Here is a 72,089-nt window from a genome sequence, read left to right as displayed (position 1 = left end):
ACTCTTACCAAAGTAAGAGCCGTCTTCAAAATCCCTTTTAAAAAAGGATCACCTTTTTTTAGGATTAACAAATGGGTCTAACAAAAGAAAATCAATTTAATAAATTAAAAAGAACCAAGCCCATTTTTGGCTTTTTACCCTTACCAAAAAATAAATCGTCCTCAGTCTGGTGACTCTGCTGAGGATCAAATCGAAAATATCTGGTTCTCAGTTTTTGGGTTCGAATGAGGAGTTGACTCCGATGTTGTCCTATTATTGGCAATTATTGATAATGTTATTAACTTGAAATTGAGTTTATGTTTTTGTATATATACATGGCATTCATGCATTATTCTCTTCTTAATCTCTTTTCTACCCAAAACCCTAAAGGTGATATTGGGGGATATGGTCTTTTCACTCTACTTGACTATTGGGATCTGCCACTAATATACATCACCCATAAGCCTTGTACCTTTTAGTATATCAAAAGAATTGGCACAATCTCTTATCACCATTGGCTTAGACACAAAGCTCAATGGGAGAAAACAACCAATTCTCGCTTATGGAACCCAAGACTTATTTAACCCGACCAAAGCTCATGTGAATGACCCTAGCCTTCCCTTAGGACTACCATAATAAATTAATGATGTGTCACTCATCCAAATAAATGCAAAAGACATCGATCCAAAACCCCATGATGATTTATAGGCCCAAGCACTTTGACCTAGGGAATTAAATTAACTTTCTACCATGAATCGTGTATGGGAGATATAAGAATGGAGGTTTGTTGACGCGTGTCTTTATGCCCCCGCCTAACCCGATGAGGATATGATGACGCGGAATGAGGGATCATGGTTGACCAGAAGTCTTTAAACCCAAGGATTATTTAAACCAAATGGAGGAGGGCTGATTTATAGTAGAGTTGCGTCACGCAGCTATAAGGTGCGTGACAGCACTGATAGTTGCGTCACACAACTCCAATTAAGATGACGTCACCTTGAAAGCCGACATAACGGTTTTACATTCTGTTTGGATACGTGGCAACGGTCCAGAAAGTGAGCTGCGTCACGCAGCTCTCGGGTCTGTCACGCAACTATTAGTTGCGTCACGCAGCTATCCCTTGTTGCCTTACCCATATAAATACTGCGTTTTTATCTTAAACAAAAAAGAATTTTGGGGGAGAGAATTTTAAGGGTTAAAAAAAATACACTTGCGGCTGAGATTTTCTGCAAAAACTCTTCTGAGTTATCTTGAAGAAAAACAGCCTTAGAGATTAATTAGATTGAAAACAAAAATCACACAAAAAGAGAAAAAGAGAGAAAAGCAAAAGGAGAGGAGATATTTGTTAAAACTTGGTAAAAAAAAAGACTTCTGGGACCTTGAAATCTCGTTCCTTAAGACGTTCAGATTGTTTACAATCCTCAATCTGAGGGTTAGGTAATTCTCTAAACTTTTCTTGGTATTTTTAGTTATTAATTCGTTATTATTTATTTTATTGATGTTTTAGTAGTGTGATATTGATTAAACGGCACCCTGCCCATTATTGAATGCTTCTGAGTTATATTAAAATAAGTTTTGATAAAAGGAAAACGAAAATAGGGTTGTTTGAAAGGTAGTTACGGACCAGAGCAGTTGCGTCACGCAGCTACAAGTTGCGTGACGGAACTGTTCATGTCCAAGATGTAATTATATTGTCCCGATTAGTTGCGTGACGGAACTGTTCGTGTTTATGATTTTATTTCACTTTTATTTTCTTGCTTAATCTTGTATTTGAGATAAACAACTGAAGAATCTGAAAGTTTTTCCAAAGTCACGAACAGCTGCGTCACGCAGCTATTGGATCCGTCACTCAACTGTTCTTCCATAGAATAGCTGCGTGACGCGACTGTTCTAGGGTTCCAGAATAATTTTTATCCTTTTTTTAAAAAAATAATAATTTTGTGCAATCAAATAAATGTTCAATTCTTTTTATAATTCAAGAGGCAAACAATAGAGAGCAGATTGCAGTTTAATTAAGTACGTTAATTTGTTGTTGTATATGATTTCGGGCTTATTAGGGTTTTCTTGAATTTAAATTGGGTAAAATGTATTTTAGGTTTGATTTGTGGCCCGCCTTTAACCATAAGGCAAGAGCGGGTCTTTTGATTATTTTAACTTGACTGCTATGGGTTGAATGATTGTTGACGCGTGTTTTTATGCCCCCGCCTAACTCGATGAGGATGCAAGGATACAGAATAAGGAATCAGGGTCAACCAGAAGTCTTTAAACCAAGAATCGATTTAAACCAGTTCAAGGAAGTCTGACCTGCGCTAGGGTTGCGTCATGCAGCTATAAGTTGCGTGATGGCACTAATAGTTGTGTCATGCAACTCTAACCAGGATGACGTCACCTTGAAAAGCCCGCATAACGGTTTTTGCTTTTTTGTGTGGATACGTGGCAACGGTCCAAAAAGTGAGCTGCGTCACGCAGCTCTCGGGTCCGTCACGCAACTGTTAGTTGCGTGACGTAGCTATGTTCTGTTGCCCTACCCATATAAATACTGCATTTTTATCTCTTAAACGAGACTTTTTTGAGATTTTGGAGAGAAAAAGTTTTTTAGGAACTAAACTGCGGCTAGGGTTTTCTGCAAGAACTCCATTGAGTTATCTTGAAGAAGATCGGCCTTAGAGGTTAACTAGATTGAAAAACAAAAAATCATATAAAAAGAGAAAAAGAGAGAAAAGAAAAGAAAAAAGAGTTTTTCTTGTTAAAACTTGGCAAAGAACATTTCTGGGATCCTGAAACACTATTCCTAAGGCATTCAAATCGCGTGCAATCCTCAAATCTGAGGGTTAGGTAATCATCTAAACTCTTCTTGTTATTTTTAGTTGTTAATTTATTAAATACCTATTTTGTTGGTGTTTGGGTAGTTTGATATTGGTTAAGTAGTATTCTGCCCGTTATTGAGTGTTTCTGAGTAATATTAAACAAGTTTTGATAAAAAGAAAATGTAAAAAAGGTAGTTTGAAAGGTAGTTGCGAACCAGAGCAGTTGCGTCACCCAGCTATAAGCTGCGTGACGAAACTGTTCATGTCCAAAAGAGGTTGACATTACCCTGACTAGTCGCGTGACGGAACTGTTCGTGCTTATATTTTTATCTCATTTTTTATGTTTTTATTGAATATTATGATTTAAATAAATGATTGACGAATCTGAGAACTTCACCAAAGTCACGAACAGCTGCGTCACGCAACTAGGAGTTCCGTCACGCAACTGTTCTTCCATAGAACAGCTGCGTGACGCGACTGTTCTTCCATAGAACAGCTGCGTGACGCGACTGTTCTAGGGATCCAGGATAATTTTATTTTTTTTTATTTTGTTTATTCTGTGTAATTAAATAAATGTTTAATTTCTTTTTTATAATTCAAGAAATAATCAATAATGGGCAGATTATGGTTTAATCAAATCAAATAGGTTAATATTCTATTATGCATGTTTACAGGATTTTAGGGTTTATTATATTTTAATTGGACGGAATGTATTTCAAATCCGGTTTGTGGCCCGCCTTTAACCATAAGGCAAGAGCGGGTCTTTTAATTATTTTAATTGCTATGGGTTGAATGATTGATGTGGTTTGAATGATTATGAATGCAATGAATGGATTTATTTAGGACGATTAAATAATTTTCCGCATAGGAACTCGGTTCGATTTACTCGGGTTGGGTTTAAATAAATAAATTGGCTTTTCTAAATTAAAATAAATTAGAAATTGTAGGATAAAAGAGGCCGATTTTCGGGCATCGGCTTCCAACGGGCCGACGTACCCAATTCCCTTATCCAGAATCGTACTTGGTACGCTTGACCAGTCTTTTATAAAATAATTGGCCTTAAATAAAATCGGGTTAAATGAAGTCACTTTTATAAAATAAAATTGGAAACGGTCCCATTGCCGAAATAATAGGTGGCGACTCAAAATGTTTTATAAGACCGATCTATCGGTATCGCGTTCCTAAAAGGTTTTGTCACCATTTTTCTTAATAACAATCACCTTTTCCATTCCAATAAATAAAATTAAAAATCGAGCGTTCTTCGCGTCGCTCGGGGGCGGGGCGAAAACAGATTGGCGACTTCACTGGGGATCTGCATCCACTAATCCCCGGTTATTTTTAATAACTAAGTGGTTGCAATTAGGAATTGACTCTAAACGTCCGTATGTGTTTATTTGCTTTCCTTTATCTTTCTAGGATCTTGCATTCATACCGCATTTCTCTTTTCTCACCACTTTCTACCCATATTACCCTTCGGTACTGTTGTTAACTTTGACGGTGGATCCAGCCTAAACCTCGCGTTTTAGGTACATCCATCCGAGAATTAACAAAACTACCAACCGCAAGCCTAGTACCTTAAAGGTGCGTCAAAAGGAGTAGGCCCATAAAAACCCGAATCCTGTTTGCGGAACCCAGACTTTTGTAAGCCCAATGGACTAAAGCCCATGCATGTAGTTGAAAACCTTAGTTACTTCCCCTAAGTAACACCCGATTCTGTTTGCTGTTATTATGCCGCATTCATTTCCGAGAGTTTGTATCGTCAATCTCAAAACCCCCTGTTGGTTGTCGAGATTAGACCAAATCCTAGGAAACAGATGTCGGAATTTATACCAATGGAATCCGTGTGTGGGAGGAATAAGGTTGGAAGGCATGCATTTCCTAACTCCCGTTCCCCTGTATGCTATAAACTGTACATATGTTGTGACATTCATGCACCATGTAATATTTTTCTTTTCAGCCATACATCAATAAGAGCTAATTTCCAGTATGGACGTTTGACCTTGATTTTGAGACTGGATCTCAAATTCGTTTTGAATAATATAATGCAATCACTTATAGCGAATTTATACCCAAAAGAAAAGGGAGCTATAAGGGGGTTGCAAGTCCTTTGTATTTTTACATTTCTCGCATTATCTGAAAATAAGTGAGAGATTATAGAATTTGTAACAAAATGAAATGAGATCCTGCTTGGGACCATATGTTCCAAGGCAAAAAGTAATGATACAAAAAATAATAATAAGATAAAAATAACACAAAAAATGTTCCGCTTGGAAATTTTTCCATTCCAAGGCAAAAGTTAGGAACTTGAGAGAAAATAGTCGACCGTAAAATCCAAAAGGAACGGTCGACGACAGATAATGCCAGAAATGTTTGAATACAAAATAAGTTATTGTCATGTTATTCACACCGAATTTTGGGTCCAGTCGTTGAAATCGAGATCTTATTTCCATACCGGTCATTAGCACATTAGAACTGCATTCCCCATTCTATGTGCTGTTATTTCTCATGCATACATGCAGGACCTACTTTAACTCAGGCATTTTTATCTATCAGTCAGAATTGATCCTTCCCGGGAAATTATTTCGAGAGCTTGGCACCGGCGCCTTAGTCAACGTTTGGTCAGAGTGTCCCAATCCCTGAGCCTACTCCAGTTAGTTCTGTGATTCGTTCAAGTTTGTCAGACTCATCTTCTGATTCAGATATGATAGAAATGGCTGATGACATGGTGAATGAGACCAGATTCTCTCCAGCCCAGATAAGGACCATTACTCAGATAATAACTGCTGCTTTCGCCCAAGAGAGAGCACAAAATCAGACTCCTCCCGCATCGAGCAACTAGCCTGTGGTTGAGGAGAGGGAAATCCCAGAACCCGCTTCAGATAGTCAGGCCTCTACCGGTGATACTGTCCCAGTTGAGAATGATCTAATCAAGCAACTTGCTGAGCTGAAAGACAAAGTGGAGAAAATGTCTGTTGCAAAGGAAAAGGACCCGGTCACTAATTTCCGTGTAACTGAATATGTCTTGCATCCTTCAAGTTCCACTTCATTCAAGACTTTCAAGCATACTGTGTTTGAGGGAGACAATGACCCGCGGTCCCATCTGTCTGAATTCCTCCAGGTTTCCCAAATGAACCGATATAATGAGGAAGATGTCTTACGGGCGTTTCCTCAAACACTGCACAAGAGTTATCGAAGATGGTATGATGGCCTAGACATGGAGACACAAAGAAATTGGGTCAAGTTGCAGACCGCTTTTCTGAGACACTTTAAGACTGATGACAGTGATGAGTTCAGCCTGCGTGACTTGGAGAGTTTGAAGCAGGAAAAGGATGAAAATTTCTCAGACTATTATAGGAGGTGGAGAACAAAGCTATTCATGGTCCAGACAAGGCCAAAGGACCAAGAGCTGATCAGAATTTTCTGTAGAAGCCTGTTACCCTTCTTCAAGGAGAGAATGTTGGCCCAACCTCTCACTGATTTTGCTCTAGTTCAAAGGGCTGGGTTGAACATAGAGGAGCTGTATAAGGATAGAAGAAGAAGAGTCGAGGGTTTGGCAATTATCGATCCTCTTACACTGATAGAAATGCCAGAAGCAGTACCCCGAACCAGTCAGGGAATAGTAACAAGATCGGAGCTGTCAACGAGAAAGTAAGAAGGGAGTTCATTGACTTGGGCAGACCTTTGAGCACGGTCATGAGATCCTGCATTAAGAACGGAGTGCTTTCCAAGCTGCCTGTTAATCCAGCTAAACCTGTTCGGGGTAGGTTTATGGATCGGAACTGCGATTACCATCAATGTAAGGGGCATTCTACTGATGATTGCTTCAAGTTAAGGCACGACATTCAAGATCTAATAGATAGTGGAAAGATTACCAAACCTTCCGAGAGGAACAAGTCGAGCACCAAGAACAACTCATTGCCACAATACCAGTACAACTATCCACCCCACAAGTCTCAATTGGGTGGATCAGTTAATGCAATCGGAAGTGGTCTACCGGAAGAGCTAGTGTTGGCAGAGGCTGAATGGGAGGAAAGAATGTGTGCCATGCTGAACATCTGGGATGATTGCAGCAGTGAGGAGGAAGAAGAGAAGATGTCGGTGAAGATTGAGATTGAAAGTCAAGAGAAAGTTAGGAAAGCAAATAATATAACCAAATAATGCACAAACTCTATCAAGAAATCACAATGTTTCGAATTGCAATACAAGAATAAGAAGGCGTATTGCTTGAAGTTAATAAACTAAAGTGAAGGAACAAGCAAATAACACTTTAGTAATGACAAGAGGCAAAGCACGGGCGTGCTGGAACGGCACGGGCAAGTTTTGGACTTCCAGAGGCTAGCACGGGTGTGCTATGTTTGGTACGGGCATGCTTAGACTTCCAGAGGCGAGCACGGGCTGATTATAGAGGTAGCACGGGCGTGCTTCTCCCAGCCTGCAAAATCGCCTGGACTTCCAGAGGCGAGCACGGGCGTGCTAGAATATGGTACGGGCGTGGTTCTCCCTGAATGTACGAAATCTAAAATTTTCTAACTACTACAACCCTAATTGTTCGAAACAAACAAAAAGCAGAATACAAGAATCAACAAATAGACAATTCTGGACAAAATGAATGAAGTTAATTCACTACAAAGCAAAATTAACAATGGACCTAATTAATCTAATTATCAAAGCTAGTATTCAAGAAAATTTTCCCAAGAACACAATGTAACTACAGTAATGCTAGAATATCAAATCACTTCAGTGCGCAATTTTGGTTGTCACAAATCAATTCTCAAGTGCTTAATATAAAGCATATAGTTGTCTAGCATATAGTTCTCTCAAGTAAGAAACGAATGACAACATTTTTTTTTAAATGCGAATTTGCAGCTAAAATTCTCACAAAATTTTTTTTTCTTCTTCTTTTCATTTTTTTTCTTTTTTTCCTTTTTTTTAAGTCCCTAACCCTAAGATAGATTGAAATCCACAACCACAGTGCTCTGATACCAGATAATACGACCCTAGCTAATTAATAAGTACTCTTGCAAATCAACAAGGAAAATCTAGCGGAAAACATGCAATCACGGAAGTACCCGACCATCCCTTAAACCCCCAAGTACTCTTGAAGAGAGAAAGCAAGGAATTTAAAACAAGAATCAGAAACTTACCTTCAAGTACTCTTGAAAACAACTCTGAAATTCTTGGCGCAATTAATCTTGTAGAACTCACAATCTTAATTACTAAGGATAATTTGGTTATGTTCATACAATGATGAAGAACACGATCTGTTTTTGGAAGAACAAAGAAAACGTTTGTTTTTGATTAATTTCAATGTTGGCTGTCGTGCAGCTCTTATAACTTAATATAAATAACCTAAGCTAAACCTAATTTAGCTATTAACTTAAGCTAGTCTAGGCCTTGTAACACCCTCCGCCCCGTCCCGTGAGACCCGACGACAGATGCCACATTCGGTGCCAGAGACACCGTCTTAACTTAATATACAAATTATAAAATTAGATTATGAATTAGAAGTAATTGAGTATTCACAAGTTTAGCGAGTAATATATATATATTAGATAATCATTTCATTTCGTTTTCATCTCTTTTTATTTTTTGAAAAATAGATTGGGAAAAATCCTACAGAAATACTGTAAGAATTTCCCTTTAAAAACTGAGCTCGCCAAACATGTGAAAACAAAACACTTCCAATTAAACTCCAAACTCCCAACATCTCCAAATAATCATCATAACACAACAACACTTCTATATTTTCATAACTATATAAATCCTCAATAGCATTTTAATATTCATCAATTAATTGCATTCAGTATATATATCAAGTCTTAATAAACTAATCATACCAACTCTCTTGAAATATTTTATATTCAATCATTTAATGAATCTTATGCTTATCTTCGAATATATACACCAACATAATTGCTAATTACATGCTTTAGTTATAATTCAAATAACACAATCTCCGAAAATATAATACTTATACATGCCATAATTTTTAATTACATAAATCTCAATCTACTACTACCACAATAGTTACTTCTGCTCTGATGCTACTCTTCTAGTCTTCAAGCAGCAACCACAGTCTTTAACCTGCGTGTGATAAAAATCAACGCGCTGAGTATAAAACTCAGTGGTGACCATAATTCACATACTTACTAAAGTTGCGATGACAACTTACTTAAAACACAAATTACATAAAATCATTAAATTTCAACATGCATTTACATTTATAGCAAAAGAAATATCAAATAAACTATTAATTACTAACATAAAGAATTTAATTCTTTCAACTCATAAATTCATTACTTGCACATTTATTATACCAATACATATACTATTTATTTTTAAAACCATGTATCGAAATATCATGCTTTGAAAATTCATTTGATAACATAATCATTAATTTCCATAGTAAGTTTACTAAAATAATATGATCTCATTCGTTTAATTGCCTTACAAATATTTTCCAAGGGGCTCACATACACTTAGGAGAAAGAGAATATATGTAGATTTGATCGTGACCTATGTTAGCGCCACCCCCATAACACAATCGTGGCCTATGAAAGCGCCACTCCCATCACACAATCGTGGCCTATGAAAGCACCACCCCCATCACACAAATAAGCGCGTCCGCCTATTTAGAAGGGTTGATAACCCTAGCATATGATCATAGCTTCTTATCATAATGGCATCAAATGCCAAGCATGCTCATCATACATAATAAAATCAAATCTCGCATCAAATTCACGCCAAGTATATTAGAGCCCAAAATCCTTATTTTAATTCTTAATTCATAATACTTCTCATAAAACTGGTCTTATTCTTTAGTCTTCTTAAATTCATAATGTAAGCTTACTTTAGAATATAAGTAACTCATGAAAATTTCTTAACATAGAAAATTTCTTATCATATGAAATCATACATGTAAGCTTACTTTTGAACGTAAGTGACTCATGAAAACTTCATATTTAAACATAATTACTTAATATAGGAAATTTCTCATAAATTCCCTTTCTTTTAAAACTTTCTTAAAGTTATAATGAATAAGAAACTTCTTATCATATAAAATCATACTTTCCTTATTCAAAATTCAAAGCACATACACCTTAAATACCATACAAAAAAAAAAAAAAATTAAGTAAGCCTTACCACCCTAGAGTGGTTTGGCCTCTTAATGAAAACTAAGGGGAGGAAGTTCCTTCTCCAACCAAGCATACGAACATAACTCTTATGCACCAAGGTATCCATTTCTATCCTCATCATGCATTATCTAAACTAATGCCACACCTTCTCCCAAAATTTCCAACAATTTTTCCCATTTATATCCATTTAAACATATCCACAATAACACTTTTCAAACTTATATCTTAGTTTTGTCAAATAAGTCCTCAAACATACAAATAATCAAGAGAACGTCATCACACATGATTCATACATACATTTATCCAAATAAACCTATGATTCAAGGCATAGGAAATTTCCAGCATTAAAATAACCTTGACCTTTGCTGTGTTTTTAAGACATAACTTGAGTTATAGGTCTCCAAATTGAATGACATTAGATTCATTAGAAAGCTAAGACAAAATGATACAAATTATGAAGGGACCACAGCCCAGATAAATGTGTAAGATGGGAAACAGAAGCTAGGAACATAGACCAACAGTCCAAACTCAATTCAGCAGAACTAAGTCCAATGTTTATTAAATTCCTACTTCACCAAACACTCAAATTAAACCAATCCAAAACCAGGGAAGTCTCAAGACACAGGGAAACAACTCTCATGAAGAACTTAGAACATAATCTTGTCATTATAGTGGTCAAAATGGGCACTCAATTCAAAGATGCATGTGGCCCGGCATAACAGAGTCAGTTTGGGTTTTTCAGCCATAAGTTGAGCTATATATATCCAAATTGGACATAAGAGGATGGGTTGGAAAGCTAAGAAGTAGACCTACAATTCTATAAAGGACTCAGACACAAATGGAAAATAGAAAGGATTGAAAAATGGTCCTTAATCTCACTCAATAACATGTTTTTCCCAAATTCAGCTTACTTTAACCATGAAAAGAACATGAAAGACATAGATACAAGGTAGAGGTTTCTACCACATATTAAATACTCATCAAACATCACCCAAGAGTATGTTATTGCAACCAAAGTTCAACAAATCAATCATTTCATATAAAATCCCAAAAATATACACATGATAGCATATATGCACAAAATCAAAAATTCAAGTAAGGTAAGTGTGTTTATGAACACTAACCTTAAAAACAAGCTCTAACAAGTTTAACTAAAACTCTTTAAGCCTTAGCTTGCCCTTCTCTTTGGTAGAAGATTCTACACCCTTTAACCCAAGTAGGAAAATCTCCAAATTTCTTGAAATTAGTCATCAAAAATCACTTCTCTAGCTTCACTCTCAAAGATTAATTACTTAACTCAAGTTGGATGAGGTGAATTTGGTGGATTTAGCAAGTAGATGTTGAAGAAAAACAAGGAGAAGAAGGAGAGGAAATTGGCGTTGAAGAGAAGAAGAAGAAGAGAAAAAATGGTTGCTCAATTATTGGAGTTAATCTTTATAAAGCAACTAAGGGTGTTTTGGTCTTTTCCCACAATTGGATGGCTAAGATTAAGTCAAAAGTAATCTCATCTAATGGCTAAAAATATTCTCCAATGCAATTCCTTCAAAATATTTTTTATCTCCACAAATTTCTCAAATTACTCCATAAAAATAATTCCTCAAATTTCCTTAATTAATAAAGCATCATAATTCACTATTCACTAATTATCTAAATTCTCCAAAAATATTCATTACTTACTTTCTACCCATAAAAATCATGCATACATACTCCAAAAATATTAAAGAAAATATAAAACATATATAGTAATTTTTTTCCGGACTAAAATAATACCGACTCCCGGACCGGTAGTATTATTCACAGATCAGTCGTACTATTCACAGACCGGTAAATCACTATCCATTCATAGTTACTTATACTCAATATCTTCCTCGGATCTAAATAAAATATTATCCCCCTCTCTGTAGCACCATTCATGACCCGATAAAATAATATCATTTTAAGATTCAAAAATTTTGGGGCGTTACAAGCCTAAACCTAATGTGGCCCAAACAGGCTTAATTAAATACAAGCCTAAGCTAACTAATTAAAACAAGCCTGACTTTAAACATTAACTAATCTATGGCTGGCCCAACTCTGGAAAATAAGCCCAACCAGCCTTACACTAATTAATTAAGTCCACTAAAAGAATTTAAACAAAAAATAGGACAAATGGGCCAGAGGCCCTACAACAACCCATACTTAAGCTCATAATAAAATAACATCCTCCTAAATTTGCCTAAGTATAGAATCATGTAAACTGCATCAACGGGCAACCTCTTTGCACGCCTCAAGCACCATAACAAGCTTTGGTGCTTCTTCAAGTTCAATCTCACATCTTGCATAATTATGATCTTGAAGCTCCAATGTGATTTGTTCTTGAGCAAATGCATTCAAGGCTACTCGTAGCTTAGTTGCACGAGCTCTTGTGATTGGCCCGTTAGGTAGAGCTAGGGGATCCTTCATCTTGCTCCCTTGATCCGTATTAATTTCGTTCCATTCAATAAAAATTTCTTTAAGTTATCTTTTGGTCTTTGTTTAATCAAGTTTACTTAATTATATTCTCAGAAAGAAATAATTCAGTAAAGATCAAAGAGATAGAATTCAGTTAGTTGGGTTTGCATGTGAATCTTTAACTTGGTTTGTCAAAGTTAAGTCTATCTTATTGAAATAATCAAAGAATAAGAATTAGGATTAATATTTGATAAAGTAAGGCATTTGTTGTATGTAGAGATACATATAATAAATAGAGTAATTCTATACCGAGAGGTTGAATTATACTTTACCATATGTGATTAAAGAATCGTTTATTATATGTTACACGTTTTGTTATAGAAAAAGAAAATCCATTGCATAATCAATTCTTCTAAGTATTTTACTATATCTTTATCTATAGAATCAAGTAGTATATTAAATTTAAATTTGAATAGGATCATAGTTTAATCATTTCATGTTTTATTGCTGTAAACATAAGTGTTAAGGTTAAGTAGTAAAGTGGACATAATTTATTCCTCGTGGGATCGATCTTTTTCTTACTATGTTGCGATCCGTATACTTGCGGGTAATCAAGGAGTGCAACAGCTTTCAATATTTTGTGGTGCTCAGGTTGTTGTTTAGGGCTTTTAGGAAATGGGAAGCAATCTCATATCAGTAGTTAAGGCTTTGATCGGGGCATTAACCCCGATTTAGGTGCTTAGATCAGTTTTAAGGCTTTTAGTATTTTATGGTGCTCAGGTCAGTGTTTGAGGATTTTTGGATTTTTATAGCATTCAGGTCGGTGTTTGAGGATTTTAGGAAATGAGAAGCAATGCTTAGATCAGTAGTTGAGGCTTAGATTAGTAGTTGAGGCTTTGATCAGGCATTGCCCCCGGTTTAGGTGCTTAGGTTAGTGTTTAAGGCTTTTGGTATTTTGTAGTGCTCAAGTCCGTGTTTGAGGCTTTTGGATTTTTATGATGCTTAGATCGGTGTTTGAGGCTTCTGGTATTTAGTAGTGCTTAGGTTGATTTTTAAGGCTTTGATCGGGTGTATCTCCTCGGGTAAGGATTTATGTTTAGGTTGACCACTGGTTAGTGTTTTGGGATTGACCACTGGTTAGTGTTTAAGATTTGACCACTAGTTGGTGTTTTGATTTCACCATTGGATGATGTTTGGATTTGACCACTGGTTTGTGTTTTTTAAGGTTTGACAACTAGTTGGTGTTTAGGTATTTCTTGGTCCATGAGATGAAATGCTTGAATGTGTGGATGTTATGACAAAATGTTTCATGATTTTTGGGTCCATATAGTCATAGAGATCGGTTATACGGTCATTATATGCTTTTGGTGGATTGGTTTAAGGGTCTCATCTGCTAGAGTTGGAATATACCTCGTCATTTGATTATGTTATATCAAATGGAACGATTGGTATGACAAACCCTTTATCTTACCGAAAGAATTGAATGTATGCATGATTGGGTGAGCAGCTTTGTTGACCTGAGGCTGCTCTAAAGAAGATTGCCCCTAGGTGATAATAGTAACTCAGTTTACTTAATTCTAATAAAGAAAAAGGATCCAAAATGATGCATCTAAATGTATGCAAAAGGTGATTTCTCAATTAAACCCAAATCGGAGATTCGAAGCCGACTCGGTAGTCCTCTTACTACATTTTTTAGTTCCAAAAAAAATGTTAAAGTCCCTATGGAGTCGCCAGCTGTGCACCCCCAACCGAGCTCCGAGTCCCATTCATCGTTTCATCACGGAAATTGGGGGTAACTCCTTATGGTTCTTTTTTTGTTGGATTATGGTTCGGTTTAGCACTTATGTGTGTCGGATTGGCTCTTTGGAGCGCTTTGATGATGTGTGATGTGTTAGAGTCGCCACCTTAATTTGTTTTTTTTTTTTTTTTTTTTTGTGTGTGGAAAAGATTAAGGAAAAAAATCCCGTGATGGACTTCGATTTTAGTTTGCCACATTAGATAAAATGCACTGGCCTCGAATCATTAGATTTTAGGACTAGGTTTTTCGCTTCTTTTCGTATGAATCAAGTGTTTGGGTATTAATCGAGAAATCAAAATATCATTTTGCATGAATGTCAGTTTGTCGATGCATAAACATACTAATTATGCATAACAATTGTAGACAAACATCAAAAGCATAAACAATTGAAAACTGTGTAATTCAGAGGGGAGCCCGACTCTTGCCTCATTTATTGAGGATTCTAGATCGTGCGATACATTTCCATAAATTTCGACAGGTCAATTTGGTCAGGGGCCTACTACCTAGACTGAAATCCATAGCTATGCCTTCGTAACTCGTTTATATGAGGATCAGGGTGCATGAAGTTCTACCATCGATAAGGATGATGGCGATTTAAGGGTGCCACTAGGCAGGCGTGGCCACGGTTCCGGAATCGACGGTTCCAGTTCCACAAAAACTGGAACCTGAACCAAACCGAAAATTTTCGGTTCCAGTTCCAGTACGGTGTCAAAAGCGATGGTTCCGATCGGTTTTCCGACCAGTTTTTCGGTAAATCGCATAATTTTAAATTTTAAATTTTGAAGACCGGTTTTCAAATTTTAATAAATTTGTGAAGGTTCTTTGTAAAAAAAATACACCTAAAAAATTAAAAAATGCTTCAATTAAATTTATTTTTTTAAAGACTTGAACTTAATTATTTTTTTAAAAAAAAATTCTTCAACTGAATTTATTTTTTGTTTAAAAAAGTTTGAACATAATTTAAAAAAAAAAAGGGCTTGAACTTAAATTTTTTTTTTAAAAAAAATTAAGTTGCCTACGTATCCTCTTGGGGTTTAGAGGAATCAAAGCCCACGTAGTTCTCACTTACCTTATACCAATTTCACCCCTTTTACCTTAGTCGCTATTTGCACCACCGATTGATGTTCCCGTTGAGGACTCATCGTATAAATCATATAAATCTTCATTTTCTTTTAATTTTCTTTGTGCTCTTAGTTTGGCCTTGCTCCAATCATCCATGCATGATTATGCTTCTAATGAATCGGGTGTCATACGAGATCGTGTTTCATCAAGTATGTTTCCTCCTTGACTAAAAGCTTGTTCGTATTTCATCAAGTATGTTTCCTCCTTGACTAAAAGCTTGTTCAACAGCAACAGTGAAGACCGGAGCTACTCAAAATTGTTTTGCAATTAAAGAAAGTATTGGAAAAATATTGGCGTGACGACTCCACCAATCTAAAATTGGAAAATTAGTATTTGCATAATCATCACCAAACTCAAAAGAAGTGGTTAGATAATTATCAAATTCAGAAAAAGAACTGGATTCCCTTGGTCTTTTTTGTCTTTGTAATAAAACCTGTTCAGCAATACCAACACCACTTACCCTCTGTGTTGGAAATTGTTGAATATTAGATTGAGAAGAATTAGAAGTAGATGAACTAGAAAATTGAACAAATTCATTACATAATTGCATAATATTTTGTTTAACTTCATGCAATACTACATTTATATTAACATTATCTACCATATCAAGATTTAATACTTCATAATAAATAGTCAAATATTCACATAAAACATCAATTTTACATCTAGGATCAAATACAATAGCAACAAGATAAAGGGGTGGTATATTTTTAAAATAAGATAACCATTTTTTTCATTTAAAAAATACAATCTTTTAATATACAATCATTTTCAAATTCTTGGAGTGCACTAACAATATTAATACACATAGGTAAAAATAAATGAAATGTGGGATAATAAACCCCACTAAATTTATAGGTAGCATCATTAAAAATTTTTAAAATATCTAAAATTTTTACACAAATATCCCAATTTTGTGGATATAAATTAATATCTTCAATATTATTAGTAACAAAAAAGCATAATAATTCTTTATAAGAAAAAGACTCGTTTAGTAATTCATATGTTGAATTCCAACGAGTTAGGACATCCCTTAGAAAATGTTTTGGTCTTTTATTATTTTCCTTACAAAATTCAGCCTAACTTTTCATCACTTGGGGATGTCCCCATAAATATGAAATAGCTTTTTTAATTGGAGAAATAAAAGATTCAAGAATTTTTAAACCATCTTGTACACATAAATTTAAAACATGGCATGCACATCTTATATGAAAAAATTTTCCACCAATATTTGGTTCACAAATATTTTTAAGTTCAATAATTGATTTAGTATTAGCAGAAGCATTATCAAATGAAATTGAAAAAATTTTTTTTGTCAACTCATATTCATCTAAAATTGAAACAATTATTCTATAAATATTATTTGCATTATGTTTATCATCAAAAACACGAAATGCAATAATTCTTTTTTGAATTTTCCAATCATCATCAATCCAATGACATGTAATGCCCATATAAGAATGTATTTGCCAATGATCATTCCAAATATCACAACAAATTGAAACACAAATTTTCATTTGAGAAAATAAAAGCTCTAACTCTTTTTTTCCTTTATTATATAAAAAAATAATAGTTCGTTTTACAGTATTTCTTGGCACTCTTTTAGCAGAAGGATTTAAAGCTTTTTGACAATAATTATTAAAACCTACTTTTTCACCAAAACTAAAAGATAAATGTTCCATAGAAATCATTTTTGCTAATTCTTCTTTTTGTATTTTTTCAGAATATTGCAATAAAGAAAGGTTAGAAGATGTGTACCCGGAAATTTGTGTTTGAGACCGATCAACTCCTATTTTTGTTGGATGTTTTGTCTCCAAATGCTTCCAAAATGATCCATAGCCGCCCGCTTGTTTAAATTTATAAGATTTTCCACAATAATTGCAAATTACATCGTACATTTTCTCACTTTTGAATTTTTTCGTGAAATGAATGGCGAATATGTCGGAACTTTGTCTTGCTCTTCCAACAATTTGTGCTCGTTGCTCTTGCTCTTGCTCTTGCTCTTCCTCTTCTTGTAATTGCTCATTATTAAAGTCAGATTCTTGTGTTGGAATTTCTAAATTTTCATTTGGATATCCCTCAAAATTAAATTCGTTGGGAGTGAAATCAAAGATATCGTTTGTAAGGATAGATGAATATTGTGTTTCTCCAATCTTTTCCTTGCCCTTACCCGAATTTGAGTTTCCTTCACTTGTCATTATATGATAATAAGATATAATTTGGAAAATTGAATAAAAAAAATTAGAGAGAATAATAACTTAATAAGAGATATTGTAGAGTAGAGAAGAATAATATAGAGTAGAGTGTAGTAGAGTGTAGTATATTGTAGAGAGAGTAGAGAGAGAGAGTAGAGATTTTTTTGTGATGAATTTGTAAATGAAATGAGGTATTTATAATAAATCCAAAAAATTATTTTTCCAAAAATACCCTTGAAACTAGCCGTTATGTAGCCGTTTATGGTTGTTGGGAGGGGTATTTAAGAGATTTCACAACAAAGTTTAAAAAAAGAAAAACAAAAACTGACAGTTCTAACGGCTAGAACCGCCGGTTCTAACCGGTTTGTTGGAACCGCGGTTCTGGTTTCATCAAAATTGGAACTGGAACCGAATCGAAAATCTCTGGTTCCGATTTCGGTTCGGACCGATTTCGGTTCCCACCGGTTCCGGTTACGGTTCGGGACCGGTTCGAACCGACGGTTCCGGTTCTCGGAACCGTAATATGGCCACCCCTACCACTAGGGGAGTGGGCTTATAATGTGCTGCAAGGACTAGGCTTAGGGTGCCGACGGACCGGGCTTTGAGTTTGAAAACTGATTTTATTGATTTTTCAGGCCAGATCGGGCTTCGTATGCCAGACGGACCAAGTTTAAAGCATGCTATATGCCGGATGGACCGGGCATGACATTTTATAAGGTACAGGAAGGACCGAGCTTAATTGACAAAGATCTAGTTTAGTGTTTAAACCCTATGATGAGGGGTTTGAAGGTCGGGTGTCGCGAGCGTACTCCATAATTATAAATGACCAAGGTGGTTGAGTCTTTCTCCAATAGAGCAAAGGATAGGCAGGAGGACCCTAATATAGTCTTTATAATATTGTTAATTAATGACTTTTTAATTAATCCTTAGATTAATTAATAATGAATTAATTAACTAGTAGCTTTGATCTTAAGGAGATCAAAGTGTGATTGAAAGTCAAAATGATTGACTTTTTGAGTATCAAGTCGGGCTTTGCCTCAACTAAGGAAGAAAAGCAAAGTCAAGACTTTATAGCCTTAGGATTGTTTGCAAAAGGAGAATGAGAGTCATTGATGTTTGAGAAGCGCTCAATCAAGCAATAAGAGGTGGTTGAAATGAGGAGGGGGGAGTGCCTTATTTATAGGCACTGCCCGAGCTAGCCGATACCGACCATGTTAGCATCGATACTAATGTTGGCTATCCAGCAGGGCTTAGTCGGTACCATCTGGAAATTGATTGGTGCCAACGACAAGGAGGTTAACAACGATTGGGGCAAATTATTGCCTTGCCCTTTTAGATTGGTTTTGGAGATTTCGGGCTTTCGAGAGTCCGTTCGAGGCTCAAATGATGTCCGATCGAGCTGATTCTTACGCCATTGAAACCGTAGCAAAATTTCCTAGATCTCAATGTTGAAATCATGGTCAAGAAGAGTGCTTAAAGTGTGGAAGGTGCTCGGTTGAGGCTCATCGGTAGTTTAGTAGTGCTCAGGTTAGTGTTTGAGGCTATGATTCAGGGTGTTGCCCCCAGTCTAGGTTTTTTTAGGTGCTTAGGTGCGACTTAAGGCTCTTGGTTATCAATATGCTGAGGCGAGGCTTTAGTGGGGAGTTGGGCAAGATGCCCCTGGTTTATAATGCTTAGGTCAGTGTTTAAGGCTTTAAGGTTGTAGAAGGTGCTCAATTGAGGCTTCGGGTATATGAAGATGCTCAAGTCGGTGTTTAAGGATTTAGATAGGATTGGGCATATATCACAACCCGAAATCATGGGTCGGACTGACACTAGGGCCCATGTAGGCTTAAGGCCCCCGAGGCTCGTTGTAAGCCTAAAGCACAACATATATACATGTCAAACGAATTTCTAGGAACAGTTAGCCCCTATTATTTTTTATATATCAAGTAATCACACAGTCCTGGCCCAATCTCAAACATCTCAAATAAAACATAGTTTGGGCCTATTTGAAGTACACCTCGTTCATAATATGGGCTGCTGGTTCATTCATGCCTTAGATAAATAGTTAAGATATTCATAAGTTCGTAGATTAGTATGTCTGTTTTAATACACGATTAAAGGTAAATAAATCCTACAACTGCGGAGTTCGATAATATCTAAAAGTAGTGAAATTCTTATATATAATAATACATTAATTAATTAACTACAGAAATTTAGAAATTTACTCTTGTAGCCCTGCGGAGAAGATTGTAGAGCCTTAGTCGACTCGAAGGGAATTCCTACTTCCTAAAAGTTAAACAAAAGAAATGTGAGTTCTATAATGAATAATAATTATGGCATAACACAAGCATTCACGCGAAATTCTTCCTAAAATACTAAAATGAACATACAACCAGTTAAGCATATGACACAACATCAGCAATCACATACAAGTCCATCTTGACATAATCAAACACGCGGAGATTGTTTTGTGGCGCCATCGAAACCCCCGATGAGCTGTCCTCACATATGGCATGTCCTCTCATGACGTGTGCACCAGGAAGCCGATCCCTTATACATGGCCAGTCGGTCTAATGCTCACTTGACCAACCCTCTCATTTTTTTCCATCCTCTCTTTTTTTTTCCATTACCAACAGGACGCCACCCTATGGTTTTTTCATGTCATTCATATCATCAGATGCACACGGGGGCGCCGATCTCCCCATACATGGCCGACGGTATCATAAACCGTCCTCACAACCCCATGGTGCCCACTTCATCCAATTCCACACAAACAAGGCAAGTTAATGTCAAACACAAGTAACCAAGCAATTTATTCAACACAAGATGCACCTAATTAATAATTAAAATGCAAACAAGAAGATATAATCATGATATAAATTTAAATAATTAATATGTTAGAAACAAAATAATAATAATAATATTTATATGCTTCTATATATGGTAAATGATTATGCATGCTAATGACAGTATGCATCATTTATTATTACACACTGATTAAGAAGAAGAGAATCTCTAATTTGGATCTTTAGCCTGTAGGCGCGATAGATGAACTCGGACGATCCTGTGAACCCCTACCCCAAATATAGGCATATAAATGCATATGACTAAGGGCAGAAATGCACGTGAATATATGAGTCGCCATCTTGTTTAATTATTTTAGGGTAAACTAGGAAAAAACCCTAAGTTGACTCCAATTTTAATTAACCTAATTACTAGATTAATTATCCCAATGTTTAAGGCATAGTTTGCGAACCCGAGGTGGATCCCGAGACTATGTCATGCTGATTAACTAACCAAATGAATGAATACTTTGCAGGGTAAATGATGTAATGGGACCAATGAAATCTTTAAGTGATTTCGACTTGCCGCTCGGGGTTAAATCCCAAACGTGCCTACGTACTTCTGTTTCAATGGAAGATCAAAGTCGACGTAGTTCGATAGACCTTTTTAAAAGGACTTTGAATGGGTATGCTTAATGCATGAGTGTGTGTATGCTTCGTACATTTTGTTTAGGCATTTTGCCAAAGAATTGATTGATTTGATTAGGCGTTTGTTGCCAAAAGTGTTGATTTTAAGGCTTTTAGCCAAAAGATTGATTTAGGCAATTTGTTGCCGAAAATTGATGTGATTTAGGCGATTGTCGCCAAAATTGATTATTTGAAGGCTTTTAGAAGTGAGTTGATTTAGACAATTTGTTTGCCAAAATGAGTGATTTAAGGCTTTTAGCTAAAAGGTTGATTAATTCAAGGCATTTTGCCAAGACTTTGTTTTAAGCGATTTATCGCTAAAAATGGTTAATCTACTTATAGGCAATTTGTTTGCCAAAAGTGATCAACTGAATTGCAATATAGGCAATTTATTGCCAAAAAAAAATGTGTTTAATTAAGGCTATTTAGCCACAATTATTGATTAATTGGACTTAAGTCGGACTGTTCGAAATAAAGGCAATTATACCATAGTCATTAATTGTCTAGGCACTTTAGCCAATATTGTCGGATTTAGGCTTCAATACCACGATTATTAATTAACCGGGCATTTAAGCTTAATCATGTTTAATTAAGGCATTTTACTTGCCAAACTGATGACGTGAATGCATTGATGCAGCAGCTTAATTCAGAATTGGAGTAGAAGAATAATATGCATGAAATGCTAAAATTAAATGAGCAGAGTTTCGTTTATTTACCTGAGTTAATCGGCGACCGCTTCTTAGCTTCAGCTTGAAAAACTCCGGATTAAGCTCCTCGTTTGGGGAATATTAATTAATTTAATTTAATTTAAGTGGCCAAATATCACAACAGCAGAGTAATAAAAAGCCTATACTAAAATGCAGAAAAGCAGTAAAAGAATCGCAAGAAGTGTAGGGGAGAAGGAGCGTCCGTCAACACAGACTGAGTGAGTAAAACTGAGTGCCTGGGGCTGTATTTATAGGGAAAAATCGGGTTGGAGGGCAGCCGCTGCCGTCGCCGCCCTGACGGCGGCAGGCGCCGCCGGGGCCGGCCGCCGCCGCCGTTGCCGGCGGGACTCGCCGCCCCTGCCGGCGGCAGCCGCCGCCGCCGAGGCCGGCAAACTTGCTATTTTTTTGTTCAAATGGCTTTTTCGGGAGTTTCGTACCTCCAAAAAATATTCCGGGACCAATTCTGCGATCCTCGCAATTTTTCGGACGTTTCAAGTACCATATTGGCATACTTCCGGTAAATGTCCAAAATGGCCTCCGGTCCGGCCGGACTGTTTGTAGGCCGGGAAAACAGGCTTTTCGAGCCTCAAAATTTGAGTATTCACAGTTGCCCCCCACCGGCAACCATAAAAATGATTTATGGGCGTCGGTGGTTGTCTGAAAAATAAATTTTGAGGGCGAAAATTGGACGCGTCCAGAAGACCCGCCTTTTGGCTATTTCCTTATAAATAGCTGAAGTTTTTCTTCTTCTCCATCTTCTTTTCTTTCAAAAAAAAAAAAATGAACCCTTTTTATAACCACAGCATGCACAGCTGGACTAAGAGCCTCTCCAAAGTCGAAAAGATCAACTTAGGGAGGTATGGTCTTTCTCCTATCATTACCCTTAGGGGAGTGGTAATTGACTGGGATTTTTTACGGGCCTGCATTAGACTTTGGGACCTAGAGGCTCACGTTTTTCGGTTCGGGGCCATGATGGAGGAGATGTGCCCTCTTTTTAAGGAATTCTGCGCTATTATAGGGTGCGACCCCAATGCCCCTTTAGTCAAGCATGAGGTAAAAATTGGGTATGTTCGGTCATTTAAAACCTGTTTCAGTTCAGCCGACCACAAGCTAGGGCTATGATTGTTGGTGACCAGAAAGCAATTCTACTGCCCTTGATTGACGAATTTTCAGAGGTTCGCTCAGACGACCCAGACCGGATGAGGCTGAGAATGCGGGCCTTGGTTTTCTGCTTATTAGCTGGTTTCTTGTTCAACAAGGATCCAGGCTTTGGGGATTTGCGACTCTGCCCCATGATTCGGCAGATGGAGGATATGGGTTGCATCGGCGGCATTGTGCTGGCAGAGACCATCAGGAGCCTTGACAGAGCTGCTTTAGGCTTCGATGACTGGACAGTCTCTCCGATTATTCTCCAGGTATTTCCCTTTTTCCTTTTCCTTATTTTTTCTTCTTTCTTTTAGTTCATTCCTTTGTAATAGAAAGGATCCATTACTCAGGTTTGGTTAAAGGACCACCTCCAAGTGGTTGCTGCTCCTACTCTCTTGCCCTATAGCCCCTCTCAGTATCGTATGCGGAGGATCCTGATCACTTATCCGTCTACTGATGCATGGACCTCATGGCTGATTGAGTTGGGTCCAAATGAGGTACTATGGTACATTTCTTGGTATGACATTACCCGCTTCATCCAGGTTAGCTTCTGCCATACTCGGGTTTACCTTTTAGGCCTTACACATTGTACTTGGTACTGCGCTTCGTGCGTTTTGAGGCAAATGGGGATAGACCAGACTGTTCCAATTGTGGATGACATTTCAGCTGATTCAGCCATCACTCCGGGTGTTACCCGAGCCGTCCTTAGGGCTTGGGTTAGAGACCATCACATGGTTAGGCCTTTACCTAATCCTGCCAGTGTTCAGACTTCTCCTGAGTATCGGATCTGGTTCATTGCCGTTGTCTGGCCGATTGAGAGGCCAAGGAGGACCGCACTGATCTGGCTTTCCCGGATAATCCTCACCGACTGAACTTCCAGCTCAATAGGCAATACTGCTTCCATACCATACACTAAGGAATACGAAGTTGCTTCGGTAGGCGTTCTGATTGAAGTCCTGTATCCCCATAAGGCATTTGGTAATTGTTCGTGCCAAGCTTTGTGCTTTCTAACTGTCTTATGCAAAATGACTTTTATAGCCTTATTTGCAGCCTCTACAGCCCCATTTGTTTGTGGCCGATAGGGTGAAGACTTGTGATGCTGAATCTTCTTTTGCTTCAGTAGGTCAGAAAATTCACTTTGAAAGTGGGACCCGTTATTAGTAATAATCTCGAATGGCGTTCCGTACCGACAAAGGATGTTAGTACGAACGAACTGTGCTACCTTCTGAGCATTCAAGACCGAATAGGAGGCTGCCTCAATCCACTTAGTGAAATAATCAACAGCGACCAGGATAAATTGATGACCATTGGAAGCCTTCGGGTGGATCTTTCCGATCACATCTATGCCCCAAGTTGCGAAAGGCCATGGTGAAGCAATAGGGTTCAAATTGACTGGAGGCTATTTTTGCAGCTTAGCAAAAATTTGACATTCATGGCACTTCTGCGTGTGCCTCACGCAATCTGCATTCATAGTTGACCAGTAATAACCCAGGTTCACAATTTTTCGAGCCAAGGCTATCCCATGCATGTGTGGACCGGACTCCCCATTATGTAAGGAATCCATGATGGTTTGAGCTTCTCCCTCGTCAACGCACCTTAGGTGCATGCCATTCCAACTTCTTTTATACAGAACTCCCCCAGTAAGGAAATATCCAGATGCTAACTGTCTCAATGTTCGTTGATCAGTCTTGGTGGATCCCTCCGGGTAGGCTTCATTCTGAAGATAATTCTGTATATCCCAATACCAGGGCTTGTCATCCACCAAATTCATGATATGTGTTGGCTGTTTCTATAGTCGAACTGTCAAAGGTCGAATGACTTGGTCTCCCCCTACATTAACCATGGAGGCCAAAGTAGCCAGAGCATCAGCAAACTGATTTTTGGCTCGCGGCAAATAGTGGAAGGATAAATCCTCAAATTGCTGAGCCAATTCGTCCAAGCGTTGTAGGTAAGGAACCAAACGCTCTTCCTTAATTTTCCATTTTCTCAAAGCTTGGGAGACTATTAAATTGGAATCCCCGAAAACCTTGAGGACCTTTATTTCCTTTTCCAGGGCTGCTTCTAACCCCTTTATGCAAGCTTCATACTCAGCTTCATTATTGGTGCAGTCGAAATCTAATTTGACTGCGATTGGGACGTAGTCTCCACAAGGAGTTTTGAATACGACTCCAACCCCATTTCCATGGTAGTTTGAAGCTCCATCGAAGTACATTTCCCAGACTTCACTCTCCAAGCTCAACAAGTCTTCATCAGGAAATTCTACCTCCGGCATTTGGTCTCCGACTGATAATTCTGCTAATTGATCAGCCAAAGCTCCGCATTTCACTGCCTTCCATTGTACAAATTTTAAATTATAGGCTGCGAGCACCGACACCCACTTAGCCATCTTACTGTCAAGAACCGGCCTCTCCATAAGGAATTTCAAGGGGTTCGATTCAGAAATAACGTATGTGGTGTAGGACGAGAGGTAGTGCTGCAGCTTTGTACAAGCCCAAACTAGAGCCAGACACAACTTCTCTATCTTATTGTATTTTAGCTCGTAGTCTAACATCCTTTTGCTAAGGTAGTACACGGCAATTTCTACCCTAGTGTCTTCTGCTTATTGAGCTAGCATTGCACCCATCGCTTCTTCTATCACTGATAAGTATAATAGCAAAGGTTTTCTTGGCCTTGGTGGCTGCAAAACTGGCGGGGATAACAGATATTGCTTCACTTGGTCAAAAGCTTTCTGACAATCTTCGTTCCATTTGACGGATACTCCTTTCCTGAGTAATTTGAAGATCGGACCACAAGTATCGGCCAATTGATTAATGAACCGGCTAATGAACTTTAGCCTTCCCAGGAAACCCCAAACTTCCTTTTCCGTCTTTGGTGCTGGCATTTCCAAAATGGCTTTGGCTTTTGAAGGGTCAATCTCTATGCCCTTCCGACTGACCATATGCCCCAGAAATACTCTAGATGTAGCTCCAAACAGACACTTTGCCGGGTTGAGCTTTAAATTGTATTTTTGAAGTCTAAGGAAGAACTTCTCAAGTACTGTTGTATGTTCTTCAGCTGTTTTTGATTTAACAACCATATCGTCCACATACACTTCTACTTCTTTGTGAATCATGTCATGGAAGATGGTCGTTGCCATTCCTTGATAGGTTGCCCCGGCATTTTTGAGCCCAAAAGGCATAACCCTGTAGCAGTAGGTTCCCCACTCCGTGATGAATGCCGTTTTCTCTTTGTCTGGCAAATGCATCATTATTTGATTGTATCCGACAGCAAGATTGGTCAAGGAGACCATCTCGTGTCCAGCCATTCGGTCCACTAATAAGTCGATATGCGGCAGGGGGAAGTCGTCCTTCGGACATGCTTTATTCAAATCCCGGTAATCCACACACATTCTGACTTTGCCATCTTTCTTCGGCACCGGCACAATATTCGCTAACCACATCGGGTAGGCAATGGGTTCTATGAACTTATTCTCCAATTGCTTAGCTACTTCCTCCTTGATCTTCAAGGACCATTCTGTTTTTAGCCTCCTTAGCTTCTATTTTACTGGCTTAGCCTCAGGGTATACTGGAATCTTGTGCACCGCTATTGCTGGGTCAATTCCCGTGATGTCACTTGCCTTCCACATGAAGCAATCAGCAAACCTCTTCAAGCATTCAATGACCTGTTCCCTGTTCACACAGTCAGATGCAATGTATGTATGTTCATTTTCTTCTTTGCCAATTATTATTTTTTCTTTTTCATTTTTTATTTCATTTATTTGATTTTCATTATTTTTGCTTGGAAATGCTTGGAAAGATAGACACGAGGGGTAGCCAATAATTTGCAAGCTCTTATTGATTAGGACGGAATCGTCCTCAAAAATTACATCAAACTTGAAGTCTGGATTTTCTAAATCCGACACAGATGACTCAGAACTGGACTCTGACTCGGTTTCAGACTCGGGGTCAGACTCAGACTCAATACAGGACTTGATTACAGACTCTAGGTTTGACTCAGGAGGGGGTTTATCAGCAGCGCGCTCCTCCTCGGCGTACCAGTTGGTGAGAGGCCCTTCGTACAGCTTGATCAGGCTCAGCAGGTCTTGGTTCCCATCATTTCCTGTAATGACTGCAACCTCGTCAAAGAGACTGGGCTGCATGAAGTCTTCCACTTCTAGTTCAGTTATTGTTTCGGGCTTGTTGCCCCAGATATCAGAAAATATTTCCAAGACACAGATGTCATTCATTTCTAGGAATAGCTCGAAAGGATCGATCAATTCCTGGTCAGCAACAATAGCATTTACCCCGTGATTTGGTAAGGGATTAGTGCTAATGTTTGGCTTACTCCTTGGAATAATTGAACCATTGTCCACTAGGTCTTGGATGCGGTTCTTAAGCGTCCAGCACGCTTCAGTCTTGTGCCCGCTACCCTGATGGTACTCACAGTATTCGTCAGCTCTGTAGTTCCTTGGTAATGGCTTGGGTGGCGGCCTTGCTTCCAAAGGCTTGATGTAGTTTACTTTGACAGCCTCTCGGAATACCAAAAGGATTGGCATCCCGAGATCAGTATATGTCCTTCTCGACTGACTGCCATTTCTCATATTTCCCATTGTGAACCCCTACCCCAAATATCATAGGCATATGAATGCATGTGACTAAGGGCAGAAATGCACGTGAATGTATGAGTCGCCACCTTGTTTAATTATTTTAGGGTAAACTAGGAAAAACCCTAAGTGACTCCAATTTTAATTAACCTAAATACTAGATTAATTAACCCAATGTTTAAGGTATAATCTGCGAACCCGAGGTGGATCCCGAGACCATGTCATGTTAATAAACTAACCAAAGAATGCATGCTTTGCAAGGTGATTGATGTAATGGGACCAAATGAAATGTTTATGTGATTTTGAGTTGTCGTTCGGGGTTAAATCCCTAACGTGCCTACGTACTTCCGTTTGAGTGGAAGATCAAAGTCAACGTAGTTCGGTAGGCCTCTTTTAGAGGGCTTTGAATGGGAATGCTTTATGCATGAGTGTGTGTATGCTTTGTGCATTTTGTTTAGGCATTATGCCAAGGATTGATTGTTTTAGGCATTTGGTGCCAAAAATGTTGATTTTAATGGCTTTTAGCCAAAAAGATTGATTTAGGCAATTGTTGCCTAAAATTAATGTGATTTAGGCAATTTATTGCCAAAAATTGGTTAGGCGATTTGTCGCCAAAGTGATTAAGGCATTTGTGCCAAAAGTTGATATTGGAAGGCGTTTAGCCAAAAGATTTAGGCAATTTGTTTGCCAAAAGTGATTATTCGGGCGTTCGTCGCCAAAATGACTAATTTAAGGCTTTTAGCCAAAATGAATGGATTTAGGCAATTTTTGCCAAAAGTTGATGTGATTTAGGCGATTGTCGCCAAAATGATTGTTTGAAGGCTTTTAGACAAAAGATTGATTAATTCCAAGGCATTTTGCCAAAGCTTCTGATTTAAGCGATTTGTCCCTTAAAAGTGGTTAATCTAATTTATAGGCAATTTGTTGCCATAATGTGGTTGATTTAATTGTAGGCAATTTGTTGCCAAAACGTGATCGATTAAGGCTTTTTAGCCACAATTATTGATTAATTGGACTTAAGCCGGACTGTTCGAAATAAAGGCAATTAAACCGTAGTTATTAATTAACTAGGCTTTTTAGCCAATATTGTCGGATTTAAGCTTAACACCACGATTATTAATTAACCGGGCATTTAGCCTAAATTTATTTAATTGAGGCAGTTTATTTGCCTAATAATGACGTGAATGCATTTATGCAGTTATAGAATTATTAGGAGTAGAAGAGAAGCATGCATGAAGTGCTAAAATTAAATAGGCAGTGTTTAGTTCATGTACCTGATTTAATCGTTGACCGCTTCTTAACTCCAGGTTAAGCTCCTCGTTAAGGGAATATTAATTAATTTGATTTTAAATGACCAAATAACAAAGCAAGAAAATAATAAAGCTGAATAAAAATGCAGAAAAGCAGTAAAGAATCGCAAGGAGCGTAAGGGAGAAGGAGCGTCCGTCAACACAGACTTGAGGGCGGGCTTGACCGCCCTTGAGGGTGGGCTGGCCTGCCCTGGGGGGGCGGGCGTGCCCACCCCTGAGGGCGGGCACATCGACCCGTGTGCTTTTTTTCTCGTTCCGGAGGTTTTTCGGGAGTTCCGGACCTCCAAAAAATATTTCGGGACCATTTCCGCGATCCTCGTAATTTTTCGGACATTTTAAGTACCATATTGGCATACTTCCGGTGAACTTTCCAGAATGGCCTTTGGTCCGGCCGGACTGTTCACAGTCCGGAAAAACTGGCTTTTTGAGCCTCAAAAAATTAGGTATTTACAGGCGACTGCAGCCGCTATCGCCGGCGGCTGCCGCCGCCTATAAGGGCGACCACCACTGCCGCGGCCGGGAAAACTGGCCTTTTTTTTTTAGCCTCAAAATTTGAGTATTCACAGTTGCCCCCCACTGGCTATCATAAAAATGATTTATGAGGGCCAGTGGCTGTCTGAAGGAGCAAATTTTGAGGATGGGCAGAGGAGGAAACCCCGCCGTGGGTTTTTTCTTGAAATGAAATGATCAAATGTATGGATTTATGTTTGTAAGTTAAAGATGTTTTTGCCTCTTTGAGGACTTAAAAAGAAGTTTTGCCTCTTAATGAGGGCTTGAAAAGAGATTTTGCCTCTTAGAGGACTTGGAAAGATGTTTTGCCTCTTAATGAGGGCTTGAAAAGAGATTTTGCCTCTTAGAGGACTTGAAAAGAGATTTTGCCTCTTAATGAGGGCTTGAAAAGATGTCTTGCCTCTTAGAGGACTTGAAAAGAGATTTTGCCTCTTAGAGGACTTGAAAAGATGTTTTGCCTCTTAATGAGGGCTTGAAAAGAGATTTGTTTTATTTTTGTTTTTTTCTTTGAGAACCAAGGGTCCACCTAAAGTCGAAATGATCAAATGGCTTGGTTTTGGATGAAAAATGGTTGGTTGTTGGTTGGGGTTTCACCCTAGGTTCTATGGAAGAAAAAAGGTTAACCATGAACCGGGTTCTACCCTGGGTTTGTGTAAAAGGGGTTAACGATGGTTGGGTTTGCACCCTGGGTTGTGTATGTTTTTTTTATAACACTTGCCCCTGAATCCGACCTGGAGGATTTTGCCCCCTGCTTGAGAGAATTGATGCCCTTATTAGCCGAAATAGAATTTCTTCTTAATGAAAGACTAAAAATTCCGTGATTACTTCTGTGATGGGAGAATGGTGAAGGTTCTTATCACTTCTTGTCCCCAGAATGGTGCTGACCATGGAATACTTCACAACATTAGTGTTGTACTTGTCCAATCGATTGAGGAATCAAAGAGAACAAAGCCACTTATATGACTCGAGGAAACGGACAATGTGGATGACATCGCTCGTCTGAAAGGATCGAAGAAACGATGGTCCAAGTGGAGATGAGGTATTAAAGAATTTCTTCTCAATGATTATGTTTGACATTTTTTAGGGTTGCTTTGGAAACCCTGGGGATTGAATTGACATTTTCCTCTCTCTCTTTTTTCCGAGGAATGACTTCAAAGAGTGACGCTTTCAAAATGAACTTTTGAGAATGACTCAATTTTTGTGACTCGTTGTGGAATGACCACTGGTGACGGAGACTTGATTTTAGAGACTCATTGGAGACTCGATTTAGAGACTCAAATTTTTCTTGTAGTGAATTGTGACTCGAAGGAACTCAGTGATTCCTGGAAAAAATGATTTATATACTCCCAAGGAGACCTTTGAAAGGGATTTTTTTTTTTTTTTTTAAGGACATACTTTGCTGTTTATGCTACAAAAGTGGTCTCTCTAAAAGAATTCATGAAACCACTTTTTGTTTGCCGTAACTTTTGCCTAGTAGCCGCCCTTTCGGGTTTTCGACTCTAGCAGGCTCTTTGCCCTAACTTTTGCCTAGACCGCCCTTTCGGGTTTTTAGCCTAGCGGGCTCAATTCTTGCCTGAAGCCGCCCTTTCGGGTTTTCAACTCCAGCTTTTATTTTTCTTTTCTTCTCTTTTTTTTTATTTTTTTTATTTTATATTGGCAAAGAGAAAATGCTATTTATGATGCAAACTTATGTTTGTGACCGCGCCTTTGTGGCTGCCTACGTATCTCCAAGAACTCTTCGGGGGATGGGGAGAATCAGGTCCTTCGTAGTTCCTTCCGGGATGCGAACTTCGTGCTCGGCTGGTGCGGAATTCATCTCCGACTTGATGTTAGTGCGGAATTCCTTTCCGTCTTGGTGCGGAATTTATTTCCGACTTACTGTTGGGGCAAAATTCAATTTCGCCTTAATGCTGATTGTGGAATTCATTTCTGATTTGATTTCTTCGGGATTCCTTCCCGACTTGATATTAATACAAAATTCATTTCTGATTTGATTTCTTCGCGGGATTTCTTCCCGGCTTGATGTCTTTGCAGGATTCCTTCCCGGCTTGATGTTGATGCAGAATTCATTTCTGACTTGATTTCTTCGCGGGATTTCTACCCGGCTTGATGTCTTTGTGGGATTCCTTCCCGGCTTGATGTCTTTGCGGGATTCCTTCCCGACTGGATGTCTTTGCGGGACTCCTTCCCGACTTGATGTTGATGCAGAATTCATTGCTGCCTTGATTTTCTTCGCGGGATTTCTTCCCGGCTTGATGTCTTTGCGGGATTCCTTCCCGGCTTGATGTCTTTGCAGGATTCCTTCCCGACTGGATGTCTTTGCGGGACTCCTTCCCGACTTGATGTTGATGCAGAATTCATTGCTGCCTTGATTTTCTTCGAGGGATTTCTTCCCGGCTTGCTGTCTTTACGGGATTCATTCCCGACTGGATGTCTTTACGGGATTCCTTCCCGACTTGATGTTGAATCAACTTATTGACTCGAGCTTGTATGATAGTGATGACCCTAGGCGAATCTGACTTTGTTGTTGTAGTGGTTTTACCACTAGTTGACTGAAATATGACTTGTATTCATCACAAAGAGTTTTGAATACCCACATTGTGGTGGTAACTTGAGTGGCTTGAGTGTTGAAGAAGCTTTTATGCTTTGAGTGTCGACTCTGCTGGCGACTAGTTTATCTTTGAGTTTGTGGCTTCGCCATGTTTGAATTCTTGAGGTTAATTTGATTCCTTTTCTTGAACTTTATCTTCCTCTGAATTTGAAATTTATTTCCTCAATGGTTCTCCTCTCCATAAGGAATTTTGAGGAGACTCTTCCTTTTCCTTGTTTTGAGAAATGATCCTTGTTTATAAGGAAACTTGTACTTGTGCCATGCTTGGCGCTTGATTTTCAAGGTGTTTGTTGTCATCCAATTTGTGGAAATGACTTCTTCTTTTAACTTGCTTGTTCAAAATGTGAGCAGCCGCTTGGTCTTTGTCCTTATGGCTGAAATGATTTGTCATCTACCCTTGATGGGACTGAATTTAACGGAGAGCTTGCAGTTGACCCGTTTTTGACAACTTGATTTCCTGTAGCTCTGTCCTTGATTTCTTTCTTTTGTGCAGAAGTTCCTTTTGACTCATTTTTTCTTTTGCTTGTTTGCTTCCTTTTAACCAAGGGTTCCTTTTGTCCCGTTTTTCCTTTTGCTTGCTTAGAAGCAGCCTCTCCATAATGAATTTCGAGGCAACTTGATTCTGAGATGACTTGAGTAGTGTATGGATAGCATTGCGACTTCGTGCAAACCCAACCCAATTCCAAACATAACTTCTTTATTCTGTCGCTTTTAAGCTCAAAATTCAAACACCTCTCTGTCGGAGCATCTTCCATTCCTGGGTTTTCGGAGAAACCATTCTGGCCCTAACCCCTTCAATCGGCTTTGCCTCGGTACTGTTTGAAGTCTTGCGTACCCTTTGCTGGATCCTTTCCATGATTACCCTTCAAAACTTCCCCTTTGATGGTGCTTCTTAGGATGCCCCCAGCTTTGATTGATGCAGAGCAAATGAATGCATTTTTCTTTGCCAATTTTTATTAACTTTTTTATCATCATTTTTTTTTAATTTTTCATTTCTTTTTTTTTTTTTGTGCTTTCATAGGAAAGGATAGGGAAAGAGCATAAACATGATTGGAACGTAAACTGATCCCTTTTTATTGATAAGACAAAATTTGTATACAAAAGACACTTAGATTTACAAATTTGAATTGAATGGAAATGAAAATGAAAAGAAAAACGAGACCCTAAAAGATAGACTCTGGGTGGACTGTGATGGACTAGGATGGGATTGACTATAATGACTTTGTTCTTGTCGATGCTTCAATCGATCAGACATGTTGTTGGTTTTGAACAATTCCTTTGTTCTTTTGGAGACGGGATCTCAACCTTCTCAGGCACAAACTTCATTTATTTCTAAGAAAAGTTCGAAAGGATCGAACGATTCTTGTTCAGCAATTTTTTTTTGCATTAATCCCATAGTTAGGCAAGGGATTGGTTGATGTTCAGGTTGCTCTTGGGGATGACGGACCCATTGTCACCCAGGTCTTGTAGACGGTTTTTCAAAGTCCAGCATGATTCTGCTTCTTGTATGAGTCTTCTTTGAGTTGACCCAACTGGATTAAGTCTTCCACCTTAGTTGCAGTCGCAATGAGCGATTGGAACGTAGGCAAGTACTGTGTTTGAAGTTGTAACTGGTAGACAGGCAGTAAATTCTTGATTATTATGTCAACTTGTTCCTGTTCAGAAGATCGGTTGATCATTTCAGCAGCTTTGGCTCTCCACCTCGAAAGGAACGAGGAGAAGGGCTCATTGTTCTTTTGTTTAGTGGTTTCCAGCTCCCTCCGGGTAACATCCACTTCAATATTATAATGGTACTGCGTGTTGAAAGCATTGCATATGTCCTCCCAATTCTTCATTTTGGAACGATCCAAGCTTACAAACCATCTTAATACAGCACCAGTCAAAGATTGCTGAAACAATTGAGCAAGGAGCTCGCTGTTCAGGCCAAACGGGTTGAGGGCACCCACATACATTTTCAGGTGTGTTTTAGGACAAGTGGTTCCGTCAAACTTGTCCATGTTGGGCATCTTGAATTTTGTAGGTAATCTTGCTTTGGGGAACAAGGACAAGGAGTCCATGTCCACCACTTCCTTGTGTGTCTTGAGGGCAATAATAGACCTTTCCAACAATTCCAGCTTCTCTCTCATTTTTTGAGCTTCCAGCTCAGAAGCAGTTCTGGAGGGCATGTCGTCCAGGTTAAGGGCAGGGTTTGTCGGTTCAGCAGCAGGACCCTGATTGGAGGTAGCAGGACCATTTCCCCCAGCGGAAGCCCCATTTCCATTACCACTACCTAGTTCAGCTATTAGGGCAGTCCTTTGGGCGGCCAATGCCTCATTCATTCTAACCTCTATTCTGGCCTCCAGTTGCTGAATGAGGTTTTGGATGTCAGACAGTGATGCCATTGGTACAGTCGGGGTTGTTGGACTTGTGGGTGAGAGCTCAGTTGGTGTTTCGGGTACGGGTGGTCTTTCGAGGGGTACCTGTGAAAGGACATAGTCAAAACGATTAGACTATCCTACATAAAGGTGTTTTTCATAGGGTATGTGAGATAGTGTGAGGTAGGGTAGTGTATGGGTAAGGTATTTGGATTTGACCCTTGTGATGTGGGGTGGTATGACCAAACAATGTAGGGTAGTGTTGGTATAGGGAAGAATGACTTGACCCTGTGAGATGGGACGGTTTGACCCTGTGTGGTAGGGTAATGTTGGTATGCTAGGACACCTAGGATAGGACCCAATGGGATGTGATATGTAAGGTAGAGTGCTTAGGGCTGGACACCTCGACTTTTCAAAAGGCCCTAAGTTCTCAAAGAAATTTTTTTTTTTTTTTTGGCTTTAGGGGCCAAAATGTGAATTTTTGGGCCTTAGGCCAAATTGGAAATTTTTGGGCCTCTGTGGCCAAGAATGTGAACTTTTGGGCCTTAGTGGCCAAATTGTGAACTTCTGGGCCTTGGGGGCCAAAATGAGAATTTTTGGGCCTCTGTGGCCAAATTGCGAATTTTTGGGCCTCTGGGGCCAAACTGGGTATTTTTGGGCCTTTGGGGCCAAATTGCGAATTTCTAGGCCTTAGGGGCCAAAATGTGAATTTCTGGGCCTTAGGGGCCAAAATGTAATTTTTCAGCTTTGAAATGGAATGTTTTTTTTTTTTTTGTGAAGTATGGGATGAATGCGTGAATGCGCACAACATCACATAATTCATTTTTAATGGAATGATTCAGCATCATTGGGTGCATACAGTCCTAAAGGATATGTTCTATAGGCTATGACACAAATAGAGAATTGGCTTATTAAGGGACCCTTGAACCTTGAGTATGGATATACCTAACCACATGTGAAACAAAGAGTTTCACGTGGATCCGACAGTACGCATACTCATGGGCCACCCCCAAAAGGATTAGGGATGGTTTGCGGTAACAGGGAGGACGCTTTGGCTGTCTGTCGACATAATCAAAGAGACCTGCCGATCAGCGCTACTTGCTATCCAGACTCAGAAGTTTGAACAGAGAGAGAAGAAATTCATTTGAAATTCATTTTTTATGCAATGGAGAAAAAGATTCTCAATCGTGCAAATAAATCAACAAGTTAAAATGTTTTAATTAAATTGTACAATCAAGTTCAAATTCTCCTTATCCGGTATTCTTAAAGAAAGAATACTAGATTTTTTTTTGTTGGGGTACCCTAAAAAACAAAGCATAGTAAATAATACCCTAAAGAAGGGCAGGTTAGTTTACATAACAATTGTAGTCCTCTTCATGCAAAATAATTACATGATTTCCCCAGCAGAGTCGCCAAACTATGAACCCCTACCCCAAATATCATAGGCATATGAATGCATGTGACTAAGGGCAGAAATGCACGTGAATTTATGAGTCGCCACCTTGTTTAATTATTTTAGGGTAAACTAGGAAAAACCCTAAGTGTCTCCAATTTTAATTTACCTAAATACTAGATTAATTAACCCAATGTTTAAGGTATAATCTGCGAACCCGAGGTGGATCCCGAGACCATGTCAGGTTAATAAACTAACCAAAGAATGCATGCTTTGCAAGGTGATTGATGTAATTGGACCAAATGAAATGTTTATGTGATTTTGACTTGCCGTTCGGGGTTAAATCCCTAACGTGCCTACGTACTTCCGTTTGAGTGGAAGATCAAAGTCAACGTAGTTCGGTAGGCCTCTTTTAGAGGGCTTTGAATGGGGATGCTTTATGCATGAGTGTGTGTATGCTTTGTGCATTTTGTTTAGGCATTATGCCAAGGATTGATTGTTTTAGGCATTTGGTGCCAAAAATGTTGATTTTAATGGCTTTTAGCCAAAAAGATTGATTTAGGCAATTGTTGCCTAAAATTGATGTGATTTAGGCAATTTATTGCCAAAAATTGGTTAGGCGATTTGTCGCCAAAGTGATTAAGGCATTTGTGCCAAAAGTTGATATTGGAAGGCGTTTAGCCAAAAGATTTAGGCAATTTGTTTGCCAAAAGTGATTATTCGGGCGTTCGTCGCCAAAATGACTGATTTAAGGCTTTTAGCCAAAATGAATGGATTTAGGCAATTTTTGCCAAAAGTTGATGTGATTTAGGCGATTGTCGCCAAAATGATTGTTTGAAGGCTCTTAGCCAAAAGATTGATTAATTCTAAGGCATTTTGCCAAAGCTTCTGATTTAAGTGATTTGTCGCTTAAAAGTGGTTAATCTAATTTATAGGCAATTTGTTTGCCAAAAATTGATTGAACCGTGGGCAATTTGTTGCCATAATGTGGTTGATTTAATTGTAGTTAATTTGTTGTCAAAACGTGATCGATTAAGGCTTTTTAGCCACAATTATTGATTAATTGGACTTAAGCCGGACTGTTCGAAATAAAGGCAATTAAACCGTAGTTATTAATTAACTAGGCTTTTTAGCCAATATTGTCGGATTTAAGCTTAACACCACGATTATTAATTAACCGGGCATTTAGCCTAAATTTATTTAATTGAGGCAGTTTATTTGCCTAATAATGACGTGAATGCATTTATGCAGTTGTAGAATTATTAGGAGTAGAAGAGAAGCATGCATGAAGTGCTAAAATTAAAAAATAGGCAGAGTTTAGTTCATGCACCTGATTTAATCGTTGACCGCTTCTTAACTCCAGGTTAAGCTCCTCGTTAAGGGAATATTAATTAATTTGATTTTAAATGACCAAATAACAAAGCAAGAAAATAATAAAGCTGAATAAAAATGCAGAAAAGCAGTAAAGAATCGCAAGGAGCGTAAGGGAGAAGGAGCATCCGTCAACACAGACTGAGTGAGTAAAAACGGAGGCCCCGGGGCCAATTTTATAGGAAAAAAGGGGACCCGAGGGCGATCCTGCCCGCCCTCGAGGGTGGGCGTGCCCGCCTCAGGGGGGCGGGCTTGCTTGCCCCTTGGTGGCGGGCATGCCCGCTCTGAGGGCGGGTGTGCCCGCCCCAGAGGGGGCGGGCTTGCTGCCCCTTGAGGGCGGGCGTGCCCGCCCTCCAGGGCGGGCTGGACCGCCCTTGAGAGTGGGCGTGCCCGCCCTTGAGGGCGGGCTGGCCCGCCATAGGGGGGCGGGCACATAGACCCGTGTGCTTTTTTCTCATTCCTGAGGCTTTTTCGGGAGTTCCGGACCCCCAAAAAATATTTCGGGACCAGTTCCGCGATCCTCGTAATTTTTCGGACGTTTTAAGTACCATATTGGCATACTTCCGGTGAACTTTCCAGAATGGCCTTTGGTCCGGCCGGACTGTTCACAGTCCGGGAAAACTGGCTTTTTGAGCCTCAAAAAATTAGGTATTCACAGGCGACTGCAGCCGCTGCCGCCGCCGGCGATAGCGGCTGCCGCCGCCTTTAAGGGCGACCACCACTGCCGCGGCCGGGAAAACTGGCCTTTTTTTTTTTAGCCTCAAAATTTGAGTATTCACACCCACACGTAAATGATTCGTGGGGGTGATGCTTGCCACTTCGTGGACTTTGCTAGCTTGGCTAGGTTTCTTGTATTTTGAGGTTCCCGAGTCTTCTTTCAGTTGCCCCATTTGAATTAAATCTTCTACCTTCGTAGCAGTGGCAATGAGCGACTGAAACGTTGGTAGGTACTGGGTTTGTAGTTGTTGTTGGTAGACAGGCTGCAGGTTCTTTATAATTATGTCCACTTATTCTTGCTCAGAAGGCCGGTTAATCATTTGGGCGGCCTTGGCCCTCCACCTCTTAAGGAACGAGGAAAAGGGTTCGTTGTTCTTCTGTTTGGTGGTTTCTAGTTCCCTCCGAGTAACATCAACCTCCATATTATAGTGGTATTACGTATTAAACGCATTGCAGATGTCTTCCCAGGTCTTCATTTTGGACCGGTCCAGGCTGACAAACCACCTCAAAGCAGTACCGGTGAGTGATTGTTGAAACAACTGAGCAAGGAGCTCGTTGTTCAGTCCGAACGGGTTTAGGGCACCCACATACATTTTCAGGTGCGTCTTAGGACAAGTGGTTCCATCAAACTTGTCCATGTTGGGCATTTTGAACTTTGTGGGCAGTCTTGCTTCGTGGAACAAGGACAAGGAGTCCATGTCCACCACTTCCTTGTGTGTCTTAAGGGCAATAATAGACCTTTCCAACAGTTCCAGTTTTTCTCTCATTTTCTGAGCTTCCAGCTCAGAAGCAGTTCTGGAGGGCATGTCATCCAGGTTAAGGGCAGGGTTTGTCGGTTCAGCAGCAGGTCCCTGATTGGAGGTAGCAGGTCCACTTCCCCCAGCTGAAGCCCCATTTCCATTACCACTACCTAGCTCAGCTATTATGGCTATTCTCTGGGCAGCTAATGCCTAATTCATTCTAGCCTCCATTCTGGCTTCGAGTTGTTCGATGAGGTTTTGGATGTCAGCAAGTGATGCCATAGGTGCAGTTGAAGTTGAAGAAGCTGGTGAAGCTGGTGAGGTTGGTGAAGCTGGTGAGGTTGGTGATAGCACTGTAGGTGTGACTGGGACCTGGATAGGCACTCGAACAGTGGGTACCTGATATGATAAAGGTAGCTGGATTAGGGTATAGTGGGTAGTATTCATGAAGTGATATGTCATGAATGTGCACAACATCACGTCATAATCCGTTTATGATATGATTCACGTCATTGGGTGCATACAGTCTTAAAGGATAGGTTCTATAGGCTATGACATAAATAGAGAATTGGTTTATTAAGGGACCCTTGAACCTTGAGTAAGGATATACCTAACCACATGTGAAACAAAGAGTTTCGCATGGGTCCAACAGTATGCATACTCATGGGCCACCCCCAAAAGGATTAGGGATGGTTTGCGGTAACAGGGAGGACGCTTTGGCTGTCCGTCGACATAATCAAAGAGACCTGTCGATCAGCGCTACTTGCTATCCAGACTCAGAAGTTTGAACAGAGAGAGAAGAAATTCATTTGAAATTCATTTTTTATGCAATGGAGAAAAAGATTCTCAATTCATGCAAATAGATAAACAAATTTAAATGATTTAAAGTAAATTTCAATTAGGTCCAAATTCTCCTTATTAAGCATTCTTAAAGAAAGAATACTTAATTTTTGTTGGGGTACCCTGCAAAACAAAGCATAGTAAAATAATACCCTAAAGAAGGGCAGGTTAGTTTACACAACAATCGTAGTCCACTTTTATGCAAAATGATTACATAATATTCCCCAGTGAAGTCGCCAAACTATGAACCCCTACCCCAAATATAGGCATATAAATGCATATGATTAAGGGCAGAAATGCACGTGAATGTATGAGTCGCCACCTTGTTTAATTATTTTAGGGTAAACTAGGAAAAAACCCTAAGTTGACTCCAATTTTAATTAACCTAATTACTAGATTAATTATCCCAATGTTTAAGGCATAGTTTGCGAACCCGAGGTGGATCCCGAGACTATGTCATGCTGATTAACTAACCAAATGAATGAATACTTTGCGAGGTAAATGATGTATGGGACCAATGAAATGTTTAAGTGATTTCGACTTGCCGCTCGGGGTTAAATCCCAAACGTGCCTACATACTTCCATTTGAATGGAAGATCAAAGTCGACGTAATTCGATAGGCCTTTTTAAAAGGGCTTTGAATGGGTATGCTTAATGCATGAGTGTGTGTATGCTTCATGCATTTTGTTTAGGCATTTTGCCAAAGAATTGATTGATTTGATTAGGCGTTTGTTGCCAAAAGTGTTGATTTTAATGCTTTTAGCCAAAAGATTGATTCAGGCAATTTGTTGCCGAAAATTGATGTGATTTAGGCGATTGTCGGCAAAATTGATTATTTGAAGGCTTTTAGCCAAAAGTGAGTTGATTTAGGCAATTTGTTTGCCAAAATGAGTGATTTAAGGCTTTTAGCCAAAAGGTTGATTAATTCAAGGCATTTTGCCAAGACTTTGTTTTAAGCGATTTGTCGCTAAAAATGGTTAATCTACTTATAGGCAATTTGTTTGCCAAAAGTGATCGACTGAATTGCAATATAGGCAATTTATTGCCAAAACAAATGTGTTTAATTAAGGCTATTTAGCCACAATTATTGATTAATTGGACTTAAGCCGGACTGTTCGAAATAAAGGCGATTATACCATAGTCATTAATTGTCTAGGCACTTTAGCCAATATTGTCGGATTTAGGTTTTAATACCACGATTATTAATTAACCGGGCATTTAAGCTTAATCATGTTTAATTAAGGCATTTTACTTGCCAAACTGATGACGTGAATGCATTGATGCAGCAGCTTAATTCAAAATTGGAGTAGAAGAATAATATGCATGAAATGCTAAAATTAAATGAGCAGAGTTTCGTTTATTTACCTGAGTTAATCGGCGACTGCTTTTAGCTTCAGCTTGAAAAACTCCGGATTAAGCTCCTCGTTTGGGGAATATTAATTAATTTAATTTAATTTAAGTGGCCAAATATCACAACAGCAGAGTAATAAAAAGCCTATACTAAAATGCAGAAAAGCAGTAAAAGAATCGCAAGAAGTGTTGGGGAGAAGGAGCGTCCGTCAACACAGACTGAGTGAGTAAAACTGAGTGCCCGGGGCTATATGTATAGGGAAAAATCGGGCTAGAGGGCGGTCGCTGCCACCCTTGCCGGCGGCAGCTGCCGCCGGTGGCCGGCGGCAGGCGCCGCCGGTACTAGCCGCCCCTGCCGGCGGCAGCCGCCGCCGTCGGGGCCGGCGGACTTGCTATTTTTTGTTCAAATGGCTTTTCGGGAGTTCCGTACCTCCAAAAAATATTCCGGGACCAGTTCTGCGATCCTCACAATTTTCCGGACGTTTCAAGTACCATATTGGCATACTTCCGGTAAATGTCCAAAATGGCCTCCGGTCCAGCTGGACTGTTTACAGTCTGGGAAAACAGGCTTTTCGAGCCTCAAAATTTGAGTATTCACAGATCCAGATAAAACTTAAGTACCTAAGGGAGAAGAGAATTAAATAAAGAACTCTATATAAATACAACTACTCTAGATTTTGTCGAAATTTCGACAGAACCTGCCCCTAAACATAGGACTTTCATCCTGTTCAAACGATGTCGAATACTCAATATTTACTCATCCAGTCCACACAGCCCATCCATCGGCTGATCAATCAAATTAAATTTCCATCCTCCTTTTAGAACAACAATATCAACATTCAATCATTAACTGTTCTTTGCTTCGCATCATAGTTTATAAGTTCATTTATACACAAATGCACAAATGCATATATCTATATATATGTATATCATAAGTTAGCTACCATTTTGAAACAAAAGTCGGCATTCCTAGTTATTATCCATTGCTAACTAACTAATATGCTAACATTCAATAAGAATTCATATGTCATTCATTATCTTTATTTATTAAAATTTATCATCATAATCCTTTTTAAATTGATTGTTACTGAAGATTAAATTTGTACAACTAAGTAGGCTCTACTTTTCCCAAGTTTATAGAATTTCGTCTAACTAGCTACTGTCGATTCAGCAAACACCTCAGTTTCTAAGCTAAATTTGTCCTAAACATGCTTAATTATTCATTTCCCACCGAGATACAAGTATATAATATCAATTCTCATCTTAATATTTTCAAAACTCATAAAAAGGGTAAGCAATGTGGCTGCTGCCATTCAAGGAGAATCATTGTTATCCAATCAAAATTTATTTCCCATATGCTAATTCATTTATTTCCCATCAATGATTTAAGGCTATTCATCATCTTCTACATATATGAGTAATAACTCAAGCATACAACTATGGTAGTGGCTGCCATTCTAGGACATTTGTGATTTCTTATCAAATTTTACCTTTATATGCTTCTATAAATATTACCAATTAAAGAAAATAAGTTCAGGCTGTTATACAAGCTTAGTTCAAGTAAAACCCATGATGTTCCTTTAGCTAGATGCTGTCAAGTGTTAAGAGATCCTAACCTCTAACCAAAACTCATCACCTAATTGCTAATTTATCCATTTCCCAACAAAAGATAAATTTACAACCTTCCTTTCAAGCCTTCTGATAGGTCCCAGTCAAAGCCAAAGAGAATTAAGTAGAGAGAATAAGAAGTTTTAAGTGTTTTTTCATTCATGCCTTTCTGCTGCGGATACAAGAGAATAAATAGGAAAAGAGTGTAACAACTTGATCCTATTCTTAAGGCCATAAACGACACTTATTAGATAAACTAGCCAGATTTTGCTTCCAAAAATCAGAGAGCAAATTGAATTATTCAATAACAAATAAACAAAAAATAATAATAATATTGCAGCAGACCAACAAACTTAAGCAGAGGCTTAGTCCAAATATTTTCTGTTTTGGATAGGCATCCTTGAGGACCTTTGTGGCTTATCATTGCATCCCCCTTTCAAAGGAACCTTGTCCTCAAGGTTCAAAGTAGGAAATCTTTCTTTCAGCATCTCAGAATTTTCCCATGTGGCATCTTCTTGTGGCAATTGCTTCCATAGAACCAAACTGTCCTGCTCAAAGCATGAACCCCTTTTAATCCATCTAGTGTCCAATACCTCCTTGGGTTCCAAGAGAACATCACCATCATTGGACAATAGAGGTAAGTCCAAGGAGACAGGAACATCATCTCCAACATGTTTCTTTAAAAGCGACACATGGAAAATCAGATGGATTTTGGAGCCTGCAGGAAGTTGCAATTTATAAGCTAAATTCCCAATTTTGGCTTCAATTGGAAAAGGCCCATAATATCGACTAGCTAACTTTTGATGAGCTCTCTTGTACATCGAGTGTTGATGATAAGATTGTAACTTAAGATAAACCAGATCACCCACTTGGTATTCAGCATCCTTTCATTTTAAATCAGTTGTTTGCTTCATCTGGTTTGCGGCACGTGAAAGATTAACTTTTAGTTCCTGCAGAATTTCATCTCGAGTGACCAAATTTTGATCCACCTCATGAACTAGTGATTGTCCCATCTCATATCGTGGTATTGACGGTGGAGGTCTACCATACAAAGCCATAAAAGGAGACATTCCAATTGAAATATGAAAGGAAGTATTATACCAGAATTTGGCGCAAGGAAGAAATGAACTCCATTTACGCGGCTGTTGAGATGCAAAACAGCGAAGATACTATTCGAGACATCTGTTTGTAACTTCAAATTATTCGTTAGTTTCGGGATGATAAGATGAGTTTATATTTAACTTGGTACCAGATAATTTGAAGAACTCATGCCAAAAATTGCTAATAAAAATAGGATCACGGTCACTGATTATAGACTTGGGCATCCCATGATATCTAACAACTCCATCAACAAACTTTTCAGCAATTATTTTGGCAGTATAAGGATGAGACAAAGCTATGACATGAGCATACTTGTTAAGTCAATCAACCACCACCAGAACTGAATTTTTGCCATAAGAAAGTGGAAGTCCATCAATGAAATCCATTGTTATATGATCCCAGACTTAGTGAGGAATTGGTAAAGGTTGGAGAAGTCCAGCCGGAGATGAAGTAGAAGCCGTGTTTTTCTGACAAACAGAACAAGAAGAAATATATTATTGAATTTGATTTTGCATAGAAGGCCAATAAAACTGTTGTGCTATTCTCTTGTATGTGCTCAAAACTCTAGAATGACTGCCACATGGGGAATCATGAAATTCCTATAAAAGCTGACAAGTAAATTAGTATTAGGAGGAATCACCACCCGATTTTTATAAAGAATTAAACCATTTCTCCACCAATAAGGGTCGCCAGGTTTCTCTGTAGCCAATTTGCCCACGCGAAGCATAAAAGGATGAGTTGAGACAGTGGCCCAAATTTTATCCCATAAGGAAGTTTGTTGAAGGAAAAGAGTGTTGAGACTGGGGCTGCCTACAACGGGTGACGATGCATCTGCTACTTTATTTTCTCTACCCGACTTGTAGATGATCTCATAATCAAACCCCAATAGTTTGGAGACCCAAGTTTGTTGTTCTGGAGTGACAATCCACCATTCTACCAAGTACTTTAAGCTTCGTTGATCCGTTTGAATGTAAAATTTGCGGCCGAGCAGATAAGGTCGCCAAGTATGAATAGCTTGAAGTATAGCCAGTATGTCCTTGGCATATGTAGACCATGACTCTATAGAAACTCCCAAAGCATGACTCATGAACGCGATGGGTCTGTCTTGTTGGGATAAGACAACTTCTGACGCGGAACCCAATGAAAATAAATTTCATGAACTCAATGACAAGTTTTGGAATAGATCAAAGATCTAGAATAAATTCCCCTCTATGGCACCCAAAGCTTAAAGAAGCGAGAACACCAATAATAGAGTAAAAGAATAAGATAAACGCCACAAAGAATTGATAAGTTTACCTTGATTCTTGATGCAATTAGAAGAATGCAATCTCACACTCTCTAAAAACATGAACACGCCTAAGCATGAAGAAATAGTCTTTAATTCATTAATTGTTGATTATTGAAAATTACAAAATAACAAGCTATTTATACTAATCTAAGAGGTCCAGATCCTTAGAGGATTTAGAGTTAGCTAAGGAGTAGGATTTAGCAAATCTAAACCAACTAAGGAGTTGACTAAAAAATCATAATAACTTAAGGATTTGGATATCTATTCCAAATCTACTAAAGATTGACTAAATCTAAACAAAATAAGGCTAATTAATCAAGGGTGGCCGAAATATTGGAGGCCCAACCCATTAACAAAGCAAAAAAAAACACAAAATAAGCTAACTAGCTTCCTTCGCGAGCGCGAGCTTCACATACGCGAGCGCGTCCACACCTCGCGAGCGCGATTCTACCGTGCGCGAGCGCGAGAAGCGCAAAGGAGAGGCAGAGAGTTAGGCAGCGCAAGTCGCGAGCGCGATTCCAACATGCACGAGCGCGAGCGACACTTCGCGAGCGTGAACCTTCACTGCGCGAGCGTGAGAAGCGCAAAGGAGAGGCAGTGAGTTAGGCAGCGCAAATCACTAGCGCGATTCCAACATGCGTGAGCGCGAGCGACACTCGCGAGCGCGAACTTTCACTGCGCGAGCGCGAGAAGCGCAAAGGAGATGCAGTGAGGTTGCACGGCCTGGGGTGTGCCACCTTGTATGGGCGTGCTATCCAAACATGGTTCCCACTCAACTTGTGCTTCTATTAATGTGAGAAACTTAGGTGTTCCCCATGCTTCCTTGAACTTTATGGTTGAGTGGTATCGATTCCGTATCATACCCCCTTTCCTCGAAAAGATTCGTCCTCGAATCTTAGTTAGAAGCTGAGGTATCCATGCTTTCTTGATCTCCATGGTTGCTCTATATTTCTTTGCATGACTTCTTGTAGTTGATTCACTAGGAAGCATTAATGGATTTTTCATGTTGTTCTCCTTGCCCCCTTGAGTTCCATGGAGGAGTGATGGCGGATTCGTATCATTCCCCCATTCCTCGAAAAGGTTCGTCCTCGAATCTGCAACCATGTTAAAAGGAGACAAATTACTAACATTGAAAGTAATGGAAACACCATACTCACCTGGTAAGCCTGTCTTATGGGTGTTGTCATCAATGTGCTCCACAACTTGGAATGGTTCACCTCCATGTTCATCAAACTTAATCTTTCTTTGGTTGGGAAACTTTTCCTTGCGAAAATGTACCCAAACCCAACCACCTGGCACAAATATTATCTTTTTCCTTCTCTTGGTCACATGGTCAGCATATTGTTTGTTTCTCCATTTTATGTCTCTATGAACTTTAGCCTTAGCATGCATTTCCTTGACTAAAGTGGCCTTCTTTTCATCATTAGAAAATTCCTGTAACAAAGAAACAATACTAGATGGCAAAGTAGAAGAATCAATGTTAGGCAAATTAAGCAAAAACTCTTTTAACCGAATCATCAAGATTGGTCTACCCTCTCCAACACTGTTTCGTTTCTTTCCTTCTCTCAAACAAAGAGTTTGTTTCTTTTTCTCCTCCTTACTCTTTTCACTCTTTTGTTCTCTCAATCTTGAAGTTTCACTCTCTATTGGGCCATTATTTTGTTTTGATTGTTCTGTGGCCTCTTTCTCCTCTTCCTTACTCTTTTCTCTCTTTTGTTCTTTTGACAATTCACTCTCTAATGGGCTATTAATTTGTTTTGTTTGTCCTGTGGCTTCTTCCTCCTCCTTTCCTTCACTCTTTTCTGGATCTTTTGAACTTGAAGCCTCACTCTCATCTTCTCTCAAAGTTGAGGTCACTATCTCAGGTAGCTTCTCTTGGTCATCATATTCTTCAATTTCTTGCAAAGGATCAACAAACATACTTGGCAAAGATGGGTTAAGATCATTGATGGTTACACAAACTTCTTTGCACAAAGGTACAATTATAGGTTGAATTTGTTTTTCCTTTCCTTCCCCCTCTTTCTTTTTATGTTCACTTATCATGTTTTCACTCATTTTACTTTTACTTTCTTTTTCTTTATTGACAGTCTCAAAACTCATCTTTTTCTTTTCACATTGGTCTTCATACACTTCTTTTGAGAAAGATGAATTTGAACCAGTCATCCACCCATCCTTTGTGAATGGATACCTATTGAGGTAATCCACACTTTTCCTTTCTTGTATCCTTCCTGAATTATTGTTCAAATTCCTAAAGTAACAATTAGGATTATCGACCTCCTCATCTTTAGGTATTTGAAATCTGGTTAGTGTAGTACTAGGACGAGCTCTTGTTGTATTAGAGCGTTGGGCAGCTTTGATCTCCTTCAAACCCTTTCTCATATCTTGGAAGAAACTGTTGAAGCTTTCAAACTATTCTTGGATTGATTCCATTACAAGTTTTAATTGGGAATCATCTATTTGACTTTCATCCTCACTATTATCTGTACTCATGGTTAGTATTCAAAGAGGAAAAACACAAAAAGATTTGAGTTATTGGTAAACCACTCCCTCACGTGTTTACACTCTTTAATCACTCCTTGCAATTCTTCCAATTGAACTTCAGAATCTTAGTTCAACCAACCAACTCAAATGCACGTTTAGAATCAAGGAATAAAACTTAACAATGAAAAGCAAGCACAAATTCTAGAAAGAAGACTCAAAACGATATGGATAGTAGCACAAGAGTATGAATAATGCACTACTGTAATTATCAATTAGAGTGTAGTAAACAAGCAAACACACCCTAACAATGTATTAGAAGCAATAGAAAGCTCACACAAAAACAAAGAAACTAGAATTTAAAAGACAATATTAGGATATAATGTATGAATTTAGCTTACTACAAAGTAAACCAAATATGGACCTAATTAATTCTACCCAAAACAAAGCAAGCAAACAAAGAAAAATCAAAAGAACACAATTTTAAGATAGGGCCAGAACAGAGCACGGGCGTGCTAGATGGAGCACAGGCGTGTGTAATTAGGCCTAGTCCAACAAGTGGTAGGCAAGATCTAGCACGGGTGTGCTTGAGGTGTAGCACGGGCGTGCTGCCTTGTTCCCTTTTTAATGCAACCCAATTTAAGTAGGATTCTTAGATTTGACAAGGATTGTAGTAGATTTTCTCAATCTCAAAGATATGGTCAACTAATCTTTGTTATCTTATCCACAAGTAGTTAAGATTGGATTTTATCACAAGATTATAGTGGATAAACTAAATCCCACAAAATATGGTCAAATTCCTTAGGATTAGGCACAATCCCACTAGATATGGTCAAATCTCTTAAGGATTAGGAATAATCCCACAAATTATGGCAAAATCCCACAAAATAAGGTAAAATCCCTTTGAATTAGGATCAAATCTCTTGGTTGCAGGAACAAAATCAAGATCCACACAAGCAATTTCAATGGTGGACGAAATTTTCTTTCTATACTTGAATTAGGATCAAATTTTTTTTTTTTTTTTTTTTTTGCAACAAGATCTAAGATCTAAACTTCCAGAATTGAAACAAGCACGAAATTACTAAATTAAATTGAAGCAAAAACGAATTGAAACAATCAAACAAGAAAACAAACACAAAGAAATAAGATGAAGAAGAAAAACAAACACAAGAACAATAAGAATAAGAAAACAAATAAACACAGATCCTAGAGCTAAGATAAATAAGAATTTACCTTAATCTTTGGCTCTGATACCAAACTGACGCGGAACCCGATGAAAATAAATTTCATGAACTCAATGACAAGTTTTGGAATAGATCAAAGATCTAGAATAAATTCCCCTCTATGGCACCCAAAGCTTAAAGAAGCGAGAACACCAATAATAGAGTAAAAGAATAAGATAAACGCCACAAAGAATTGATAAGTTTACCTTGATTCTTGATGCAATTAGAAGAATGCAATCTCACACTCTCTAAAAACATGAACACGCCTAAGCATGAAGAAATAGTCTTTAATTCATTAATTGTTGATTATTGAAAATTACAAAATAACAAGCTATTTATACTAATCTAAGAGGTCCAGATCCTTAGAGGATTTAGAGTTAGCTAAGGAGTAGGATTTAGCAAATCTAAACCAACTAAGGAGTTGACTAAAAAATCATAATAACTTAAGGATTTGGATATCTATTCCAAATCTACTAAAGATTGATTAAATCTAAACAAAATAAGGCTAATTAATCAAGGGTGGCCGAAATATTGGAGGCCCAACCCATTAACAAAGCAAAAAAAAAACACAAAATAAGCTAACTAGCTTCCTTCGCGAGCGCGAGCTTCACATACGCGAGCGCGTCCACACCTCGCGAGCGCGATTCTACCGTGCGCGAGCGCGAGAAGCGCAAAGGAGAGGCAGAGAGTTAGGCAGCGCAAGTCACGAGCGCGATTCCAACATGCGCGAGCGCGAGCGACACTTCGCGAGCGCAAACCTTCACTGCGCGAGCGCGAGAAGCGCAAAGGAGAGGCAGTGAGTTAGGCAACGCAAATCGCGAGCGCGATTCCAACATGCGCGAGCGCGAGAGACACTCGCGAGCGCGAGAAGCGCAAAGGAGATGCAGTGAGCTTGCACGGCCTGGGGTGTGCCACCTTGCATGGGCGTGCTATCCAAACATGGTTCCCACTCAACTTGTGCTTCTATTAATGTGAGAAACTTAGGTGTTCCCCATGCTTCCTTGAACTTTATGGTTGAGTGGTATCGATTCCGTATCAACTTCTATGCCAGTATTGGATGCATCTGTGGTAATAACAAAAGGTTCATCAAAGTTGGGCATTGCAAGTGTAGGCGTTGAAGTCATGGCTTGTTTCAGGGCTGAAAAAGATGCATCGGCTTCAGCAGACCAAGAAAAGTGGCCTTTCTTTAACAAATTAGTCAAAGGTTGCGCTATCACGCCATAGTCACGTACAAATTTCCTGTAATAACCTATCAGACCTAAAAAACCACATAATTCAGAGACATTAGTAGGTTTAGGCCAGTCAAGCATTACCTTTATTTTCCCTTGATCCACCTGAACACCATCATGAGACACAATATGACCCAAATACTCAATTTGCTGTTGCCCAAAAGCACATTTACTGAGTTTAATAAAGAACTTATGTTGCCTCAATATTTCAAAAGCCAGTTTCACATGTTCAATATGCATGTTCCAATTGGGGCTATAGATTAAAACATCATCAAATAAAACTAACACAAATTTTCGTAAAATAAGGGCGAAAAATAGAATTCATGAGAGCTTGGAAAGTGGAGGGGGCATTGCATAAGCCAAAAGGCATCACTAAGTACTCATAGTGGCCATTGTGTGTACGAAAGGCAGTTTTATGGATGTCTTTAGAGTGAAACCAAACCTGACGAAACCCCGAAATGAAATCAAGTATGGTAAAATAAGTAGCCCCAAAGAGTTCATCTAACATATCATCCACAGTGGGAATGGGGAATCTATCTCTAATAGTTACAACATTAAGAGCTCTGTAATCTATACAAAATCGCCAAGAGCCATCTTTTTTTTTAACTAATAGGACAGGAGAAGAAAAAGGACTTGTGCTAGCCCGAATTAGCCCTGATTTTAACATGTCATGAACTTGTTTTTCAATTTCGGCTTTTTGAAAGTAGGCATACATGTAAGGCCGTATGTTAACAGGATCTGCCCCTTCTTTGAGGTTAATATGGTGAAATTTCCCGCTCTAGGGGAAGCTGGTTTGGCCTTTGATAGATGTCTACGAATTGTTCTAGCAAAATCTGCATCTCTGGGTGTATTCCCTTAGGCAAAATTGTCGATGAGGACTCCACACAAATTGCAAAGAATGAGCTTCTGTGTCTTAGCTCTTTAGACATTTCCTTCAAGGAATAAGATTCAATTTGTTGGTTTTTGATCCCCTGTAGATGTCGTTGTTGTCCTTCCCACTCAAAGTCCATAGTCAGTTGCTTCCAATTACATTGTACCGTCCCCAATTGCACAAGCCACTGAATCCCTAATACCACATCCAAACCCATAATTGGCAGAGAATAAATGTAACAATAAAGGGTATACCTTGTAGCAGGATTGGAACATTTTGGAGTTTCCCACCACAATGCAGAGCACTGCCATTAGTTACTTTCACATTAAAGGGTTTCATCAGCATTACCGATAATTTGTGCAATCCTGCTACCTTTTCATTGATGAAGTTATTAGTGGAGCCGCTATCAGTGAGGACAATTAGCTCAAAGGACCTGATCGTAACAGCAATTCTCATAGTACCTATTGAAGACCAACCATTGAGGGCGTGTAATGAGATTTCTGGTTTGTCATCGTCATCCTCTTCCCCAATCTCAATTCTGCCATCAAGGAGGAGAATTTGTGGTTTGGAACACCTCTGCCCAGGGACAAATTTCTCATCACAGTTAAAACAGAACCCCCTGAGTTCACCGTTTTTGCATCTCGTCCCAGGTAAGACGCTTCACCAGAGTGGCTGTCTTATTCTTTGTTGGAGACAAGGAGCTCATCTAGAAAGTTGGGCGAATTGCTTTCTTTTGACGTAGCAATTGCTCATCCCTCATCCGAGCTAAACTGATATCGTCTTTTAATGTTTTTGGTATAAACATTATGATGTCGTTTGCGATTTCTGGTTTAAGGCCACCCATGAATGTCCCCACCAAAGCTTTTTGGGTCCATCCTCATACTCTATTTCCAAGCCTCTCGAATTCCTTTTGATAGTCCCTTAAGGGCCTTGTTTGTCGTATTTTTGACAAAGACTCATCCAAATCTTCACAATCGATGGGACCAAAGTGAGACCACAGTTCCTTAGAGAAAATATCCCATGAAACACCCTTTCCTTCTTCCGGATGAGTTCGGCGAAGCCACTGCCACCATTCGTTGGCTTCCTTTGGGTGTTTCAGCCATAAGTTGAGCTATGTATCTTCAAATTGGACACAAGAGGAAGGGTTGGAAAGATAAGAAGTAAAGCTACAACGTTTATGAAGAACATAAGACGTTATTTTGCCATTTGAGTGGTCAAAATGGACAATCATTTCGGATATACAGGTAAGACACCATAACAGAACCAGTTTTGGTATTTAACTCATAAGTTGAGCTACAAGTATTGGAATTAGACATAAGAATATGTTTTGGAAAGCTGAGAAATAGAGATACAACTTTCATGAAGAGGTCAGAAACATATGGGAAGTATAAAGGGGTCGAAAATGAGTTCCAATCCCACTGCAGAACATATCTAACATTAAAAATTCATCAATTTAACCAAAACATACAAAGTTCCCAAAATAGATTCAAAAACCTAACCATGTAAAAACAACTTAAACAAGTGAAAGGGAAAGAGAATATGATTACACTAACCTTATTAACAAGCTTGAATAAGCTTGACAAGCCTTACTCCTTGGCTTTCTCTTTACCCTTTGAGGATGGTTCTCCAACCTCTTCAAAGTATGAGAAATCAACATTAAAAGCAAAACTTGACAAAAGAAATAGCTGGAGCTTGATTTAATGCATCAATAACATGTCTAAACCATGAATTCTACTTAACAATTCACAAAACTCAAAAACCACAACTTACTTGCTTCAATGGTAACTTCACTTCTCTTTACTTTTAATCACCAATCTCAACTTCTACTACTTAATTCTTAAGAATTAAGTACTATTCTATGGTTTAATTAGGTAGCTTGGTGGTAATTTGGAGGTGAGAAAATGAAGAAAATGAAAGAAAGAGGAAGAAGATGGAAATGGCGTGGAGAAGGAGAAGAGAAGAAAGAAAATAACTTTAAGGTGCCAAAGTCAAATTTGACTTCCTAATTTCATGCCAAATGTGTGGCTACGATCAAGTCTTAAGTAATCTCATCCAATGGCTCTAAATATTCCTCAAATAATTCTTTTCTACTTATTATTTAACTCCACCAATTAATTAAATTAACTCCACTAAAATAATTCCTCATTTATTTCTTAATATACCACACTAGAAATATTATGCATTTAATACATAAACTCTTCAATAATATTCATGAAATATTTTCTACCTGCCTAAATCATGCAAACATGCTCCAAAAATAGTAAATAAAATATTAAATATGCATAGTAATTTTTCCGGACTAAAATAATACCAAGTCCCGGACCGATGGTACTATTCACAAACCGGTAAATCACTATTACCAACACTAAAAGAAAATCAGTCTGTTACACTTCCCCTCGTAGGTGGTAGGAAGCCCGAGATACCTTTTCTATTTCTAGGGTTCCTTGATATTCAAAAAATTGATTCACTCGGGTGGACCATTCTGTTGGGTCATCACCTAAATATTTTGGGAACTCAAGTTTCGCCAGTTTAGAAGAGAACATAGATTTCCCTCTATCCTTGGATTCATCTCTGTTGACGTGCATCGGGCTATGAGGGTCGCTAGCGCTGCTAGATACATCTCTACTAGGAAGAGCAATTTCAGAGAATTTCGTTATAGCTGCCTCTATTTGTTGCAGCTTATCACTGATGCCTCGTTCCATTTTAGCACACAATCTTGGAGCTGGCCAAGCCCGACTTCCAAATTTTCAATACGTTCTTTTTTTGTTGCCATGGAGAAAAGAAAATCTGGGCTTTGATACCACTGATAGGTCCCAATCAAAGCCAAAGAGAATTAAGTAGAGAGAATAAGAAGTTTTAAGTGTTTTTTCATTCATGCCTTTCTGCTGCGGGTACAAGAGAATACATAGGAAAAGTGTGTAACAACTTGATCCTATTCTTAAGGCCATAAACGGCTGTGAACCCCTCCCCAAACATCATGGCATATGAATGCATGTGAATAAGGGTAGAAATGCACGTGAATGTATGAGTCGCCACCTTGTTTAATTATTTTAGGGTAAACTAGGAAAAACCCTAAGTGACTCCAATTTTAATTAACCTAAATGCTAGATTAATTAACCCAATGTAAGGCATGGTCTACGAACCCGAGGTGGATCCCGAGACTATGTCATGTTGATGAAACTAACCATGAGTGAATGCTTTGCAAGGCGATTAATTTAATTTGGACTAATTAAAAAATGCTTATGTGATTTTAGACTTGCCGCTCGAGGTTAAATCCCTAACGTGCCTACGTACTTCCGTTTGAATGGAAGATCAAAGTCAACATAGTTCGATAGGCTTCTTTTAGAGGGCTTTGAATGGGGATGCTTTATGCATGAGTGTGTGTATGCTCTGTGCATTTTGTTTAGGCATTTTGCCAAAGACTTGATTGATTTTTAGGCATTTGATGCCAAAAATGTTTATTTTAATGGCTTTTGGCCAAAAAGATTGATTTAGGCAATTGTTGCCAAAAATTGATGTGATTTAGGCAATTTATTACCAAAAATTGGTTACGCGATTTGTCGCCAAAGTGATTAAGGCATTTGTGCCAAAAGTTGGTATTGGAAGGCGTTTAGCCAAAAGATTTAGGCAATTTGTTTGCCAAAAGTGATTATTCGAGCGTTTGTCGCCAAAATGACTGATTTAAGGCTTTTAGCCAAAATGAATTGATTTAGGCAATTTTTGCCAAAAGTTGATGTGATTTAGGCGATTGTCGCCAAAATGATTGTTTGAAGGCTTTTAGCCAATAGATTGATTAATTCTAAGGCATTTTGCCAAAGCTTCTGATTTAAGCGATTTGTCGCTAAAAAGTGGTTAATCTAATTTATAGGTAATTTGTTTGCCAAAAATTGATTGAACCGTGGGCAATTTGTTGCCAAAATGTGGTTGATTTAATTGTAGGCAATTTGTTGCCAAAACGTGATTGATTAAGGCTTTTTAGCCTCAATTATTGATTAATTGGACTTAAGCCGGACTGTTCGAAATAAAGGCAATTAAACCGTAGTTATTAATTAACTAGGCTTTTTAGCCAATATTGTCGGATTTAACATTAATACCACGATTATTAATTAACCAGGTATTTAAGCTTAATCATATTTGATTGAGGCAGTTTGTTTGCCTAATTGATGACATGAATGTGTTTATGCAGTTGTAGAGTTATTAGGAGTAGAAGAGAAATATGCATGAAGTGCTAAAATTAAATGAGCAGAGTTTTGTTTATTTACCTGAGTTAACCGGTGACCGCTTCTTAGCTTCAGCTTGAAAAACTCCGAATTAAGCTCCCCGTTTGGGGAATATTAATTTAGAATTAATTTAATTTAAGTGGCCAAATATTAAAGCAAGAAAGCAATAAAAGCTAAATTAAAAATGCAGAAAAGCAGTAAAAGAAAATGCAAGGAGCGTAGGGGAGAAGGAGCGTCCGTCAACACAGACTGAGTGAGTAAAACTTAGGGCTTCGGGGCCAATTTATAGGCAAAACAGACTGTTTCGGCGGCTGGGCCGCCGAGATAGCCCCCTGAGCTCGGCGGCCGCTGCCGCAGCCGCTGCCGCCGCTGCCGCCGCAGCGGCCAGCGCACTTTCTAGTTTTACGTTCCGGAGGATTTTCCGGGCGTTTCGGACCTCCGAAAAATATTCCGAGACCAGTTCCGCGATCCTCATAATTTTTCGGACATTTTAAGTACCATATTGGTATACTTCCAGTAAATTTCCAAAATGGCCTCCGGTCCGGCCGGACTGTTTGTGTGAACCCCTCCCCAAAACATCATGGCATATGAATGCATGTGACTAAAGGTAGAAATGCACGTGAATGTATGAGTCGCCACCATGTTTAATTATTTTAGGGTAAACTAGGAAAAAACCCTAAGTGACTCCAATTTTAATTAACCTAAATGCTAGATTAATTAACCCAATGTAAGGCATGGTCTACGAACCCGAGGTGGATCCGGAGACTATGTCATGTTGATGAAACTAACCATGAGTGAATGCTTTGCAAGGCGATTAATGTAATTTGGACTAATTAAAAAATTCTTATGTGATTTTAGACTTGCCGCTCGGGGTTAAATCCCTAACGTACCTACGTACTTCCGTTTGAATGGAAGATCAAAGTCAACGTAGTTCGATAGGCCTCTTTTAGAGGGCTTTGAATGGGGATGCCTTATGCATGAGTGTGTGTATGCTTTGTGCATTTTGTTTAGGCATTTTGCCAAAGATTTGATTGATTTTTAGGCATTTGATGCCAAAAATGTTGATTTTAATGGCTTTTAGCCAAAAAGATTGATTTAGGCAATTGTTGCCAAAAATTGATGTGATTTAGGCGATAGTCGCCAAAATGATTGTTTGAAGGCTTTTAGCCAAAAGATTGATTAATTCTAAGGCATTTTGCCAAAGCTTTTGATTTAAGCGATTTGTCGCTAAAAAGTGGTTAATTTAATTTATAGGCAATTTGTTTGCCAAAAATTGATTGAACCGTGGGCAATTTGTTGCCAAAATATGGTTGATTTAATTGTAGGCAATTTGTTGCCAAAAACGTGATTGACTTAAGGCAATTTATTTGCCAAAAGCAATTGTTTGAAGGCTTTTAGCCAAAAATTGTGATTTAAGCGATTTGTCACTTAAGAAAAAGATTAATCTCACTTACAGGCAATTTATTTGCCAAAAGTGATTATTTGAATTGCAATGTAGGCAATGTATTGCCAAGACAAAAACGTGTTTAATTAAAGCTTATTAGTCTCAATTATTGATTAATTGGACTTAAGCAAGACTGTTCGAAATAAAGGCAATTATACCATAGCCATTTAATTAACTAGGTATTTTAAGCCAATATTGTCGGATTTAGGCTTTAATACCACGATTATTAATTAGCCGGGCATTTAGCTTCAATTTATTTACTTGAAGCAATTTGTTTGCTTAATGATGACATGGATGCGTTTATGTAGTTATAGAATTATTAGGAGTAGAAGAGAAGAATGTATGAAATGCTAAAATTAAATAGGCAGAGTTTAGTTCATGTACCTGATTTAATCGACGGCCACTTCTTAACTCCAGGTTAAGCTCCTCGTTAAGAGAATATTAATTAATTTAATTTTAAATGACCAAATAACAAAGCAAGAAAATAATAAAGCTAAATAAAAATGCAGAAAAGCAGTAAAGAATCGCAAGGAGCATAAGGGAGAAGGAGCGTCCGTCAACACAGACTGAGTGAGGAAAACAGAAGGCCCGGGGCTGCTTTTATAGGCAAAAACGGACTGCTTCGGCGGCCGGGCCGCCGGATCCTGGTGTCCGGGCCGCCGTGTCCGGCGGCCGCCGCCGTGTCCGGCGGCCGCCGCCGGTGAGGGTGGCCGCAGCCGCTGTCGCCGGCGGCTGCCGCCGCCGCCGTGAAGGGGGGGCAGCCGCCGCCGCCGCCGTGAAGGGGGGCAGCCGCTGTGAATACTCAAATTTTGAGGCTCAAAAAGCCTGTTGGTTGACTTTGCTACAGTAAATTTGACTGTGCTACAATGAATTTGCTACAGCAAATTTAATTGTGCTACAGTGCATTTGCTACAGTAAATATGTCAATATGGTACTTGAAACGTCCGGAATTTTACGAGGATCGCGGAACAGGTCCCGGAATATTTTTCGGAAGTCCGGAACTCCCAAAAAGGCTCCCGAAGCGAGGCACGGTGGCCACACCGGCCACGGCGGCGCCAGCCCACGCCAAGCGCGGGCGGGGCCTGGCGCCCAGCGCGGGCGAGGCCTCTCGCCCCGCGCGGGCGAGGCCTCCCGCGCCGCGCGGGCGAGGCCTCCCGCGCCGCGCGCGGGCGTGGCCTCTCGCCCCGCACGGGCGAGGCCCCTCGCGCCGCGCGCGGGCGAGGCCTCTCGCCCCGCGCGGGCGAGGCCTGTCGCCCCACCGACAGGGCGGTAGGTACCGCCTGGCCTGGCGGCAGCTACCGCCCAGATTTTTGAGCGGTGGCTACCGCCATGCCAGGCGGCAGCTACCGCCCGGGACCCGAAAATGGCCTATAAATAGACCATTTTCAGGCTGTTTTTGACACACCCCTGTCTGTGTTGACGGACGAATCCTTCTCCCTCTCACGCTCCTTGCGTTTTCTTTACCGCTTTTTGCATTTAATTTAATTTTTATTGCATTTTTATTGTGATATTTGAACATTAAAATTAAACAAATTAAAATTAATTAATATTTCCTAAGCGAGGAGCTTAATCTGGAGTTAAGAAGTGGCCGACGATTAAATCAGGTACGTAATTAAAATTCTGCCTATTTAATTTTAGCACTTCCTGCATGCTTCTTTTCTACTCTTAATCATTCTATAACTGCATAAAAATGCATACACGTCAACTAAAGTCTTGCTTAATCAAAAATCAAACCTTTTACGGCCAAAAGTCGTAAAATCGAACCATTTTGGCGAAACGCCTTAAAATCAACACTTTCGACTAAAAGTCATAAAATCAAACCATTTTGGCGAAAAGCCTTAAGACCAACACATTTCGGCCGAAGGCCTCAAAATCAACCATTTTGGCGACAATCGCCTAAATCACACATTTTAGCAAATGAATTGCTTTAAAATCAACAATTTTGGCTTAAAGCCTTAAAATCGACATTTTTGGCAAAATGCCTTAAAATCAATCATTTTCGGTTTAAAACCGTAAAATCAACCATTTTAGCGACAAATCGCTTAAAATCGACATTTTTGGCAAAATGCCTCAAAATCAATCATTTTCGGTTTAAAACCGTAAAATCAACCATTTTAGCGACAAATCGCTTAAAATCGACATTTTTGGCAAAATGCCTTAAAATCAATCTTTTAAGCGACAAATCGTTTAAATGAACCATTTTGGCACAAATGCCTAAATCAATCAATTCTTTGGCAAAATGCCTAAACAAAATGCACAAAGCATACACACACTCATGCACAAAGCATACACACTCATGCACAAAGCATACACACTCATGCACAAAGCATACACACTCATGCATTAAGCATACCCATTCAAAGCCCTTCAAAGAAGGCCTATCGAACTACGTTGACTTTGATCTTCCATTCAAACGGAAGTACGTAGGCACGTTCGGGATTTCACCCCGGGTGGCAAGTCGAAATCATCAAAATCACTCAAACATTTCATTAATCCATCATTCACCTTGCAAAGCATTCATCCATCGGTTAGTTCATCAGCATGACATAGTCTCGGGATCCACCTCGGGTTCGTAGATTGTGCCTTAAACATTGGGATAATTAATCTAGTAACTGGGTTAATTAAAAATGGAGTCATTCAGGGTTTTTTCCTAGTTTACCCTAAAATAATTAAACAAGGTGGCGACTCACACACTCACGTGCATTTCTTCTCATTCATCATATGCATCACATGCCTATGCTTTTGGGGAAGGGGTTCACAGTTTGGCGACTTCACTGGGGATATTATGTAATCATTTTGCATAAAAGTGGACTACAATTGTTGTGAAAAACTAACCGGCCTTTCTTTAAGGTATTATTTTATTATGCTTTGTTTTGCAGGGTACCCTAATACGAATCAAGTGTTCTTTCCTTAAGAATACTTGATAAATCCGGACTTAATGGAAAAATGTGATTAAGACATTAAAACTTGTTGATTTATTTGCACGATTGAGAATCCTTTTCTCCATTGCATAAAAAATGAACTTCAAATGAATTTCTTCTCTTTCTGTTCAAACTTCTGAGTCTGGATAGCAAGTAGCGCTGATCGGCAGGTCTCTTTGATTATGTCGACGGACAGCCAAAGCGTCCTCCCTGTTACCGCAAACCATCCCTAATCCTTTTGGGGGTGGCACATGAGTATGCGTACCGTTGGACCCACGCGAAACTCTTTGTTTCACATGTGGTTAGGTATATCCATACTCAAGGTTCAAGGGTCCCTTAATAAGCCGATTCTCTATTTGTGTCATAGCCTATAGAACCTATCCTTTAGGACTATATGCACCCAATGGTACGAATCATCTCATTAAAATAAATTATGACGTGTTGTTGTGCGCATTCATGACATACCATAAGCATTAAAAAAAAAAAAAACAGAGAGAAGAGAGTGGAGGGACACAAAAATATCCTTCTGTTTGTCAGTCATGCACAGTTGGACAAAGAGTCAGTCTATCTCATATCAGTTACTCTGACACACAATACCGCCCACTATACCCTAATGTCATTACCCTTACGCTTACAGGTACCCCCTGTTCAAGTGCCAGCCACACCTACGGTGCTATCACCTGCTTCACTAGCCTCACCAGTTACACCAGCTTCACCTATAACTTCAACAACCCCACCTGCATCAATGGCATCACTTGCCGATATCCAAAACCTTATTGAACAACTGGAGGCCAGACTGGAGGCCAAAATGGAGGCCAGAATGAATGAGGCATTGACTGCCCAAAGGACCGTCCTGATAGCTGAATTGAGTAATAGTAATAGAAATGGGGCTTCCGCTGGGGGAAGTGAACCTGCTACCTCCAATCAGGGTCCTACTGCTGAACCAACAAACCCTACCCCTAACCTGGATGACATGCCCTCCAGAACTGCTTCTGAGCTGGAAGCTCAGAAAATAAGAGAAAAACTAGAAACCACCAAACAGAAAAACAATGAACCCTTTCCCTCGTTCCTTACGAGGAAAAGGGCCAAGGTCACCCAAATGATCAGCCGACCCTCTGAACAGGAACAAGTTGATATAATAATCAAGAACTTACTGCCTGTCTACCAGTCACAGCTTCAAACACAGTACTTACCTACGTTCCAATCGCCCATTGCGACTGCAACTAAGGTGGAAGACTTAATCCAAATAGGGCAACTGAAAGAAGACCCGGGAACCTCAAAATACAAGAAACCTAGCCAATCTAGCAAAGTCCATGAAGTGGCAAGCATCACCCACGACGGATCCTTTACGTGTGGGAAACGTGAGAAACGGCAGTCAGTCGAGAAGAATATATACTGATCTCGGTATGCCAATCCTTTTGGTATTCCGAGAAGCTGTCAAAGCAAACTACATCAAGCCTTTAGAAGACAGGCCACCACCCAACCCATTACGAAGGAACTACAAAGCTGATGAATACTGTGAGTACCATCAGGGTAACGGGCACAAGACTGAAGCGTGCTGGACGCTTAAGAACCGCATCCAAGACCTGGTAGACAACGGTTCAATCATCCCAAGAAGGAAGCCGAACATTAGCACTAATCCCTTACCAAATCACGGGGTAAATGCTATTGTTTCTGACCAAGGAATTGATCGATCCTTTCGAGCTATTCCTAAAAGTGAGTGACATCCGTGGCCTGGACCTAAATGGCTTATCTGAAGAAGTTGAAGCAATAACTGAACTGGAAGTAGAAGACTTTATGCAGCCTAGTCTCTTTGATGAGGTTGCGGTTATCACAGGAAATAATGGGGATCAAGACCTGCCGAGCCTGATCAAGCCGAACGAAGGACCTTTCACCAACTGGTACGCCGAGGAGGAACACGCTGCTAATGAACCCCCTCCCGAGTCAAACCTAGAGTCAGAGTCTGTAATCAAGTCCTGTACTGAGTCTGAGTCTGACCCCGAGTCTGAAACCGAGTCAGAGTCCAGTTCCAGTCCTGAGTCGTCTGTGTCAGATTTTGAAAATCCAGATTTCAAGTTTGATGTAATTTTTGAAGATGATTCTGTCATTATCAATAAAGGCTTGCAAATTCTTGACTACCCCGCGTGTCTATCTTTCCAAGCATTTCCAAGCAAAAATAATGAAAAAGAAATAAATGAAATAAAAAATGAAAAAAAAATAATAATTGGCAAAGAAGAAAATGAACATACATACATTGCATCTGACTGTGTGAACAGGGAACAGATCAGTGAATGCTTAAAGAAGTTTGTGGAAGGCAAGTGACATCACGGGAATTGACCCGGCAATAGTGGTGCACAAGATTCCAGTATACCCTGAGACTAAGCCAGTAAAACAGAAGCTAAGAAGGCTGAAGACAGAATGGTCCTTGAAAATCAAGGAGGAAGTAGCCAAGCAACTGGAGAACAGGTTCATAGAACCCATTGCCTACCCGACATGGTTAGCAAACATTGTACCGGTGCCGAAGAAAGATGGCAAAGTCAGAATGTGTGTAGACTACCGGGATTTGAATAAAGCATGTCCGAAGGACGACATCCCCCTGCCGCATATTGACTTGTTGGTAGACCGAATGGCGGGACACGAGATGGTCTCCTTGACCGATCTTGCTGTTGGATATAACCAAATAATGATGCATTTTCCAGACAAAGAGAAGACGGCATTCATCACGGAATGGGGAACCTACTGCTACAGGGTCATGCCTTTTGGGCTCAAAAATGCCGGGGCAACCTATCAAAGAATGGCAACGACCATCTTCCATGACATGATTCACAAAGAAGTAGAAGTGTATGTCGACGATATGGTCATTAAGTCAAAAACAGCTGACAAACATGCAACCGCACTTGAGAAGTTCTTCCTTAGACTTCGAAAGTACAATTTGAAGCTCAACCCGGCAAAATGCCTATTCGGAGCTACATCCGGTGTATTTCTAGGGCATATGGTCAGCCAGAGGGGCATAGCGATTGACCCTTCAAAAGCCAAAGCCATTTTGGGAATGCCAGCACCAAGGACGGAAAAGAAGTTCGGGGTTTCTTAGGAAGGCTACAGTACATCGGCCGATTCATCAACCAATTGGCCGATACTTGTGGACCGATTTTCAAATTGCTCAGAAAAGGAGTGGCCGTCAAATGGAATGAGGATTGTCAGAAAGCTTTCGACCAAGTCAAACAGTATCTGTTATCCCCACCAGTTTTACAGCCACCAAGGCTAGGAAAGCCTTTGCTGCTGTACTTATCAGTGACAGAAGAAGCGATGGGTGCAATGCTAGCTCAACAAGCAGAAGATACAAGGTTAGAAAATGCCGTGTATTACCTCAGCAAAAGAATGCTAGACTACGAATTGAAATACAATAAGATAGAAAAGCTGTGTTTGGCTCTAGTATGGGCCTGTACAAAGCTACAGCACTATCTTTCATCTTACACCACAAGCGTTATTTCTGAATCGAACCCCTTGAAATTCCTTATGGAGAGGCCGGTTCTTGATTGTAAGATGGCTAAGTGGGTATCAGTACTCGCAGCTTATGATTTGAAGTTTGTGCAACGGAAGTCGGTGAAAGGTGGAGCCTTAGCCGATCAATTAGCAGAATTACCGGTCGAAGACCAAATGCCGGAGGTAGAATTTCCTGATGAAGACTTGTTGAACTTGGAAAGTGAAGTCTGGGAAATGTACTTCGATGGAGCTTCAAATTACCGTGGAAATGGGATTGGAGTCGTATTCAAAACTCCCTGTGGAGAATATGTTCCAATCGCAGTCAAGTTGGATTTCAACTGCACCAACAATGAAGCCGAGTATGAAGCTTGCATAAAGGGGTTAGAAGCAGCCCTAGAAAAAGAAGTAAAAGTCCTCAAGGTTTTCGGGGATTCCAATTTGATAGTTTCTCAAGCCTTGAGAAAATGGAAAATTAAAGAAGAGCGTTTGGTTCCTTACCTACAACGTTTGGACGAATTGGCCCAGCAATTTGAAGATTTATCCTTCCACTACTTACCGCGAGCCAAGAATCAGTTCGCTGATGCTCTGGCTACTCTGGCCTCCATGGTCAACGTGGGAGGAGACCAAGTCATTCGACCTATCACTGTTCGGCTATAGAAACAGCCAGCACATGTCATGAATTTGGTGGATGACAAGCCCTGGTACTGGGATATACAGATTTATCTTCAGAATGAAACTTACCCGGAGGGATCTACCAAGACTGATCAACGAACATTGAGGCAGTTAGCATACGGATACTGCCTTACTGGGGGAGTTATGTATAAGAGGAGTTCGAATGGCCTGCACCTAAGGTGCGTGGACGAGGGAGAAGCTCAAGCCATCATGGGTTCCTTACATAATGGGGAATCTGGCCCGCATATGCACGGGATAGCCTTGGCTCGTAAAATCGCAAACCTAGGTTATTACTGGTCAACTATGACTGCAGATTGCGTGAGGCACGCGCAGAAGTGCCATAAATGTCAAATCTTCGCTAAGTTGCAAAAACAGCCTCCGGTCAATTTGAATCCTATTGCTTCTCCATGGCCCTTCGCAACTTGGGGCATAGACGTGATCGAAAAAATCCACCCGAAGGCCTCTAACGGTCATCAATTCATCCTGGTTGCTGTAGATTATTTCACTAAGTGGATCGAGGCAGCCTCTTATTCAGTTCTAAATGCCAAGAAGGCAGCACAGTTCGTTCGTACTAACATCCTTTGTCGGTACGGAACGCCTTTCGAGATCATCACAGATAATGGGTCTCACTTTCAGAGTGAATTTTCTAATTTGTTGAAAGAAACGAGAATTCAACATCATAAGTCCTCGCCCTATCGTCCACAAACAAATGGAGCTGTAGAAGCCGCGAATAAGGCCATAAAAGTCATTCTGCAGAAGACGGCTAAAAAGCACAAAGCTTGGCACGAACAGCTACCAAATGCCTTATGGGGATACAGGACTTCAATTAGAACACCCACCGGAGCAACTCCGTATTCGTTGGTATATGGTATGGAAGCAGTATTGCCTATTGAGCTGGAAGTTCAGTCAGCAAGGGTTATCCAAGAAAGTCAGATCAGCGAAGCAGATTGGGTGAAGAATTATCATTTGCAACTTTTGGGTATGGATGAAAAGCGGTTGAAAGCAATCCACCAAACCCAAGTCTACCAAAGAAGAATGGCACGGCATTTTAATAAGAAGGTCAAAGACCGAAAACTAGAAGAAGGTTGTTTGGTTCTGAAGGAAATTAGGCAGCCAATTCAAGATCCACGTGGGAAGTTTCGTCCTCATTGGGCTGGCCCCTATGTGTTGAAGAAAGTATTGTCCGGCGGAGCCGTCATTTTAACTGATTTGGATGGTTTAGAATTTGCAAATCCATGTAATTTAGATCAGTTAAAGAGATATTTTGTATAAGCATTGCATAATGTAAAATGAACTACATTAGACCTGATTCTCTTCGAAAAAAAAGAAATTACATATCGGAGATATGTAGGCAGCCCTCATTGGGCACGGTCTAAACATTAATAAAAATCATCATTTCATCATTCTTTCTTCTTTGCTAATAAAAAAAATAAACAAAAAAAATAATAAAAAAAATATAATAAAAAAAAAAACAAAGAAAAACCCGCTAAGTCGAAAACCCGAAAGGGCGACTTAGGCAAAAAGTCGGGGCCCGCTAAGTCGAAAACCCGAAAGGGCGGCTTAGGCAAAAATGGGTAGCTCGCTAAGTTGAAAACCCGGAAGGGCAGCTTAGGCAAAAATTAGAGCTTAAAGGAATAAAGTTGGAACGTGCTTGGAAAGCTTAAAAGTCAAACAACACTCCAATAAAAAAAAAAATAAAGCCAAACAGTACAAGCAAAAAGCCAAAAAAAAAAAAAATAAAATAAAATCCATGAAACAAAAATACATCTCAAAACCAAAGAATAAAAGCCTATCAGAGTCTAGGTGGCCCGTCGCCTCCGTGGGGCAACGTCCTCCGAGTCATCCCTAACTATTGAGCTCTCTCCAAAATCACCTATCTGGGGAGCCAACAGAATCTCCTCATCTGTCCCAGCCCTCGTTACCAGCGTCAGCCTGAGTCCAGCCTTCAAGTACACTCAGCAGTGCATTCCTCCTCAGCCTCTCAACCGGCCAGACAACGGTCATGAACCAGGCCCGATACTCAGGAGAAGTCTGAATACCAGCAGGATTAGGTAAAGGCCTAACCATCTGATGATCTCCAACCCAAGCTCTAAGGACAGCTCGGGTAATTCCCGGAGTGATGGTGGAATCAGATAAAGAGTCATCCATGATCGGTACAGTCTGATCTATTCCCATCTGCCTCATAACGCGCGAAGCGCAGTACCAAGTACAATGGGTAAGGCCTAAAAGGTAAACCTGAGTATGGTGAGAGCTGACTTGAATAAAGCGGGTAATGCCGTACCAAGGTACAAACCACAACATTTCGTTTGGACCCAATTCAATCAGCCATGAGGTCCAGGCATCAGCAGACGGATGTGTGATCAAGATCCTCCGCATGCGATACTGGACAGGGTTATAAGGCAGCAAAGTAGGAGTGGCAACCACTTGGAGATGGTCCTTCAACCAAACCTGAGTAATGGATCCTTTCTATTACAAAGGAACAGGCCAAAAAGAAGAAAAGATAAGAAATAGAAAAGAACAAATACCCTGAAGAATAATAGGAGAAACCGTCCAATCCTCAAAGCCTAAAGCGGCTCTGTCGAGGCTCCTGATAGTTTCTGCCAGCACAATACCACCTATGCAACCCATATCCTCCATCTGCCGAACCATGGGACAAAGTCGCAAATCCCCGTAGCCCGGATCCTTGTTGAACAAGAAGCCAGCCAATAAACAAAAAACCAAGGCCCGCATCCTTAGCCTCATCCGGTCTGGGTCATCTGAACAGACCCCTGAAAACTCATCAATCAGGGGCAACAAAATTGCTTTCTGATCACCAACAATCATGGCCCTAGCTTGTGGTCGGCTGAACTGAAACAGGTTTCAAACGACCGAACATACCCGATCTTGACTTCATGCCTGACCAAAGGGGCATTGGGGTCGCACCCTATGATAGCACAGAACTCCTCAAAAAGAGGACACATCTCCTCCATCATGGCTCCGAACCGGAAAACATGGGCCTCAGGATCCCAAAGTCTGATGCAGGCCCATAAAAAGTTCCAGTCGATCACCACCCCCCTGAGCGTAACGATAGGAGAGAGACCGTACCTCCCCAAGTTGATCTTTTCGACTTTGGAGAGACTCCTAATCCAGCTGTGCATGCTGTGAGTAAAAAAAGGATTCATTCTTTGAAGATAAGAAGAAGAAGAGAGAAAAGGAAGGATGAATGAAAAACCAAACAAGAAACTTGTTTTTATAGAAGAATGCGCCGAATGATGGCGGCAGCTGCCGCCAAATTGCCACCGAACGAGGGCGGCAGCAGCCGCCAAAACGTCAGCGGCAGCAGCCGCCGACGGCGGGGGCCACAAAAAAAAAAAAAAAAAAAAAAGTACATCCGAAATGGTGAAACCCCATTTTCATTTCAAACATGCATACATATTTTCAATACTAACCAAGTGCAGGTACGAATAAAATTCAATACAAAAGTACAATGCAGAAGCACCATCAAAGGGGAAGTTTTGAAGGGTAATCATGGAAAGGATCCAGCAAAGGGTACGCAAGACTTCAAACAGTACCGAGGCAAAGCCGATTCAAGGGGTTAGGGCCAGAATGATTTCTCCAGAAATGGAAGATGCTCCGACAGAGAGGTGTCTGAATTTTGAGCTTAAAAGCGACAGAATAAAGAAGTTATGGTTGGGTCTGCACAGTCACGATGCTATCCCTACACTACTCAAGTCATCTCAGAATCAAGTTGCCTCGACATTCTTTATGGAGAGGCTGCTTCTAAAAAGAGAAAAAAAAAAAAAAAAAAGGAAAAATGGGTCAAAAGGAACCTCTGCACAAAAGAAAGAAATCAAGGACAAAGCTACAGGAAATCAAGTTGTCAAAAAACGGGTCAACTGCAAGCTCTCCGTTAAATTCAAACCCATCAAGGGTAGATGACAAATCATCTCAGCCATAAGGACAAAGACCACAGCGGCTGCTCACATTTTGAAAAGCAAGTTAAAAGAAGCAGTCATTTCCACAAATTGGATGACAACAAACAACTTGAAAATGAAGCGCCTAGCATGGTACAAGTACAAGTGTCCTTATAAACAAGGATCATTTCTCAAAACAAAGGAAAGGAAGAGTCTCCTCAAAATTCCTTATGGAGAGGAGAACCATTGAGGAAATAAGTTTCAAATTCAGAGGAAGATAAAGTTCAAGAAAAAGAATCAAATTAACCTCAAGAATTCAAACATGGTGAAGCCAAAGCATAAAAGCTTCTTCAACACTCAAGCCACTCAAGTTACCACCACAATGTGGGTATTCAAAACTCTTTGTGATGAATACAAGTCATATTTCAGTCAACCAGTGGTAAAACCACTACAACAACAAAGTCAGATTCGCCTAAGGTCATCACTATCATACGAACTCGAGTCAATAAGTTGATTCAACATCAAATCGGGAAGGAACCCCACAAAGACACCCAGTCGGGAAGGAATCCCACGAAGAAATCAAGCCAGAAATGAATTCTGCATCAACATCAAATCGGGAAGGAATCCCGCATAGACATCCAGTCGGGAAGGAATCCCGCGAAGAAATCAAGCCAGAAATGAATTCTGCATCAACACCCAGTCAGGAAGGAATCCCGCGAAGAAATCAAGCCAGAAATGAATTCTGCATCAACATCAAATCGGGAAGGAATCCCGCATAGACATCCAGTCGGGAAGGAATCCCGCGAAGAAATCAAGCCAGAAATGAATTCTGCATCAACATCAAATCGGGAAAGAATCCCGCATAGACATCCAGTCGGGAAGAAATCCCGCAAAGACATCAAGCCGGGAAGAAATCCCGCAAAGACATCAAGCCGGGAAGAAATCCCGCAAAGACATCAAGCCGGGAAGCAATCCCGCGGAGAAATCAAGTCGGGAAGGAATCCCGAAGAAATCAAATTGGAAATGAATTCCACAATCAGCATTAAGTCGGCATTGAATTTTGCCTCAACAGCAAGTCGGAAATAAATTTCGCACCAAGACGGAAAGGAATTCCGCACTAACATCAAGCCGGAGATGAATTCCGCATCAGCCGAGCACGAAGTTCGCATCCTGGAAGGAACTACGAAAGACCTGATTCTCCCCATCCCCCGAAGAGCTCTTGGAGATACGTAGGCAGCCACAAAGGCCCGGTCACAGACATAAGTTTGCATCATAAATAACATTTTCTCTTTGCCAACATAAATCCATGCATTTGATCATTTCATTTAAAAAAAAAAAAAAAAAAAAACAACGGCGGGGTTTCCTCCTCTGCCCATCCTCAAAATTTGCGTTTCGGACAACCACCGACTCCCATAAATCATTTTTATGGTCGACGGTGGGGGGCAACTGTGAATACTCAAATTTTGAGGCTCAAAAAGCCTGTTGGTTGACTTTGCTACAGTAAATTTGACTGTGCTACAATGAATTTGCTACAGCAAATTTAATTGTGCTACAGTGCATTTGCTACAGTAAATTTGACTCACAAGGCTCAAAGAGCCAATTTTCCCGGACTGCAAACAGTCCGGCCGGACCGGAGGCCATTTCGGAAGTTCACCGGAACTCCCAAAAAGGCTCCCGAAGCGAGGCACGGTGGCCACACCGGCCACGGCGGCGCCAGCCCACGCCAAGCGCGGGCGGGGCCTGGCGCCCAGCGCGGGCGGGGCCTGGCGCCCAGCGCAGGCGAGGCCTCCCGCGCCGCGCGGGCGAGGCCTCCTCGCCCCGCGCGGGCGAGGCCTCCCGCGCCGCGCGCAGGGCGAGTCCTCTCGCCCCGTCTCATGGCGAGGTCTCTCTCGCCGTCGCTGCGTGTCTATTGCCATCTCGCCACCTCTCTTGTCGAGCCCATCGCGCCGCTCGCGGCGAGGCCATGTCTCCCCACCGACAGGGCGGTACGTACCGCCGAGCCTGGCGGCAGCTACCGCCCAGATTTTTGAGGCGGTGGCTACCGCCATGCCAGGCGGCAGCTACCGCCCGGGACCCGAAAAATGGCCTATAAATAGGCCATTTCAGGCTGTTTTGGCACACCTTGTCCGTTTGACGGACGAATCCTTCTCCCTCTCACGCTCCTTGCGTTTCTTTAACCCGCTTTTTGCATTTAATTTAATTTTTATTGCATTTTTATTGTGATATTTGGACATTAAAATTACAACAAATTAAAATTAATTAATATTTTCCTAGCGAGGAGCTTAATCGGGAAGTTAAAGAGCGTCGTCGATTAAATCAGGTATGTAAACAAAACTCTGCCTATTTAATGTTAGCACTTCATGCATATTTCTCTTCTACTCTTAATAATTCTACAATTGCATAAATGCATCCACGTCATTATTTTTTTGGTAAATAAACTGCTTTAATAAAAACAAACATGATTAAGCTTAACGCCCGATTAATTAATAATTGTGGTAGTTAAGCTTAAATCCGACAATATTGGCTAAAGAGCCTAGTTAGCTATATTAAAGTTTATTCAACATATATATATATATATATATATAGTCATTTATTGGATTTCTTCTAATAAATTATTGCAGGTCAAGATTTAATTAGTTAAATATCATTATTATTGGAAACTTCTAATGCGTTTTGATGAATTATTTTGTACTGAATTATGAATACTGTTACATTTATGTGTTTTCCCTTTTATTTTAAAAAATCTAAATTACTGTTGCAAACCGAACCGATTATTTTCATTCACAAATCAGATGAATTAGTTCATTATAATATATACTTTGATTTTATCGATTTTAGTTGATTCGATTCAATTTGAACTGAACTGACCAAATGCCTACCCCTAATAGATGCAAAGCTATTAGAGACTTGTGTCAAAGCCATTGCAACTTGCAGTTCTGTTACTGGAGGTGGATTAGCAGCAAACGGGGTCCCATTAAGAAAGAGATTATTTGGTGTAATCACTGTGTTTGAAGTTGGATTAGGGGTAGAATCCAATCCAACATTGAGAGAGTCAATTATCATATTTTGAGATTCATTTGTTGTCGGTTCTAAGATATTTTTGAGGGAAAAAATGAGATTGATAGAACTAGAAAAGTTGATAAAATTAGAGAATTTGATAATAATAATAATGTGTCCTCTATCGAGATTGGAAACAAATATTTATAGCATTTATATTTTAGGTAAGAGACAAAAAAATAAATGTCAAATGAGAATCTCGAAACTTAATACTGAATGAAAATTTTAAACATTAATTACATAATAAAGTGGATATTTTACCGAGCCATATATATCTTGAATCAATTATGTAACATTAGGTGGATTCTTAACGAATCTACTGTCAATTACCAATGCAAAAAATGTTAAAATAATTCCAATTGAACAGGTGTATATGTCCTAGCTTTGATTCTTCAAATCTCCACGTGATAATTATAATTCTTTTACCAGCACATACTAATTATTTAAGAATGATAATGATGTGGCGGTCCGGGCTTGTGTGGCTGGGGAGGACTGGGTGGTGGAGGATGGCCTTGAAGTGCAGGAGGGTTGGGTGGATGATACGACATGTTATAATTACATGAAAATATCTTGGTTAATGGTTATAAAAATATTTAATGATACAAAACTGTTGTTATAAGTGTATTCAAATTCTCATCCATTTAATTTTTTTGTTGGTTGGTAATAGTTATAAGAAGAGAGGGAATAAAATTTTTGAAATTCAAATTTAATTCTCTACTTTACTACCTCTGTTCCATAATATTTATTACAGTTGAAAAAATAATTTATTCTAAAATATTTATCACATATATGATTTCAAGGAATATTAAATACGTTTTCATATTTACCATTTATATATGATCAATAATTACCACTTTAATTTAATGATTTTTCTTATAAAATTAGCATTAAATTAAAAATAATATAGTCAATTTATTCAATAATTTATATAAACTTAAATAAATGTAATAATTTTTAAAAAAAATTTAAAATTTCAAATATAACAATTATTATAAAATAGAAATAGAACGACGAATAAGCTAAACTCGTCGGTTTTCAACATGGACAAAGCTTCTCCTAAAGATCACCGACATACTGTAACATATATTGACACATGGAAAAGATGGTGTGGTGGCAAAACCTGGATTTAAACAAACCACTCTGATTGAGTGCATTCTATCCATTACATAGGTTCCATTGTCCATTTCAGATCAACTTTTTGACCCAAATATACAAGTAAACGAGTCGTTTCCTGCCCGTGTCAATCTTATCTTCGATAATAATAATGTTATGTCTACAGCATCATAGTAGTGACGGATTTGTTTATCCTTCAATTTAGTATTCCCTCTTTTTTATTAATTTATAGTTTATCTTTTTATAGCGTCTTAAAATAATAATTTTATTTGTATTTTTAAATTTATTATTCTCTTTATTCTAAAATTGTAGTCTTACTTTTATTTTTGGCCGTCCTAAAATAATTATACCATTTTTCTTCACTTTTCCATGATATCTTATATAATAATTTATGTAAATAATTAGAATTAATTGAATTTACTGGACAGAGGTGAAAACGATTTAAGATAATTAATTTTAAAATTTACTATACTAACTATTCATTATATTTTAAAAGTTTTAAAGAATTATTAATACACATTCTTTTGAGTATATATATGAAAAAAATATATATTTAAACTAATTTAACTAATTTTTTAAATTTTTAAAAATATTTGAGATTATAATTTTAAAGCTGAAAGATTATAAGAGTTTATAAAGAAAATTTATTATTAAAAATAAAATTTTAGAAGGATAGTGAGTGCTTTCCATCCCTTTTATGTTCATTAGTGATTATAACATAATATGTCGGCAAAAAAAAGTGTGTGGTCATTTCTTATCGAAATAAATTAATATGGCAAAACTATAATGTCTATTTTGTTTGCTTTTTTTTTTTTTTTTACAAAACTTAAAAAATTCATTAATAATGAATATAAATTCAATACATCATAATATTCTTATAGGAATAAGAAATATAAATATAAAAAAATTAAAATCTTCTTCTTGATCTTGGCCAA

General features: G+C 39.4%; 1 protein-coding gene and 1 pseudogene across 1 annotated transcript; both read right to left on the bottom strand.

Moving 5' to 3' along the window:
• Positions 1-42,526: 42,526 nt before the first annotated feature.
• On the bottom strand, positions 42,527-42,982 carry LOC149496241 (uncharacterized). Its single transcript, XM_089721308.1, has one exon. It carries the CDS (start codon positions 42,980-42,982, stop codon positions 42,527-42,529), a length of 456 nt encoding a protein of 151 aa, XP_089577434.1.
• Positions 42,983-50,235: 7,253 nt separating this feature from the next.
• Positions 50,236-53,124, bottom strand: LOC149496240 (uncharacterized; annotated as a pseudogene).
• Between the last annotated feature and the right edge of the window lie 18,965 nt (positions 53,125-72,089).

Source organism: Jatropha curcas, chromosome 5, assembly GCF_041381405.1.
Source record: "Jatropha curcas cultivar XTBG-Jc1 chromosome 5, XTBG_Jcur_1.0, whole genome shotgun sequence".
Taxonomy (NCBI): domain Eukaryota; kingdom Viridiplantae; phylum Streptophyta; class Magnoliopsida; order Malpighiales; family Euphorbiaceae; genus Jatropha; species Jatropha curcas.
This window is presented reverse-complemented; position numbering and strand designations above follow the sequence as displayed.

Excerpts from the sequence above, each read along its gene's own strand:
- LOC149496241 (XM_089721308.1), bottom strand. The coding sequence starts at position 42,982 with ATGTACAAGAGAGCTCATCAAAAGTTAGCTAGTCGATATTATGGGCCT.